General features: G+C 42.6%; 2 protein-coding genes, 1 long non-coding RNA gene and 1 pseudogene across 5 annotated transcripts; 2 read left to right on the top strand and 2 right to left on the bottom strand.

The window, feature by feature from the left end:
• Window positions 1-21371: 21371 nt before the first annotated feature.
• On the bottom strand, window positions 21372-26099 carry IGIP (IgA inducing protein). Its single transcript, XM_037015943.2, has one exon. It carries the CDS (start codon window positions 21705-21707, stop codon window positions 21546-21548), a length of 162 nt encoding a protein of 53 aa, XP_036871838.1. The 5' UTR covers window positions 21708-26099; the 3' UTR covers window positions 21372-21545.
• A 4593-nt stretch (window positions 26100-30692) lies between these two features.
• On the bottom strand, window positions 30693-42301 carry PURA (purine rich element binding protein A). Of its 3 annotated transcripts, none has more exons than XM_073221793.1 (2): window positions 41753-42301; window positions 30693-36082 (listed from the first exon to the last, which is right to left on the bottom strand). In XM_073221793.1, exon 2 carries the CDS (start codon window positions 35906-35908, stop codon window positions 34925-34927), a length of 984 nt encoding a protein of 327 aa, XP_073077894.1. In that variant the 5' UTR covers window positions 35909-36082; window positions 41753-42301; the 3' UTR covers window positions 30693-34924. The 3 variants fall into 3 exon arrangements, with proteins under 3 accessions (XP_073077894.1, XP_073077896.1, XP_073077895.1); XM_073221795.1 differs by having other exon boundaries at window positions 41889-42301; XM_073221794.1 differs by lacking the exon at window positions 41753-42301 and adding an exon at window positions 36612-36828.
• Window positions 40716-65884, top strand: LOC140846200 (uncharacterized). The gene is made up of 3 exons (XR_012125136.1): window positions 40716-41487; window positions 62711-62832; window positions 65767-65884. It is a non-coding gene; the product is annotated as an uncharacterized lncRNA (long non-coding RNA).
• LOC108394738 (small ribosomal subunit protein eS6-like) lies at window positions 51495-52229 on the top strand (annotated as a pseudogene).
• Window positions 65885-72089: the final 6205 nt, after the last annotated feature.

The raw sequence follows: 72089 nt of genomic DNA, 5'->3' as shown, positions 1-72089 counted from the left end.
AAGTTTCAGAGAGATAATTGGGAAAGGTGCTTGGCACAGAGCCTGAGACACAGTAAGCACTTGTTGAATATTAGCCAATACTATTATTGCTGCTGCTCTTCTTTTGGGGGAGGGAACTTTCAGAGAGGATGAAGCCCAAATGCTCAAGGCAGCAGGTAAGCTGCAGTGAGGGTCTGGGGCCGAGAGGCCAAGTCCTTTGGTACCTGCCCCTTGGCAGTTCTGGTTCTGTTTCTGCTATGAACTAGCCCAGGAAGTAGAGGCTAGTGGGGGTATGTCCTTATCTTCGGGTGGCAGGTCTTACTCTCTGATCAGGGTCAGATCTGCCTCTGCTCCAGTCACTGCTGGGGACAACCTCCTGCCGCCTCTCAGCCTCCCTGGGACTCTGTGCATCCAGGCAGGCCCTGGTTTAACATGCACAAGGCAGGTGGGTGCCAGGCCCTAGGAGCACCAAGCAAAATCACCTTGTCTCTGTCCTCAGAGACAGTTCTGGAGGGGAGGAGAGATGAGATGGGAATTGAAGCAACAAAGAAAGAAATGCAAATTTTTAATGCGATAAGGGAACAGGACAAGGGCCTGGCCTAAGCCATTCCCTCAGGAAGTGACTTGTGGGCATGGATGAGGAGCTATATCCAAGAAAATCCCTCCCTTTAAACTCCTGGAGAGGGCTCCAGTGGCCCAGTGGAAGCTCAGGCCCTTCCTGGGCCCGGCAAGTGGTTAGACAGGAGAAGGTTAAAAACAAACACGCCCCAAATACACAGGCTCCTCCTAAAATCTGCTGCCCTTGCTTGTGTCACCTGGGGATGTGCCCACACCATATCAGGTCCCTAGCACTGGCCCTGAGCAAGGAGAAAGAGCCTTTCAGTGAGGTGGCCAGGAGAAGCCTTCTACAGGTTCAGAAAGGCCTTGGGGAGAACCCTGGCCGGCATGCCAACAGTGCCTGAGGTCAGCATTCCTAGTTGCTACCAGGGAGCTTGCAGTCCCTCTGCAGAGCAGGCTTGGATGTGAGCCAGAGGTTCTGAGTGTCCATACATCCCAGCTGCTAGCACGTCAGAGTAGCTGAGAGCTACTCTGGAGCTGCGCTGTGGAGGCCTATCCCAGTTCTGTGGCTTGCCAGCTTTGGAAAATCACTTAACCTAAACCTCAGTCTCCTTGGCTATAAAATAGGGGCAATCATAAGAATGCCAAACTCACAGGGTGGTTTTGAGGATTTAGTGAGCTAATGCATGAAGCATCTGGCATGTTGTGTGCACTTAATCAACATGGGCACTGTTGTGATTCTTTGTCTCATAAGCTCCCTTATCACAAGGTTCTGCCAGTTCACAGTCAAGGAACCTATTAACCAGAGAGGTTAAGTAACTTGCTTAGGGCCTCAGGGTCCAAACCCCCCGCTCTTGAGGAGTGAGGGATGTGGTCCCAGGTGCCCCAATCATCCGTGCCCAGTGTGCCAAGGTGAGTTCAGCCTCCTTCCACGTCAGGGTACCTCCTCCCCATGAAAAACCCAAGCAGCTCTCATATTTGAGGCAATGAAAGTAAACAGCCATGGTGGGGGTGAGGGTAGAGGAGCAGGAGAATCTTCCTGAGCCCATCCTGCCCCCACCCCAGCTCCGGAAGGGTTGGCCAGGGCTGGGGCAGAACCGGGCTCAGGGAGGAAGAGGTGGGTGGGCTGCACAGTGTAGAGGACGCCGCCTTGCAAGGCCGTGGGTTTGGGGGTGAGTTGGCACGGGGTGGGAAGGGCAGTGTCAGTCCAGCTTCACCCACCCTCTGCAGGCTCTGGAGTCACTGAGTCTTGACACTGTCACTTACAAACTGTGTGACTTTGGGAAATCACTTACTTCTCTGAGCCTCTGTTGCCTCATCTGAAAAATGGGTTAAACTCTCATGAGGTTCATGGGGATTTAAAAAGATAATGAATGAAAAATGTGTGAGCACAGCGCAGACGGCAAGCAATCCTTCATGCACGGCTCCCTCTGCTGCTGCTGGAGCCGCTGGTGCTGCTGCTGCTGTGACAGTGACAAGGCCACGCAGAGTGGTGCAGCTCGGCCAGCCCCCACCGGCGGTCAGCCAGGTCAGCTGGGGTGGGTGTCCTCCCTGCCTGGTCACACAGGTAATGACAATAGGTCCTCGGGCCTGATGTAGGAGGCTCGGAGGCCCTGGAAGAGAGCCACCCTCTCCCACCTCACCCCCAGGATCCTGCCTCCATTTCCCAGAATGTGGGTGCCCTGGCCAGATGGAGGGACCCTTAGCCTGAGGCAGCCTGATTTCTCCTCCTTTCCTCTCACTTCTCCTGTCTGTAACTTTTACCAGAGACCTGCTTCCCCATGCCAGGGACAGAGAGGGAAACAAAGAGGTTGCTGGGGTGAGAGGAGGAGATGGAGGGGGTTCCCATGAACACGGAAAGGGGCTGTTTCTGTCTTTAAAAAAAAATCTCAGGTTGAAATCAGTGACATTAGGTAGTGTATTTAAGACATCTGTCCCAACACCACCTTAGGAACAGAGCTGCCCTCAAAAGCATGATGCCACTAGCATCATAGAAGTGGAGAAACTTTTAACAAAGAAAGAAAAATTATTAACTTAAAACAGAGTCTGCAGTCCAGTTGGCTTTCTGACACCCCATTTCCAGGGTCTGGGGGCTGTTCTCCTATGTCCTAGTCTGTGTCCTCCCTCCCACTGAGAGCAGGCTGGGCCGGGCCTGGTGCAGGCCAGCAGCGAGGGCAGGGGCTCTGGCTGGGGCTGAGATCCTGCCCTGCAGCCCTTCCCAGAAATCTCTGCTCCAGCTGGGGCACCCTGACAACGAGGATCACTCCAAAGTCCTGTTTCTTGGGCAGGATCTTTGGGCTCCTCCCACAGGTGGGGCCTCTGTCTTCATTTTCAGCCTCCTACCCTCCATCTCTACCCAGTTGCCCCAGAATCTGGAGAGGGAAACCTCTGGCACCCAGTCTTCTGAAGGTCTGGAGGAATCCTTGAGGATCCCACACTGCTCTTGGGCCTGGCCTGGCAGGAGAGAGCAGGCGAGCTACCTGGTGGAGATGGGCTCCATGTGCGGAGCCTCCGGAGCCGGAGCTGGAGCCAGAGCCGGCAGATCTGAGCTTCGATTAGGCTGGAATGTTCCCGGTCCGGTTCGTCCGCAGGGGGACTGTGGGAGGGTGTCTGGCTACCCCAGGTCAGGCTTGGAAACCCATGAGCCCTGCCTTTAGGGCCGGTGACTTCTGGCCTACCCCCCCACAGCCCAGTCCCCTTGCCTCTGCCCACCTCACCCCGACTCCTCAGCAGTGCTCACAGAGCCGCAGTTCACTGGGCCTTGCTCATATGGTCTGTGCTGCCCCGACCACCTGCCATCGCTTTTGTCTCAGTAAGTCACTAATTTACTTTCTTTAGGACTGCTCCCTGGCTCAGGCTGGGCTGGCTGCGACGTCGTCCATCACGCATGCTGTCTCCTGAGAATAGGGACGGCACCCTCGCTGGGCCCTGGTGCACAGCGAACCTGAGTGTGGAAGGTGCGCAACTGGATCCAACAGTGAGCAGCAGTCAACCTTCTGGCTTTAGGAATCCACAGTTCACTGTGGATGTGGGGATGGGAGCAGAGGTCCTCCTGTCCCCAGATGCTTCTCCCACACCTGAGGCTGCCTCTCCCCTCTCTAAGTCCTAGAGTTCAGGCCCCCTTTCTCTTCCACTCCACCCCCACCCCACAGTCACACCGGGGAAGGGCCCTGGTGGTGGGGCAACAGAGGAGGTAACCATGGGGCCACATGCCAGCTGCGGGGGCATGACCCAGGTTTCCTCTTCTATGAAATGGCTAATTCCTTTTTAGGGTGGCTGAAAGAACTGAATGTAATAATGACCGACCAGAGCCTCTTCCCTTCCCTGGCTACTCTGGACAGGGGGCAACTTTCTTTGCTGAAGGTCTGTGATCCCCTGGGGTGGGAGCAGCTCTGGGTTCTGCTTGGAACCCTACTTGCAGCAGTTCTGCTGTCCCTGCCCCCTCCCTAGAGCCACATCTTTCCACAGTGCAGAAGCCAGTGTAGCTCTGGGACACAGGGCATGGTGTCCAGAGGAAGCTTCTGGGTACATGGGACAATGAATGGCTTCAGTGGCAGGTTCTCTACCCACTAGTTTGTGTTCAGTTTGGGGCTCACAGGGCGCTGCTAGCTTTATGTGCATGTCTTCAATCTTGTGACTGACAGACTGCCGGGTGCTGGTGTCTGGGAAATCACTACCTGGGCCCAAGGTGGGGAGCAGAACCAGAGAGCCCAGACATCTGGGGAGCCAGCCATCAGAAACCTCCTCACCCTGACATCTAGAGGGTCTCTGCCCACCCTCAGGCCACTGTCCCCAAGGCCAGGAAGACAATCTGCGTGGAGGTGTGACAAACTCAGCCAAGGGCAGAGGCCAGCATGGTACCCAACCCTTCTCCCCAGTGCCCCCCCTCCCCCAGCTCAGGGCCCTGGGGGTTGATATGTAGGAGAGATGGAAGGTATGAACCTTGGGGACAGACAGGCCTCTGTTTGCATCCTAACTAGCTGTGTGTGACTTGAGCAAGTGACTTCATTTCTCGAAGCCTCTGTTTCCTAAACTGTAAAATGGGGATATCAACAGACATCTCTCTTAGAAAGTTGTAAGGATTAAATAATAAGATTCATGTAATGCATTGAGCTCAGAGTACACATATTAAGTGAACAATAAATGGTGGTATGACTATTATCATTATCTGCCCCTTGCTATGTTCCTAGCATCTACCAAGAATATTTTCATGCTGTTCAATCTAACAGTCAGAATGTGTTAAACATTTATAACATCTTAAAGAGAGGATCGATTAACTGGAGTGAGAGGAGAAAGGGGGCATCAGGCGTGGCTCAGGTGCTGCTAAGGCAGGTGCTGCTCTCCTTCCTGCCCCCATCCCTGGCCCGGATGGCCTGGAGCCCCAGGCTGTCTTGGTGCCCCTCTTACCTCTTCCACATTCAAAATCTCAGGGAGGTCTTGCTGCATCTTCCCCGTGTGGGAAACTCAGGCAGGTGGGCAGCCCTGCAGTGCAAAGGCCAAGTGCCCCAGCCTAGAGGCCACGGGCTCTCCAGCTGATCAAGAGTTGGGTGGGACGTGTGCCTGGCCAGAGAAGTGATAACAGGGATCACCCTCACTCAACGACCCGGTGCCAAGCTTCTGGCTTTCCAACAAGGATCCTCACACTTTCTCTCCTAGAGATGACTCACGGGCAATGACACCAGCAGTGGAAGTGGCCTCTGTCTGTGCTGGGGGGTCTCAGGAGCAACCAAACCCAGCTGCAAAGCTCTGTGGCCACCAGGAATGTGGAGCGGCTGGCAGAGGGGGAGAGGGAGAGGCTGCGAGACCCACGTCCCCAAAGGCCCGGGCCACAGAGGAAAGCAGGTGCATATACCACTCCCGTAGGTCCAGGCTCTGGCCCTACTATGTGGAGCAACACCAGGGGTAACACCCCGCACGTCCATCGCACATGTCTCATCCACATCTGTAAGGAAAAAAGGAAGCAAAGTGGCAGTGACATGTGTACCAGGTGTCAGTTGAGGGACCCTGGCATTCCCATGTAGGCACCTGGAATTCTCTCCTGTGGGACCAAGAGGCATGACGGAGAGGCTATGCCCAGGATGTAGGCCAGCTGGCCCATCCATTGCTCCTTGAGGCTGAGGCCTGAGCCAAGCTCCCACAGTGGACAGCACTCCCTCCCAGCCACCAGCCATGGTGGTGTCGGACCCTGCACCCCCATTCAGAGGGAGCAGAGGGATCCACAGCCTTCTCTGAGCCAGGGTGTGGGGTGGGTGACCATGAAGGTGCTGCCTCTTGCCTTGGTACTGGTGACCCCAGGGGAGGCCCCCTGGCTATCTGGGCAGAGCAGTTTTTACCTAGAAGCAGGGTATCCTGTCCCTTCCAGACACACGCCAGAATGTGGAGTGGAAGAAGGGCCAAAGTCAGGTGGATTCAGTCATCCTGGAATGGCTATTTTGTTGGATGAGTCCCGGGCCAGGGGCTTTGCTGCCCTGTCCTGAGGGATGCAGGGGCAGGGGCCTTATCCTGGCTCAGCCTTTATAACAAGAATGTCAGAGAACCAGTGGAGGTAGGGAAGGGAGTATGAATGTCATTGTGCCAAACCTCTTCGCTCCTCTCCTAGGGGTTCTTTTATTAAACACCCCAAGCCCAGCATCTCTGATGGGGCTCGAGAGGCTGGGACACAACAGCCCTGTGACTTGAAACCCCAACCTTCCACTGGCCTGGAAACTTCAGTCAGTGGCCATGCGGGGCACTGCAGCTTCCTGTCACCAATTAACAGGCACCAAGGAAAGGTGCTTGGCATCCTCAGAGAGAGGGCCCTGCAGAGGGGCTGGCAGATTTCCTGGGTGTGGGGGTGAGGGATAATGTATAAGGTGGGGCCTTCTTGAAGCTCTGAGGACATGTTTCAGTAGGAAGACAAGCACCATACCAGGTTCTTCCAGGTTTGTATCCCTGACCGTCCCCTCCTTCTGCCCCTGCCATTCAGGCTGGCTCCCCACTCTCCCCACTCAGCTGCACATGTGCCCAAAGGATCCTGTAATTTTCTTTACCATGGCTTACAATTCTCTATTTCCCAGATGGTTTGATTAGCGTCTGCTTCCCCTATGGACCGTGAGTCTATGGGGTGGCACTATGAGGATGGCTGGGGCTGTGCTTGTGTTCTTCACTGTCTCCCTAGCACTTGGCACAGGGCCTGCACATAGTAGGTGCATAATACACATTTAGTGACTGAATAAGCTGAAGAATACATTCTTCCATCAGACATCATGTACTCTCCCAGGGGAGGGACTGCTTCTGGCTTATTTTTGAATCCCCAACCCTGGCATGGTGCCTGTCATGAATAGGTATCCACTAAATTTGGGGGTATGGAAAACTCACTGGGAATAAAGGGAGGCCAAGAGGAGCCTCTGCAGATGTGTGAAGACTCATGTCTCTATCCCTTCTCACCCACAAGGCAGCAAGAACATGGCCTTCTCTAAGTAGCTCTCCTGGGAAGGAAGGGCTCCCCAGCAGGGCTGAGAAGAGGGAAGGGCACCAGGGTAGGCATCTGGGCCAGGCCCAGGGCTGGGGTCATGCAGGCTGTTCACCTGACCCCATCCCCAGAGCCTCCTGAGGTTGGGGACTGAGGCCAGGGCACTCACAAGGGCCACTCTTTAGACCTGAGGGTGGTCACATGAGGCTCTGGACTTTAGGCCACTCCTTGACTTCACAGTCCCAGGAAGTCTCAGACACATACAGGGCACTGAAGGAGAAAGAGCAAGGGTGGGATTTTGGGCTGGCCTTGGAGTAGACCCCTGGCATTGTCAGCAGCACACTGCACGGGGTCTTGGAAGATGAGGATCCCTCAAGGCTGTAGAAATGTCCAGGCACTCAGGCTGTGGGATTATTTGTGGGCCCACCTTTTCTGTCCAGAGGAACAGAGGTGAAGGCAGAGAGTGCCCTGGGACCCAGGTCCTGGATGCTAAGCAGATTTGAAATCTGGAGTTTGTAGCCCAGCCCCACAGCTCAGAGCTTCAGTGACTTCTTGGCCAACAAACCAGTCTGGTCTTGTCAACTCCTGGTGGGCAGAGGAGTGTCTCATTCCAAATCCTGTCCCCCAAGGGTTTGTCTGAGCATCTATCTGAGCAGCACGAATCAGAATAGACTAGCAGAAGATGCCAGCCCTGGCAGTCCTGTGCTTGTGTGCTGCTTGAGACATAATTTAATCTTTAACTCTTGCTTAAGGGTTGCAAAAAACCCCAAACCTAACCAAGCCAAAACAAAATGTGGGTGACTGATTAGCAGGAGAAAGGTACTTGTTTCAAAGACTCCCTTTGAAACAAAACATAAACTTGACTTACTTTTATTCAATGGTGCAAAATTTACCTAGAATAGATGCAGGCTGGTGTGCGGGCACAAAGAGGATTTAAACACACACACAGGTCTGACATGTTTTGAGAAAGGCTGACTTAGGTCCCAAAGAGGGAACAACACCTCATCAAGTCGAAAGATGCCCAGCAGTACTAAGGCCGTGTGTGTGTGTGTGTGTGTGTGTGTGTACCCGCGCGAGTGCATGTCTCTGTTCTGAGTCGTCGGGGGTCTCAGGCTGCAGCCCCAGACACTTAGAAAATTACAGTCCTCGCCACGAGCCGCACCGGAGACAAGCCGATGTATGCAATCGCAAAACCGCTTTTTTTCGTTTGTTTTCCTAAAGCCAAATGTGGCCGCTTCAGTAGTAGACCGCAGCGCGGGTGGTGTGCGGAGCAGGTAGAGGCCAGCTCCAACAGGTGCAGGCGCGGAGCGTGCGCACCCCGCCGGCCTCGCGCCCTTTCTCCCCCGGAGCGCGCCTGCACCGGCCGGCCCCGAGCCCCGGGGTGAAGAGACCAGCTGCGTGCGGCCCGCAGCGGCTTTGGAGGGATAGAAACACTGGAGCACCGCGCTGCATCCTCTCGTGCCCCCTCCTTAAATTCCAGCGACCTCCAGTTGCTGAGCCCGGGGTGCGGCCTACCAGTCACTGGCCCCGAAAGCTGGGCTGCCGCGAGAGCAGAGCCTGGGCTGCAAAAACGGCGGCGGAGGGGCGGGAAGGGAGCGCGGCGAGTCCGCCGGGCAGGGCCCCGTGCGCGCCGATCCGGGCGCGTGGTGGCGTCGCCCCTTATGCGGACGCACGGCAGCTGCGCCCCGGTCCAGGACTGGGACAGTCAGAGCGACCCAGCCGTCCGGCCCGGCTTCGGCGGCCGCGGGAGGCAAGGCTGATCTGGCGGGCGCGTCTTCCCCCCGCCAGGCCTCCCGGAGTGCAGCGCCCGAGCGCCCGGCGTCCCGAGGGCTGGCAGGCACCCCATTCGCCCCCTGGCGGCGCCGGGGACCAGCCGGCCGCCGCCGCTGCCGCGGAATGAGCTGTCCACAGCAGCACTGGGCGCCGCCCGAGGTCCCTCAAAAAATGTCCCGGGGCAGGGCGCCCTTGGGAGGAATGGAAGGACGATGGAATGAAGCACCTGTGTTTGGGGGTTTTCCCTGGATCCACACCCTCCACGTCACGTGCGAACTTCTCCACCAGCTTGGTGACTGACACCCAGGGACCTCAGCCCCACCCGGTCCTCCCTGAAAAATAAAAGCCTCTCTCATTCTCACCCACTTAGGGAGATGTCCCCGTCTCCTACCTCGTCTGCAGTGAGCTGACAGTGACAGCCTAGGCAGGCCCAGCCGCACTCTGACCTGACACCCCCCGACCTGTGGCGGAGAGCTCCGAAGCAGGGCTAGGAGGTTACTAGGAGAGGATAAGCATTCCGCACGGTCCGGGAGCCCACCGGCAGCACGTGTGGGAGGTAAATGTCCTCGCCCTCTGGGCGCTTCCGACCTCAGAAGACGAACACATTCACGGCTCTGCTGGTACAGCAAGTGACCAGGCGGCAGGAGCCTCGGGGAAGGGCATGGTGCCAAGGGCTGGGGTATGAGCGCCGGAGCCAAAAACCTTGCCAAACGGACAGGATTTGGAAGGGGAGGGGGGAAATGAAAAGAAAAGGACGGAAGAAAGAGAAAAAAGGGGATAAAGAAAGAAAGAAGATATTCCTGCTCCAATCTGCAGTGGAGTAAAGGGCTGGTGTGGGAGCGCTATGGGACAAACCCCAGAGCCCTGTAAGGTCATCAGCTTCTGCAGCGGGAAGGACAGAGGAAGCAGGAAAGGCTGGAGGCTGGAAGCTTCTCCGGGAAGTAGCAGCAGTGTTCTGAGGTGCTGGCCGAAGCGGGCTGCCGCACCTGCACAATTCTGAGGGGCGTGTGTGCAGGAAAGCAGGGACTCTGTGTTTCTTCAAGAGATTGGATCATATCCTCCAACCCCCACCCCCACGCAAAACAAAATAAAAGAAAGAAAGAAAGAAAAAGAAAACAAAGTTCAGGACAGACACAGGTTTTTCAGGAGGAAGGAAGCCCTGGTTGTGGGAGGAGAGCAGCTGCCCGCTGGGTCCGAAGGCGAAAAGGAGTTAGGCCAGTAGGGGGCGCAGGGCCTCAGGGCCTCACGCCCACCAGCGCTGGGTAGCTCACAATCTGGCTGTGTCAGCTTCTGCCCCCATTTTCTTTATAGAAATCATCTCAGATAACTGGGAAGGCCTTTTCCCACCCAGTCTCTGGCTTTGTACAGCAGATGTGGCAAACTTAGAGTGAAATTTCTAGGCCTCATTGTCTGTATCTGTCCAGGTCTTAGGGCTGCTGGTGTCTTGCCTCAGTAATTTGACTTAGGAAAGCCATCTTTCTGGCAGCTGGAGACAGACTGACCATCAGGGCCTGTCTTGGTAACATGTTTTCCTACTTGACCTTGGCGTCCAGAAAGGACTGTCCATTCCTCAGGCTGGGCAGCTTCAGGGTAACCTCCCAATCTGACTCTGGGGCAGGTTCTGATGGGCCATGTCAAGCCTGGCAGGCAGAGACTAAACAGCCCAGACATCTAGGTACTGGCTATGCTGGCATTTCCATGTGGAGGGCTGAGGGTGGCCAGGTGATGAGCTGGGAGAGTCAGGGGCCAGCTGTCCAGAGCCAGTAACCTAAGGAAGGCTTTAGGCCATGGGGCTCCCCTGCAGCCCAGAAATCAGGACAAGCTGTAAGACGCTCACCAGGCAGGACAGCCCCTGAGGAGCAGACAGAGAGGGCTGGCACTGTCACCAAATCCTGCCACAGTAAGGATCTGTCAGGGCGTTCCACAGGGCTCCTGAGGAAGCACCATTTGTTAGAAGGGCCAGGGTCAAAGTCTCCTGGGATAAGAGTGGGGCGGTGTTCCAGTGTGTGCAGGGACAAGGGTGAAGGAAGGAAGGAAAGGGTCCTGGCCAGGCAGGGACCACATGGCCAGCGCTCCTTTGCTCAGGTCAGATTTCCGTCCCTCTGCAATCAAATCACAGCTACGGAGAGCCTCCATTTACTCAGACTCTGAATTCCCCCAGGGCCAGCTCCTCCCACTTTCCCCCTCTTCTACAAGTTTGGAGAAAATAGGGAGAAACACGCTTCATTTCTTCGTGGATGAGGCTTATGTGAATGTGCCTCAGGGCTTCTGTCCCTGCAGCATCTGCTACCATTACCCTTTCCCTCCATTGGAACATGTCCCAGAGGGGAATATGGTCTCCCAGCTGCCTTTCCCAGCCACTCTTCTTTAAAATTTATAAAAGCTATCACTCTCTATGTCCCTACTATGTGCCAGGCACTGTGGTAAGCATGTTAGGTGTGTGACCTCATTCACTCCTCACAGTAACTCAGAGGCCATCATCTCAACTCTTTGACCGGTTCTGGTTCCCAATTCCAGCCAGGCACGAGGGATTGAAGTCTGTTCCCTAAGCTGAGAGAGGGGGGCACAGTCCAGTCCTGGTGGCACTCATTGTGTGGTGGCTCAGTAAATATTAATTAACTATGAGGAGAAGCTGCACTTTGACTCATCTCTGACTAATTAAATAAATCTGCCATGTGTATCAGCAGAGGGGACAGAGAGGCATTAGGCTGGCTGGGCTGAGGGACAGTAGGGCCACTGGCTTTCAAGCAGATATCTACCTGGGTCTGCTCTGGCTCTCTGCGTCTCTGAAGCTAGGGCAAGAGTGCCAGGGACAAGGAGCAATCCGCCTCTCAGAGAAGGCCTCACCCCCGAAGTCCAGGGAACTGGGAGCAGCGAGGCAGGTTCCCATACCCACTGGGTCCTGCAGGTCCACACAATATGAGGGTTCTCTAAGGAACCGAGAGAGAACTGCCCAGTCTTCCTCCCTTACCTCCAACTCCATCCCTGTCCCTGAGGCAACAGGTCCCAGTGGGAGACCTGTGGGCCCGAGAAAGGTCAGCTGTGGGAGACCTGGGGCCTGAGGAAGGTCAGCTGTGAAAGCCCCTTCCGAAAGCACCTGTAAGTGTCGGACTGGGGGTGCTGGCGGGCGCCACACTGGGCTCTCCTTCCTTCTGTTCCTTCTGCTCCTTGCTGAAGACAATAGACCATGGCAACACCCCAGACCCTGTGAAGGCCCGGCTCCCCTTCTGACCAATTGTGAGACCTGGGGCAGGCCACTTAACCTCACCAGGCCTGGCCCCTACACTGTCAAACAGGAAAATAACAACATCAACCTCACAGGGGGGTTGTGCACAAAATGAGGGCTCGGTAAGTGGTAGCTATTCTATGATGATATTGGTGATGTCTGTATCTGGTGGGTAACGACAAATTGTATCCCCGAGCAATGCTGGGCTGTCTTAAGACATAGTTGGAATAGCTATTGTGTTTGAGCCCTACGCTGCCACTCTGAAGATAGCTATTCTATATGGAATAAGAGCAAACATCATCTCAAAATAATTTCACAAAGTTAACATGGAAGACAATGCAAGGGTGAGGGCAGGGGCAGAATGAGTGTGTGAGTTTCTGAGAAAGGATGTAAGAGTGTAGCAGGATGCCTTCCCCTCCCATCCAAGTCCCTCCCTGCAGCCACCTGGGAGCCCTCACTCCTCAGAGTCCTCACCCCTCCTCCCCTGAGCTAGTATTTTCAATGTGGCTCAGAAGGTTAAAGCCAACTCTAGGGGCTGATGGCTTAGTTTCAGGCAGTCCCCCACTCTGTCAGACCTTAGAGGAAGCTGTACCTGTCAGCACAGTGGGCCGCAGGAGCCCGGCAGAGTCCCCTAGCGGTGCCAAGCAGGTACAAGACAAACAGGCACATTCAACACCCCGGAACAGACCAAATGTGGTTCTCAAAAAGCTCAGACTTGCAAGCTTTGGAGAAGGCCCAGGTTTGGCTCCTTTTAACTCCCAAATTCTTGTGGGATGTTGCAATTACTTGTGACAATCCCTCTCTCTGCCTGGGACTTTGATTTCGGATTTAGACATGTAAAACTGGGTGGCTGGCTGGGCCTTGAGCAACTTGGGGGGTGGGGTAGGGGATAGCTGGGGAAAATTCTTTACAGTGTATTGTGTTTGTAAGAGAACTCGAGGAATCAGATGCTGCAGCTCTGTTTGTGTTACCAGAAGTTTTCGGCCACTGTGGCAGATTTCCTGTTGCTGAAATTGGTTTGCTATGCTGGACTGCTTGCTTCATCTGTCCTTTGAAACACAAATGTCTAGGAATCATTTTCTGTAATAATCTTATGTTAGAGTAACTTTCCAATACCTGTAACAAATTCCACAGTCCTTACCCTGAAATCTTATTCCCCGGATAAGCAGTGAGTGAAGGTCTGTCAAGAATATAGAAACACTATAAAAAAATATGGGAGAACATGTTTATTATCTGGGCATAGGGAAACCTTCTTTAAATACCACAGAATTCAAAGCCATAAAGGAGAGGACCAATACTTTTGGTCAAAATAAAGAGCCTCTATATAACCCAAGGAACCATCATTAATAACGTTAAAAGCACCAGTTGGCTTAGACTGAAGGGTGGCTCTTTCTGCCCAGGGGTAGTCTGCGGGGCCAGATGGTCTTGGAGGCCTGTGTTTTCCCTCATAATTCCTTCTCAGAAGTCAGGGTTCAGGAGGAAGCAAATAAACAGCAGAGGGTGGCTACTTCCCACTGTTTATCATTCCAGAGCCCCCAAATTGAGAGCAAACTCAGGTCATAGCTACTAAGAGCCTGCTGGGAATGATGGGTTACATGCCAGGTGCAGGACGGGAGATGGTGAAGCAAGACGGAAGGGGAAGGAAGAAAGAGTTTTGCTGGCCCTGGGTGAGGACCAGTGTGAAGGGCTGCCAACCATCATGCTCTGCAGTCCTTAGGGCCATCTTTCAGAGTGGACAAGGCTCGGGCAGCTCCTCCCTAGACCTCTTTTTCCCTGCACACAGAGCCTTTTGGAAGAGCCTGCATAGAAAACGTCACTCTGTGTGGGCTTTCATCACCTCCATAAGGTCCTGTAGTCTCTGTGGGGATTGGGCCACTCCTGGGATACGGCCCCTGCCCACACTTCCAGTGGCAGGGACAACGGATGTGCCTATGTTCTTGGGTGGGCCAGGTGGCTGTAAATGGTCGGATGGCTCCAGGCCAGAGGCCTATGACCTGGGGAGTTGACTCTGTTTCATGTCTGGAGAACACTCCAACTCAAGGCCCCCCAAAACAAAGTGAAACTCTTGTCCCATGTAGCCTTTGTCAGCCAATTCACCCTAAATTTTTGTTCTTGGGGGAGCCCAGGGAACTACTGTGCTCAGCTACTTGCAGCCTTCCCACTTGTGAGCTGACTATGGGCTCAGAGCCAGTTTGCCTAATGCAGGTCGTAGGACAGCCAAGTCTTAGGAAACCTCTGTAGCTTTCTGATGCCAACCAGGAGGCTGCGCTCGGCACAAGGACCTGGGGTTTGGGAGGAGGGTGAAAATTCTCAGCAGGGAAGTAGATGCCATGAACAAGAAGCTGCAATAAGGAACATGGGTACTGAGAAAAGCAGGAGACAGAAAAGCAGGACTGACCAGAACTGGGATGGAGCTTCAGTGATGCAATTATATTCCAACAATCATCAAATAATCTCACAGGCCCCTAAACTGGCTTTCGGAGATATCTTTCAGGACATGTAGGATGCATGATAAGGAGTAAATAAGCAAAGCTGGGGGTAAGACCAAGGCACCTGCCCACCTCGTGAAAGGATGCTGCAAGGATAAGGAGAAGCCACTGGTCTCTGGGAAATTAAAAAACGGACTACGAAACTTAGATTTAATGTTTGCAAAAGGAAAGGAGATAACTCCACATCAATGCACAAACTGTGGCTGAGTACCAACTATGTACCAAGCATCCAAATGAAGGCCGTGTGAAGAGACTCCTGAACCCCCCACCATTATTACCACCAATACTCACCTAACAAACCAACCAACCCTGCCTCCTGCTTCTGACATGACACCAGACCAGTCCCCCAATCTGGCACAAAATATGGCAGAGTACCTCATAATACTGCAACCAAATTTCAGGGAAAATGGGGGTTATTTAGCTAGCTCAAAACCCCCACCTTCCAAAATGGGCATGGCAGGCCCCAACCAGACAACAGGCCAATAAGGAGAGTTCTCTCTCCTTGAAGACTGAGCAACTCTGCTTCCAGGCCCTTTTTCACTCACAGTCCTGGTTGGGAGGCCAGGCTGAAGGACGCAATCTCTAAGAGAAACCCATGGTGGAGGGTTCTGTTTCTACTCTCAGATGAAGACCAGTGATTCTGAACTTACTTGGGCTGTGACTCCCCTTGAGGGTTTTGCAGAAAACTGTGGGTCCTCATCTCAGAAAAATGTATGCTGTATATTCAGGTATTACCTTGTATAAAATTTCAGGAGCTTTACAAACCCTCAAAAGCCCCAGCTTAAGAATTTCTGCCAAAGGCAAAATCACTCCTTTTCTTCCACGAGAGCTGTTTCCTGGGGTTGAGTACCTGCTATCGCAGATGTCCAACAGGTGAATTAATACTCAGCATTGACCTCTAGTCATCCCACACCCTCGGCAGACTGCAGTCTCTGCTGTTGCCTGTAGCCAGAAGGAAGCAGAGCACCTAGACTTTCAAAGAAAACCCCTCCACCACCAGAAAACCCCAGACACCCCAGGTCTAGAACAGAGACACTGAGTGACGAACCAAAAATAAATCTGACCCAGGGTACAACTGGGCCTGAGGAGAGACAGCCACAGACTGGTCCTCTTTGGGCCAGCAGGAGAAAGGTCAAGAGGGCAGGCCCAGGGCTAAAAGGGGAAGGGACCAGATGGGCCCCCCCCTTCAACTAAAGGCCGACTAGCTGATCGTCTAGAGAGGTGTCTGCTCCCTCCCTGGTTCCTCTACCTGGGAGGCTGAGGCTGTTTGGGGCAGTGCTCCTACGGATACTCAGATTCCACATTCATTTCCCTTTTTTCCAGCAGCAACAAGGATAATGATGATGATGGCATTTATTAAACATTATGCTGTGCCAAGAATTGTGTTGTAAGCTCCTGGCATAAATTATTTCATTTAATCTTCCCCAAAATTAAATGAGGTAGGCACCTATGTCCCATTTACAGATGAGGAAACAGACTAGGAGAGATCAGGTAAAGTTGCTTAAGACCAGAGCTAGTGAGTGACACAGCCTGGATGTGTATCTAGGCCTGATTTCAGACCTACTTCTTTTAACCCCCACCTCCATGCTCCTTCTGCAAAACCAGGACTCAGACAAAGGCCTTGGAAATCCCCCAGAGTGGTGGTCTGGTCTCCAGGTCCTTGCCATCCCCTCCCCGGCCTCTGCCCACCACGCAGTAGCCTGCTTCTCACCAGGGACCCACTTACAGAGAGTTAGTTGGAAATCCTCACTCAACCTTCTATCTTTGTAGTGACTTTGCTATTTGAGTCCATTCTCCATAGCCTGGAGCCTAAATTTATTTTAAATTCAGCTGAGTTCAGGCATGTTATTTCCTCAGTTTTAGAATTAATGAGGAAGGCTCTTTTTCACTTTGTCCCTGGAAAATTGCTGGGGAGTAAGGGGTTTAGTTGTTACCACTCCCATTTTAAAGACTGGGAGGAAGGGCCAAGGAACAGAAATAAAAGACCCAGAGGCACAGCTGGCTCCCAGAAATGACCTGGACTCACTGGAGTCCAGTCATTTAGCTGCCAGATGTTTGTTGAGTGTCTTCTATGTGCCAGACTTGTCTGGGCCCCGGGGATGCCTTAGTGAGTCCTACACTCACAACATTAGCCCACTGGCAGTAAAAGACAGAAAAGGCAATTTTGGCCAGTGATAAGCACTAGAAGAAAACTGAAACAGCTGTGAGGTAGAGTGATGGGCAGGGTCACTTCACTTTGGGTTGTCAGAGGAGGCCTCCTAGAATGGAGGACAGGAAAGCTGAGGCCTGATGATGAAAGAAGGGCCAGCGGTGTGAGGCTCTGGAGGGAATTATGTTCCAGGCAGAGGGAAGAGTGAAGACAAAGACTCTTAGATACCGTTAAGCTCTGTGCGGTCAAGATACAGAAAGATGACCAGAATGGCTTTGGAGAAGTGAATAAGGAGGTGAAAGGAAGAGAAACCTGGCAAGTTAGGCAGGGACTGGATCATAAGGGCCTCGTGACCATAGTTATAAGCCAGCTGCTGTGTGGAGAATGGATTCCAGGGGCAAGAGTGGCAGTAAGAAAACAAATGTGGAGGCTGTTAGATGAGAAAATCGGTGCCAATAAAATTTCTGGTCTAAACCAGGATACTTGTGCAGGCAAATGGGGTGCTACAATCAGGGACAACCGGCATGACCAGGACTTGCCACTGACAAAGCTCTAGCTGCAGCCAACAAGCCCCAGCCAGGCCTGACACAGGAAGTCCCACATGTTTTATAGCAGCTGTGCCCTGACATAGAGCTCCCAGGTCTAGGAGAAGGAATCTCTTTTCTCTTTGGTCCCATGCTCCTGGAAAGGCGTCTCATTCTTGAGCACTGGTTTTTGGAAGAGGCCATGGGCTACAGGTACGACACATACAGGGAGCAGCAAGCCCTTTACCCTTCACTGTCTGGTGCACAGACATTGCACTCTCAGTGACAACAGACAATACAGGTGAAAGGACCAATAGGGAGTTTGGGGCCACTTCTTCTCAAGGTGGTGTTGAGACAGTGGAAGTTGAAGAGGGATGAATAAACTCTAAGTTCCGGAGCAGGGATTCTTAATTTGGAGCCCAGGGTGTCTGCAAAGCAGCTGAGAAGGCACCAACCTTTCATCAGATTCCCAAACCTAAGACTCCAAAAGACATAAAGAACCTCTACTTTAGTGGGCAGTGGTTCTCACACTTCAGTGTGCATTAGAATCATCGGGAGGGCTTTTTGCAGCAGGGATTGTTGGGTGCCAGCAGGTTCTGATTCAGTTCAGTCTAAAGTGAGACCCAAGAATTTGCACTTCTAACAATTTCCAAGGGGATATGCGAAAGCTCTTGGTCCAGAGGCTGCACTTTGAGAATCACTGCTTTAGAAGATACAAAAAAAGTGAGGGGTTACAGTTCAAATTACGATTTTCCCTTTTTAGACAAGAGTTCTAACAGATGCCACAGCCCTCTAAAACACCCCTTAGTCCCCAGGAATTTCATATTTTATTTTTGGAAGAAGTCCCAGGAGAGTGACAGACTCCGGACCTTCCCTTGGAGGTCAGGAAGCATCTGGAAAATAGCACTTGAGAGGACCCAGGGAAGTGCCTTCAGAAAGTAAAATCCCGAGCAGAACTCTGAGCCAGAAAATACAGGGCTGGCCCTGGCTGATCCAATTAATGGGTCAATTATTGGTAAATAGTGAGGTTTTGGGAATCTGGGCACACCCAGATCCTCTCCCAGACACTACCTCCAAATCCTTTTTGAGCCTATATCTGAAGCCAAATGGGCCCAGCTAGGTCTGCTATAAGGAGGCTAGGGGGGGTATAATCTGAAAAACAGAAAGAAATCAACAACTCCACTAGACATAACTTAAGAGCTTCAGTCACAGACTTCTTTGATAGGTCATTGTGGGGAAGGCAGGAAGAGGCAGGAACAGTACTCAGGGCTATGCTGACTTGAAGCAAGAGCAGTGGAGAGAGGCCTGGAAGGGCTATTTGCCAGCTTTCCTCAGACCTGCTCTGAGTAAGTCATTCCCCGATGAAAGGGGAGGGGGAAATGAAAATGTGGATTCATTCATGAGTCAACTTTCAGAACAGCAAGTGTGGCTTTTGTGCCATACAGAGAAATTCTTCTTTGCTTGGAACACGGGCTTTGCCATCCAGTTAAATACATCCCAATAACATCAAAGTCTGGAAGACCCTACAAATTAGGGCAGCAGGAGGCAGAACTTCATAGGGAAGGCAATGCACCGGAGTGATTGAGACCGATGTGCTTTGCATCAGCACACCAGGACTCGTGACTTGAATTCTAACGATGTGACCCTGGGCACATTACTTAATCTGTGTCTTAGTTTCTTCTTCTGTAAAATGGGAATAATAATAGTGCCTAACTCATGGTGGTAGTAAGATTAAGTGAAATAGTCTAGATAAACCACTTAGCTTGGTGACTTAGATGTTTTAAGCACTCAATGTTAGTTTAAAAAAAAAAGTGGTGGGCTTGGAAAAATTCAGGGTGGTAGCAGTATAGACCCTTCTTTAGTGTCACAGCCAGAGACAGAAAGAGAAAGCAGAGCTAGGTTGGAGCTGCCATCAATCTCCCCAGGAGGCTGACAGAGAAACTCCTGCACCCTGGGAAAGGTCTGAGGTGTGAGCTGAGTCTGCAGGGTGAGGCAGTATTCCAAGGATGGTAGGTTAACTGGACAACCCTGCTGGCTCTAAGGTGGGGATATCCTGCTCTTTTAAACACTGCAACACTCAGTGAGTTCTGTTACATTTTCTTGCTGCCAACCTAAGTGTCAAATGGCCTGATGTGAACAAATCAAAATGAATGAAAATCAGTGTCGGTAGGAAAGAATGACGATATTGGAAACACTCTGGAGATTTGAAATATTAAGGTCAACTCCCCATTTTCAGGAAAAAAAAAGTGGCTCTTCCTCAAGTTCCAAAAGTGTGGGAGATAATGTTTAAGTGAAAGCAGTGGTGATATGTACTGGGTCTGTGCCAGTCAAACACTGACAAAAGGATTTCTCTCCTCTGATCCTGAATGAGCAGAATGTCTTCTATAACCCAGTACCCAAAATCGAAAAGTCTCCTTGGAAGGAAACTGTTACCAGAACTAGGAACAAAGAGATTTCTAAAAACCATGCAAAATAGCCAAAGTACATGATATACTTCACGGTTAAACAAATGTTAGAGAAAATAAATTGGAGGTGGGGATGGAAGAGATTGCCAATTACATCACTTTAGAAAAGAAAGAACTAAAAAAAATGACAGATAGTTCTGTTGAATATGCTGGGCCCCTTTCTTCATAGGCTCTCTTGGCCCCAGTGAGGCTTGCTCCATAGTTGAAGACCTACCTCAAGTCTGGGATGTTCCCCCTGTAATGCTGCAGAAGAACTTTACTTCTTGCTCTCCAAAATGACCAGAGGGCATATTTATAATCATAGTCCCATTTAAAGTCTTTAAAAGATTAAGGACATAGGGTAGTGAGGAAGGGGCCTGGCTTCTAACTTTTCATTCCCTTATACTCACCACAAATCATGGCTAGGTTTCCACCACAAGTTCCTGTACAAGGGAGCCCTCGTCTTGGGCAAGGACCCAGGGGTTTGATCCCACCTTGAGGAGAGAGGGGAATCTAGTCTCCTCTTCAGAAAGTACCCACCTCTTCTCTGTGTGTCCCCCAACATCAGAGGCACTGCAGAACTTAGGGAAAACTAGAGCTTCTTAGCACCCCACTGACCTCCCCAAAACACTCGCAGTTTTAAATTTTCATAGAGCAACATTTCTACATTACTTTTATTGGATTTGGTGGTTGTCAGATGTGAAAGCTAACCCAACAGCTAGTTTGCTGTTCCTATGGAGGACCATTTTAGCAAAACACGAGAACCACCAAAACTTCCTTGGGATTCACCTATGGAAGCCTGCAACTGTGCTATTGTAAGCATGAGACGTTTCTGTGGCTATCTAACACTTACAAAATAACCACTGTCACACACATTGGAACAACATTACAATTTTCTCCACAGTGTGATTTTGCAGGAACCTTGTTTTTGCAACTACTTGCTCTAAGCCTTTTCATATCCAGCCTGAAGGCAAGAGACAGCATCAGAAAAGGTGAAATCAGGAGAAAGCCACAAATACAAATTCCAACCCTATTTCAAAGGTTGAGGAAAACATACCTGAGGCCTCTGCTGGTTTCAGACTTAGAGACCAAAACTGGGAAGGTTCTTTTTGGTCAGATCATCTGATCTTCTATGAGAAAGTCCCATTAAAACTCCCGTGAAGGGTCACTCCCGTACCACATTTTTATTGGTAACTTCACCCACTGTCTGCCACTCCACTCACTAGAAAAGCAGTTTTGGGAGGATCTTCTTTGCAAGCACAGCCTTATTTTCTGCAGAGGGGTCCCTTTATCTTTTGTCATGTACTCTTTTTAATTGCTGAATTTATTTTTATTTGCTACCAATAGTTTAATTGTAAGAAATACAAAAGGTATGTTATGTACTCTTTTTAACCCTTCCACTACCCCAGACCAACTGCAGCTTTAAAAAGACAGAAAACAAAAAACTGCATAGGAAAAGGACATTTCTATGGGAAAAGTTTTCCTTTCTTTTTGTTTGTGATAGTTAGGTTAACCATCCCACAATCAGAGAACTTTAAAAACTGACTCAAGAAGCAAGATAGGGAAGCCATTCATATAAAATATTTAAAAACAAATTTGTTTTAAAATAGAATAGAATTTTCTAGTGTGAGAGAGCACACAATGCTTGCAGTCAGTTAATGTTCAGGTAATTACACTTGCTACTGGGTACTAAAAATGATTTCCATCTACCAGAAAAAAAATTCAAGAGCAAAAAGGCCCCCCTTCCCGCAAAGGCACTGAAACAAGAGACTGATCTGTTTATATAGTCACATGAAAAATAAACATCTTTATTTTTTTGCCTACTTTATTTCATTTTTTCAAATAAAATTTAAATCTGTACAAAGTATACTGTTACAGTATATATTTTGTAAGAATCAATGCCTAAAAGAATCACAATACTTCAATAAGCAGTACAGCAGACCTCGCTAGTTTCAGCTTTGATATTGAACAAACTCAAGCCGGCTGATGCACAACACATTTGCTTGGTTTCCACATGGTGAGTTCCCAGCACTGAGATGGGAGAACATGACAGCAAGTATGGTTATATTACAGCCCGACACACTGCGCTTCTTCATGTGATAATAACTGCACATATTTAATACAGAATGCTCAAATTTACTGTTTAAATTGCATTTGCTTACTTCTTAGTTGGCAAAATTAGCATTCATTCTTAATGGGGTCCCCAAACAGTGCAAATTAATGATATTCTACTGTATAATTGGCACATCTCCAATAAGGATTAACTTGTAAACTCAAAGAATATCACAACTTTGTCCTAAATTTTAACTAATATACATCTGGTCCTTTTAACCAAAGTCATTTTGGAAAGATATTAAAGAACAATTCTATTTCTGAAAGGATATTGTTTTGACCATTCTTTAGAGAAGATAAATTTTTAAATTGTCATTAAAATGTTTTACTATAAAAATTTTACAAACTTGATTAGAAATTTCAAGATTATGATTTGCAGCAGACAAATACAAACTTTTTATATTCCAACAATACCTACTCATAGACTTTCAAACAAGCACAACCATGTCAGCTGTGTTAACTAAAATTCTGAACAGTGTACTAAATTTATGAGTGGTGCTGGGTCTAGCAAGTGTAAATACACAGTATATTTTAATGAAAAGAATTGTCTTCTTTATACTTTATTTGTTTTCCCATAAGGAAACATTAATGTTTACATTCTTTAATAAAGTTAATCTTACATCAGAATATAACTTAATACTGTCAGCAACAGGGACCACACACAGTAAATAAGAAGCACATTTAAAATAAGTCTGAATTCACATAGAGTAACATTTGTTGGTTAATAAAATATCGACAGTATTACAATCTTACAATATTTACAGTAAGAAAAATCTAGAGTAATATATACCTTTCACAGCAGGATTCCTTTTTTTTCTTCTTCCAGTTTGGGATTGTGTATACATGAAAAGCTCAAATAAAGCAACTCTGCAATATAATCTTAAAATAATGGCTACTGGGGGAAATTTTATCACAACCATTGAAAATAATGGTGACTTTTCACGGAGTCTGTGGCATCTGAGAACCTAGTTAATTAACCAAAGTCTTGCTCAAACCAGCCTCAGTTACCCAGATTAAAGCTGCAGAACTCCGGCCTTCCCTGACTGCTGAAAACCCAACAGATTTTCTCAACATGCTATAAGAAAAGAAGGAAAATAGATTTCAGTTCACACCGTGTGGCTGTAAGCCTCTGGCCAGTGCACACTCCCCAACTTATGCTAAATGAGGGCCAATTTCATCCCCAAACGATTGCAAGAGTTTACCCTCCAACTACAGGGCACTTTTGACACCAAGCTCACTCATTTCTTAACTCTTGTGCATTAGGATAAGACATGAACTTGGCCCATGTAATACACACCAGCATCTTAGAGACTTGGGACCAGGCAAAGAAACGGACTAGTGCAGTTTGCACTGAGATCAACAGGGAAAATGGAAGCGATGCACATTTCCAATTAGAATGGCAAGAAGAAGACCCACATCCCTAAACTGGAATTTGGCCAGGGCATCAGAGTTAGCACCCCCTCTCTGAGTACCACAGGTGCTTAGGATGTGTGCTCTGGGCCTCCTCCAAGAGAGAGCATTTACAGTAACACCATGTTGGACACTAGTTCAATGATGACTCCCCAAGAAAGCAGATACAATTCTCAAATCCAGGGCTGCCCACAGCACCTAAGCTCACTCATCTGAGCTGTGACCTGTCCCAACTCTGCTTACTTTAAGAGATCTGATGGGCACAGAGCACTCAGGGATATATGGCTGCTGCCTACTTTGGACTCTAGATCTCACAGGTAATCAACAGGTATCTGGGATTGAATTAGCAAACTGTACCATAGCTCCTTAAACAGACACTGTCAGGTTTGAAATCATGTCAAGCATGAATCTTCACTGTCAGGTCAGAAATCAAAGTGGGAGTCTTCCCACATCAGCCAAGGTTATTTTGTCAAAACCTTAGAGGAGTTGGACAGTTTTTCATGATGCAAGTGATTAGTTTACTTATTTCAGTCAAGCTGTATTGGTAAACCAGACTGATCTATTTAGTTAGCTTTTGTTTTTTTTTTATTCTTCTGTATGTGTTAACCCAAAGCTGTTGTATTTGGGCTAAATACACTGACAGAGAAAATTCAAACAACAAAAGTTTTCAGCAAACTTCTGTGGTATTTTCTTTTTGGAAGTCAATGCATGATCTAAAGGTATTCCTACCCAACAAAGTCTGTTTAAGTGTTATTTGATGTTATTTCCTTTTTGGTCCTATACAGAATGCTATGACTTCTATATAGGCCTGAATGCTGCTCCATGTAGATTCCTTCTGTATATCTAAAAATATATACTTTTCAGTAGTTCAATACATGGTTAATCTTCCCACAGAGGAAGATTTTTATAATCACATGTTGCAAAGTAGAAAAACATCTCCTTTCTAAGAAAGGAAATACACTTTCTTATTGTACACTTTTGAATAAGCCCAAAGGCATGCACCAAAAATCATTATTAAAACTAATACATGCACTAAAATGGTGTAGAATTAAAGTGCTGCTTCTCAATTTTTAAATTTGGAGAAGACATTTTGTCAGTTGTTGACTCAAAGATACCCCTCCACCCCCAACCCTGTGGCATCAGGAGAGGAAAATAAGGTATGCATAAATTTAAACTATTCTTACATGGGAAAAGGACAGATACATTGACTATCCTATTTATAAACTGGATTTCCAGTTTTAAATAAAACCAATATTTACTGGTAATAATTGTCAAAGCTAATACATCCAAACAAATGTTACTAGTAAATAATGTTCTACATAGAGAATAATTTACTTTGGTTTTATGCACCTTCTCAAAAATAATACTGGTGTCCCAAACATCACCAAACTGATGTGTTCCAGCAAAGTTGTAAGGCAAATCTTTTTTTCCCTAGTGACATCTTGTTTCCCAAAAGACAAAACTAAAATCTTTTGGTGAGGAAGGGGTCAAGATAATGGCTAACCCCTTGACATCCTGAGCATCATGGTTTATCAAACTCTACCCTGCTAGAGGCTGTCAGGGACCCTGATCCCTGCCTTGAACCAGGAATGGCTCCCATGTCTAGGGATGCCCTGAATCCTTATAAACAGCTCTCAGAGCTTTGCTTCTTTTTTCCTTCTGTCTGGATGTTATGTCTAACAAAGCTGGTTGTAATGTCACATTTTGCTACTGGGGCCACCATCTAACAATAATTCCAATCTGAAATGTTTTAAGTCAATATTCTGAATTTTACTAATTAGTGCACTAATATTTTCTCTATAGCATTTAGAGTAGATCCTTAACTTGGGCTTCTGAAGATACGTGATGCCCCTGAGGTTATATGCAAAATTATCTTTGTATGTGCAGTTTTTTTTCTTGGGAGAGGGCCCATCACTTTCATCAGATTATCCAAGGTATCTGTGACCCCAAAAAGGGGTTAAAGGGACTTAGAGGGATACCCGTAATTCATTTTATTCCAGGATTGGGAAATGGGGGCAGAAAACTAAAAATGGCCTCACAAAAAGGGCCAAACTGCTGGTCTTTTCCCCTTTATTCACATTTGGGAAGTAAGTGCTTTAAACTAGGAAAAACGATTAAGCTGATTAAACTCCAGTAAAAAATAATCAAAGCTACTTTCTAAAATATTTGCATTTTCCATATATGGTAAATTTAGTCTCCAAGAAAAGGTTTGGATACTGGATTTTTCTCTTTTCCCAAAGGAAATTCATAGACATAATACTGATCATCATCCACATTTAAAGATCTGACAATATAAAACTTAAAACAACTCTAATGATGTAATTTAGGCTTTAATTCACGATTTTGAGTAAAGGATTATCTAGAGTCAAATACACATTTGTCAACCTTCATTTCCCAAGATTGGTCCATATTTAGACAACTACCAGACACAATTCCACTAGATAAACCTAAAATCTGAACAATGGAAGTTTGACTTCCTACCCCGATTAAAAACAAAGCCACAAGGTTCCACAATAGAGTCCAGCCACAAACATTCACACCATGTTATAGTGGATTTTCTCCTTTTAAACATACTACTGAATTTTCAATAGAATTTGCAAACATAAGATGCAGAATGACTAGCAAAAACATGATGAGCAGAGCATGTCAAGAATTAAAACACCACCCCCTGCCTCCCCATCCAGAAACACACTCAGGCATTCCAAAAATAAACCAGATCTGAAGAGAGGCCTCTCACTTGTTCGTTTTAAATATGAAGCGCCTAAAAGGCTACGGGAAAGGTAATATAAAATGAAATAATAACTTAAAAAAGTTAATTTTAGCCAAAACACATTTCTTTTCTATTTACAAAACTATGAACTTTTTTTTTTTGCAATTCCTGAACTCCAACTGTGTTGCACAATCTCACTAAGACAAAAAAATATGTTCACAGGTATACTTTTCATTCTCCTATTCTTTCTAGAACACATCTTGAGATTATAAGAATGCCTCTAGTTAAAATAAAGTCTCTTATCCCTTGCTACCCTCCCCCCCTCAAAAACTGAGTCAACCTTGAATTCCAAAATGGAATATTCATTTAATATAATTATTTCAATACCGGTTATATCACATAAATCATGAGGAAACTCTATGAGCATTATGCAAAACTACATGAAAGAGGGAGCTGCCACTTGCCACCCACTTTACTTCCAGCTTTTTAAGCCAATACCCAGCCAGACTCAAATCTCATCGACTTTGGTGAAAATAAATCAACACTCTAAAACCAGGCCATCTCAGGCTGGAAGTTGCATCTCAAAGACACCATTTCATATGTATACATACATATATATTTTTTTCTATCCTAAGCTTTCACTTTGTCTATTCAAATAGTTTAATAAAGCTCACATTTACAAAGGATTATATTGGCAAATAAAGGCCCATATTAAAAATTTTATCAAAAAAACTTTTGTTCTACATAGCTAACACTAAGAAATACTTTCTTGGACTTATAAAGCATATTTAATTGCATATAAGTTTTGCTTTGGGTGGGATACTGAAAACATAATTCTGTAAGAAATTAGAAAAGACTAGAAACAAAAGTGAAAGTGACTAGTCTTAACTTTCAAAAAATCAAGTGCAAAGATAAATAGTGCAAATAATGAGAACTAGAAATTTTATAGGCAACTTCACATAATGTTTCCTGCTTTTGCACTTTTACATATTGACAACCTTATAAACCCTAACAACTGTATGCAGCATGGAAATGGGCTATCATTTATCTCCACTGACTAGACTTAAGGAAGTCTTTCAAAGACTTGTCTCACAATCATTTACATCACTGGTTCTTGACACAGGTTTGGGAATTCACTTCTTTTTAAGCAATTCCTAGGGGAGGGGCTATTTAAGAAAGCTCTGTACTGGCTTAAACAAGTTATAGTACATAACCGTATTATAATTTAAAATCTGACATGCAATAAAATGAGAAAATCATAGTGCTAACTCTACAAAACAAGTTATAATAAAAATAATTGTTACTGTTAATGAACTTGACATTTGTAAAAAAAGAATTACCTTTCAAATACAAAATCTGAACATCTTTTTAAGTTGTTTTAAAAGATATTTTATCATTAATGGATACAGATTTGGGTAAAGTAAAACTTTAATCTGTCAAAATCACTGAGAATAAGTCTATACTAAATTAGAAAGGAGTTAATCCAAATATACCTGGGTTATATAATTTTAACAACAAATATTACAGCAATTCTTTATCTTAAATAATTTAAAATGCTCCTGGGATATTATGAACAGAAATCTCAACACTATCAGTTCACCTTAAAAAGGACATTAAAAACTTCAAGATGTAGTAAATTATATTATTAATATCTGCCACCACAAACTCATGGGAATTCTACAATTTTAAAGTAACAGAAAAAGTAGGAAAACAAACAAACTTTAGTTTGGGAGGCTGTATTGTCTAATTTCAGAAATACAGTATTATTGAGGGTCTTGTAAGGTCCACAATGTTAAATGCTTGCTAGAACTACAAATGTAAAAGAAATAGAAAAGATATCTAAAATGGCTAGTTAGTATTTTTACCTGGTTTATTGTCCTCTTCTAAGAAATTTATGTGGACCAAAAGCTCAAGGTTCTGTAAAACAAGGCATAAAATGGATCTTTGTGGACTGCAAAACCAAACGATTTGACCTAAGGACCATATTGAAAAGTGAAAATAAACTACATTGTAACATGAGCCCCGGGGGAAGAGTCTGTATGATAAATATTTCTGATGGTTTAAAAATGATAATTAAAAATAACTGAAAATTTGAAATTTCCTTATTTTCTTCCCCTCAAAATAGTAAGTCTCCTGCACCAACTTGCCTTGACCAGAAAAGTTGCCATTCCACAATTGTGCTACTTAATTTGTCCAGAAAAGCAAACATCCTACACCTAGAAACAGGTATGTATAATGCATCATCATTGTAACATCTAGCTACAGAACAATAGTTTTCTCATAACCAACAAGGGACCAATTTTTCTGGCTTTACTGAAACTTAATGAAGATCAACTTCATTGTCCTTAGCAAACAATTCTCATTTAAGTCTCCACCTTGGCATCTTTTCCTACTTCCAACAAAAATTTCTCCCACTTACCTCCAAACCATTCCCTTATATACCTCTCACACTCCCATTCACAAGCACATTAAACAATTCTCAGCTTTCTGCTCTCAAATTTCTAAATCAGTAAGACTCAGTCCCCAGTAACTTACCCAAAATACACATACTTCTTACTCTCTTCAATTCACAAATTTCTCAACAATTTTGCCCTTCAAACTGCCAATGTAAGACTATGGGGAAAACAGAAGTCAGAAAAAACTACCCGGTTAGAAAACAGAAATCTTCCTGCGATCATTTAAGTAGTTCTAAGGCAGGACTCAGTTATTTCTTTACTTCCTTCTTTAAGGGGGTAAGTGTGAGTGCCAATGGCAGGTCAATGGCAAGGAGAGTGAAACAAAGAAAAAGGAGGATGGGAGAAAGAATATGCCAGATGTATATGGTAGGGAGGTCAAATGCCACCAACAACTACCTACACTGGATATTGCCAATCTACTCTACCTGAATAGGAGTTTGACTTGATCCCAACATGTGTCTAGTAATTCATTAGCTGATGGTCACTGTTTGGGCTAGTCAAGGTGAATGAATACATTAAGTCACCTGTCCTGTAAGTTTGCCACTTCACAATAAGGACATCTTTTCTTAAGTCCTCCTAGGATCCCTCTGTGATCCAGTTTAGGCCAAAACACATGCTAACAAGAGCATTTGCATTTTTCTCAGAATTCTAGAATATAAAGGTTTGGTCCTTGAACTTGGAGGCCTCTTGAATTATTAAAGTGCACACTAAATCAAGAAAATTAAATTCTTTAGCTTAAAATTTTCCCATGATATGCTACAAAATTCTAATTAATGAGCAACTAATAATTATCAAAAGCAAAGTATATATTCACAAAAACACAAAAGTCTTGCAATTCCAAAATGAGTGCAATATTTCTAGTCTGTAAGAAGTAACTATTTTACATAGAGGATCACCACCATGTTTCTACCTATCGAACAAGACAATTTTCCACAAAAGCAAAGCACATTAGGAAAAAAAATAAAAAAGAAAGAAAAGAAATACCAAACATAATATGGGGACAAAATAAAAATAAATGAGTAGCTATGAAATTCTTTTTAAGAAAAATGTTTCTAACAAGTGACCTTTGCCATATTCAACTCTCTTAAAGACACAAATTGTCCAGACCATTCAACATCAAAACTTGGTAGTCAGTTTAACAGCTGAAAGATAACAAACTGTTGGCTTCAAACCAATCATATCTTTCACTTTTTACCTGGTTGTTCTTGCATTATGAAATGCTATCTGACTCATGCTAATGCTGGTTTAAATAATCTTCACTTAGCCCATAATAATGAAATTTCTGTAGGAAAAGAGCCTGCCAAATGGCCTAGACTTTAAATTTAGGTTTTGTTCTAGGATCAAATAACTCAAATATCAAAATAAGCTTTTCTTAAAAAGTATATTGCCAATTCTCTACAGTAATTAATGCTGCTGGGTGAAAACAGTAATTTTAATAGCAGTGATCACTTTGGTTTTATAGTGTACTTCATTATGAATGGCCTAAATTCAGTTAAATTACAGTTTAAAAAACCAGAAATATAATGTATGATTTAAAAATGGATAAACTTTAACAACTTTCCACAAATAATTTCAGTGAATTTACTCACTGAACCAATTCCAATAAACTCTTTCCTATTCAACTCTCATGGAGAAGTATACTTATCTCCAAATAATTAAGAGAGTCAAATTGAGGGATAATCAATGATCAATGTTATACTCAGAGTTATCACCGACTGTTCCAAATCCAAGTTGCCAAAGATTTCCTTGTTTTAGCATCCTTTTTACATAGAAGGAAGGGGCTCATTCTGATATTGAAAAGATTCTGAAAAGGGGACAAAGTCATTAGATTTGGTATCTCACTTTTTATGGGGAAAAACTCTTAAAAGTATGTTTTCATGTAAAATAAAATGAATTGTGTAGCTATGAAAGCAACCACAGCAGTCATTTCAGAAATCCCCATTTTAAGTTATCTGGAAATGTGTGTGCATGTGTAAGTAATATGAAAAAATGAGTGGGAATACTGGAGAGGGTGAACCATGTATGGGAGATAAAAATAATGTGGCCACCATGCCTGGTAGATAAACCAAAATGTCATAAAAGTAAAATGTTAGTTTAGAAAGTTTCAACAGTGCTAAATGCAAAATGCTAAAGCACAGAAACAATGAATGAGATAACCCCCACAAACATCAAGTTTCACTGGAAAACAGGAAGAAAAAATTGACATATGCATCTTTTTTAATATACCAAATCTTAACTGACTTAAAGATTATGTAAAGTGCTTGGGCCATAGTACCCACCCAGATTCTCATTATCAATGGACTTATTTTTTCCCCTCCCTTCCACCCAAATTTAGTTCAGTTTTCCTGCAGAAAAAGTACAGCATTTCTATATTAACAAGAATAAGAAATGAAAACAGTGAGTACAACTGATATAGATCCATTGACTTTTATTACAAATGTACTTGATCACTTGGCTTCAAAAAGTTTAAAATCAATACCCTATTTTCTGTATGCCAGTACAAAGCAAACTGTTTTACAAATTAAATACCTAAAAATTTGACAAAAATATTAAAATTTGATGAAAAACAATTATAAAAATCCTTAATCTCTCTTCAAAAAAGGAGGCAGTCTTCCCACTCCTATTATACAATATTAATAATATTCACCATTTTTAGAATAGGTAGCTAAATTATATTTTTCTGTTAGCATACAAAACTTAGACTAATAGATTTTATTTGTATATGCTCCAGTTAAGTTTGTGAATGCCATCTGATTGCAATATAATCAACTATCTTAAATTGAGTCCTAATTTACACTTATTTAATAATTTGCATAGTTTAAAAAGGGGTAAAGGTTAATCTACAACTAATTATCATAGGCTATTACAGTGCTATTTTTCAAGGCAATAAGTATTTGCTCCCAAATGAAATTATTTGTTTTCTTTAGGCAGGGGTTAAAATACTAGCAGCTTTCTCCATTACCTGAAAAATCAAACTGAACTAGTTATCCATCTCTAGATGTGAAGACCTAGTAAACATTGATAGACTTTCCACTTTGAGTCAAATTTCAACCCCTGCATGGGACAACTAGAAAGTGAGACTTTCAAGGTTTTTATTTCCCCATTGGTTTTGGTTTCTACTCTCCATGGCTTTTGAGAAGCTGGGAAAGTTTGTCTTTCCTGACTCGCATTGTCTTTCTTTTCCATTTGGCAAATATTCATCTACCTCCAATCTGTATCTAGTAGAGGAAAAGCCAACATAGCTTTTCTTAACTTCCTTTGTTGTCAAAGGCATGTATGAGTTCTACAGTTCTGGTTAGTTAACTTTAGCTCCCTCTGTGGCTGGATGACTGCTGCTTCTAGCATCAGCATGATAAATAGGAGGCACAAATAAAAAGTAGCTTAAAAAAAGATTTCGTGATTTAAAAGAAAAAAAAAACGAACAACACCAAACATATACACATATATGGGCATTTCAAATCTGGTGGCTGATCTCTGGAAAAAATTACTTGACAGTGTCTCTCATTTTAAAGAATATCAATATTGCAATGCATTTCAAGTTTTCTTTTATACTTAGGCAAATATTACAGTTTAACCAAGTTCTTGGACCTTAATTATAAGACAAAGCAGATCATTAAAAATAAGGCATACTTGTCAGGAACTAAGTTTTGTTTGCTTGCTTTTGGCACATTTGATCATACTGTCTTCTATGAATAACACATATGGTCAAATATACCATTTCCTTTTCTGTTTCGGCACAAACTAGTAAAATAAAACAAGAAAAAACTCCAACATAAAACACTGAGATATAGAACCTTGGTAAAGTACCGAGCACCTGGGGGGGAAGGGTGGGGAAAGGCTGAAACAGTAGAGGGGAGAAGGAAGGTTCGGAGGGTGCTTGGGGAGGTAAATGAGATGCAAAAAAAGAGCATCTTTACAGTCACTTAGTCTTTTCTACAATAACCTTTTAAGTCTTAAGAGATTTGCATGTGGATTTCTTTTCAAACCCACTGACTGTTAAATCAGATACTGGTTTCAAAATCTTAGTAAGATTGTGAGTAACTGTTATAGTGTAAAGACAATTGCACAATACATGTGCTTCTTGATCCGGTAGGATTCCAAGCAGAATCTGAAGTCTATAGGTAAGAAAGGCTTCACTTTAGGTAACTCTGACCCTAAAGAAAACCTTATGAAAGAACTCGAATCTCAAAGAAAGGACACTTTGCCTAAGTTTGCTGTGTTTTTGTTGACTTGCACTACTTATTGCTGGCTACTATGAAACACTGATCTAGGAGTACTCCAACAACCTGTAGTACAAGGCTTAACTTTAAGAAGCTATAGTAAACAAGAGACAAAATCAAAGCAATTCTCTTTCCTAACTAGTAACAGCACAGAGAATGCAGTCTTTTCCATATCACAGTTAAAGTACAGTGAACAAAACAGCTCAACAAACCTTAAGACAAAAAAGTGCAGGTTATTAATGTTTACATGCAGTTGATAAGCATTCCAAATGTCACATTATGCACTGTAAAAGCTCAACTTTACTATATGGAAATAAGAAAAATGCACCTTGGGGGAAGGGGAAAAGCAATTTAATCATTTCCAGTGATTTTGTAGGTAAAGAAATTCCTAACTATTGTACGGTCACCTAATATTTAACATTGTATGAATATTAAAAGCAAACAATTTAATGGAAAAATGCACAGTACAATGGAAATAGCTTGTTATTCAACACATACAGTAGATCTCAAAAACAAAGACAACACACTCAACCAGGGAGCTTAAAAATATCAAATCAAAACCCAAAGAACCAGCAGAAAAAAAATCCTTCAAAAAGACAACTGTTTTCACCTTCCTAGGCCAATGCTTTACAATGTGAGAAGCACTGATACCTTCCAGCTCCTACAGGTGGTGTCTTCTACATACAGCAGTTAGATCTATATGGCTGGATTGCCAAGAAACAATTCCATCCCCAGAACTCTGTCAGACAAGATCCTTTTTTTTTTAACCAAAATACTTTCTACAGACTTCCAAACCAAAATTACTGTTTAAGGCATCTTTTTTTTATAACATTTTCTCTTCACTCAAAGATGATAGTCATGCAGCAATTTAATGATAAAAATATATTAATATTTTACTATACAGCAGCAAGAAGTTAGTCGTCAATTAAAAGCACACGAACATCTTTAAATGAAAACCTGTAAGACTATCGTTACAAACAATTTCAGTTTGGAGGACACAGCTTGGTAAAGTGCTCTCCTAAGCTTTGCATTTTCATACCCTACACCTTGAATATATGAGTTATAAAACATACTTTTGATAGAAGGCATGTACACTGGGGAACACAAATACATTTAGCATATAATGTAGCCAGTAATAACTAGCACCACAGCTACATGGAAATCCTTTACATACACCAACTTGTCTTTCACTTTTAAAATGAAACTCAGAATCCATGGCTCAGTAGGATAACTATAATTGTGTTGCTCTGCTTTTAACAGGTCTACATGTTAATAGCACTGGCAAAAATCAAAGGATAGCTCAGACCTCTTACAAATTTAGAAGACAGTGCTAGTGACCACAAATAGACTTGCTACCTGATGTCCAAGTACAAGTTCACTGGAAATTGCTGCACGTTAGTTTTTAAAATCTTTCTACACATAATAAAAAAAATATATTATGAACAATACATCTCATATACACAATAATGACAAAACGCCTACTCAGTCAAAGCAAACAGATGCAGAAAAATATTATGGGAGATTTCCTTTTTTCTTTCTCTTTTTCCTTTTACTATTTGAGTAACTTTGGTTCCAACCATAAAAATCACAACTTTGCAAATTTCATTTAAATGCCTTTTTTAATAATTTCTTCATGTTCACAGAAGTTTCACTGACCATTTTTATATGTTTAAGGTCCAGATGCAATGCATATTGTATAAAAGAGAGCACTTATTGTTTACCTTGCATGAATTAAACCTACGTACCTTTAACTCTACAAACTTCTGCATAACATTTAGACAAAGCTCAGACACACAGCATGCCTAGCCCTCATATATATACACATCTCTAATCACAGGTATATAGGGTGTCAAATATACTATAATAACCTCCATGTAAGGTTTGAAATTTGGTAACAAAATGAGAAAAACTAAAAATATTATTTTACGTGTTCTAAAATATCTCTTTTTTGTGCTAAAGTCAAATGTTAGCTCAACATGAAAAGGACTTTTATATAATTCAGCAATATTATAATCTTGACCATTTTGCAAACACTTTTAATAATAATAGCTTAAACGTGTACAAAAGTTCTTGGTTAATTAGGGAAATAAACACTCAGTTCTTTATATTTTTTAATCAAGTAGGAAACACAGTTCATATAATGTTATTACTTTTTGTATTTTTTTTGTTTTTTGTTTTTAGCAGCTGCTTACTGTTTTATATGGTGGATAAAGTGGACAACATCCAGCGATGGGTGGCAAGTCAAGAAGAGAAACTGTCAGTTGGTGGAGGTTCTGTGGGTGGTGCTCCCTTGGAGTTAAGTTATTTTTTTTAACTTTTTAACTTTTTATTTTCTTTCTTTACAGTATATTTTCTGTGTGTGTGTGGCTGTGTGTGTGTATGTGTGTATGCATGTGTGTGTCGGTTTTTTCCATTCAGTTTGATCAATCTTCTTCCCCTTCTTCCTCACCCTGCAGCAACAGGGTGGCAGCGGCGGTCTCCTCCTGCTGCTGCTGCTGCTGCTGGTGGAGCTGCTCACAGGCAGCTCGCTTCTCCCTCTGCTTCTCTTGAATCTTCTTCATCTCCTCCGAGTACTTGCAAAAGGTGTGTCCAAACTTGGCCCACACCTTGTAGGGCACGGTGATGGAGTTGCGGTAGGTGGGCTTCACCTCGCTCACTCGCATAAACACGCCGTACTTGTTGGAGCCCACATCGAAGAAGAAGCGCTTGTTGTCCACAGTCAAGGAGGTGCCCTCGGGCAGCTCGGCCGGCTCCTCCTCCACTCCGTAGTCATCGATGAGCTTGGCCAGAGCGTCGCGGAACTCGATGAGCCCCTGTGCGGGCAGCGCAATGGTCTGGCCCTGCGTGGAGCCCAGGCCGGGCCCCCGGTTGACCGTCTGGCGGATGCGCAGGAAGCGGCCGCGCTGGTTCTCCTTGAGATCCATGTAGTACTTGCGGTTCTCGCGCACCAGGAACTCACTCTTAAGCGCCCGGCGCGGCTCGTCCTGCGCCTGGGCCAGGTCGGGCGGCTGGCTGGGGCCCAGCTGCGCGTAGTGCTCGATGAAGTCGCCCAGGTAGTCGCGGAACTCCACGGCCACTGACATGGAGAGAGTGAGGCGGCTCTTGTTGCCGCCCGCGCCCACCTCGGCGATCTTCAGGAAGCGGCCCTTGGCGTTCTGCTTCACGTCCAGGTAGAAGCGCTTGTTCTGGATGTCCACCCGCTTGGAGGCCAGCTCCTGCGTCTCGTGCTGCAGCCCCCCCGGGGCCCCGCCGCCGCCGCCGCCGCCGCCGCCGCCGCCACTGCCTCCGCCGCCCCCGCCGCCACCACCGCCCCCGCCGGAGCCCGAGCCCGAGCCCGGGTGCCCCAGGGAGCCGCCCGAGCCCAGCGCCGCACCACCCTGCTCGCTGCCGCTGTCTCGGTCCGCCATGATGCTGCGCTCCGCCGCCGCGCCGCCGCCGCCGCCGCCGCCGCCGCCGCCGCCGCCGCCGCCGCCTGCCGCTCCGCCCGCCGCCTCAGTCGCCTCAGCCGCCGCTGCTTTCCCTCCCCGGCTCCGCCTGCTGCCGCCGCAACCCCCACAGCCAGTCAGCCACTCTCGCGAGATCTGCGGGAGAGACGAGACCCGGTAACAGGGCACTGACTCCCCAGTACAGTAGCAGGGCGCCCTACTGTACGAGCCCACCCGCCCGCCGGCACGTGACCCGCGCCCCCTCCTCTCTGCCAGCCCCCGTCCGCCCGCCCGCCAGGCGGCGCCCACCCGCCGGCCCTCACCCCACACCCCTGGCTGCGGGGTGGGGGTGTGGAGAGCGGGACGCTCCGCGTCGCAGCTGCTGCTGCCACCGCCACCACTGTGACTGTCGCTGTTGGCCAGACTCTGGGCAGCCTTGGCCTGGGGAGTTGGGGGACTAGGGGTAAGAAGGGAACTACCGTACCAAGCACAAGGGAAGGCCCTGGGCTCTGCTTTCCAGTGACCCCAGAGAGAGGATGTGGGGGGAGGGGCCTGCGGAGCTCAGCTGAGAGCTCTGCAGAGAGGGGACACCGAGTCACGGCCACCTCCTCCCCGGCGTGCCCCAGCCAGACTCAGACCCAAACCCAGACAGGCCCACCCGCCGCCTGGCTGGGCTGTCTCCTACCGCAGAGCCCTGGCCGCAGAGGCGGGCGAGGAAGAGAGGTGGTGCGGTTGTAACCCTTAGCTGCAGAAGGGGCTGCCCGGGATGAGGACGGGGCGCTGGCAGCAGCGGCGCGGAGCAGCAGACACCTAGCCCGTCCCTCCCCTCGCTCCCGCCGCTCCCCCTCCCCGCGCACGGCAGCGGCTCTGGCCTCAGATGATCCCGCTCCCCCCTCCCCCCAACCGCAGCCCCGCACAGTCGGGCGGGCGGGCGCACTCACCGGCGGGGGGGGAGCCGAGCAGAGGACGGCAGCCTCACCAGGGCCGGGGTGCCCGCAGTGCCTGTTCCCGTTGGCTCTGCCCTTCCCCCCAAGCGACAATCAAAAACAAACCCCACACTCACCCCCAAAACCTTCGCCCAGCCCTTTTTGGGACCACAACTGCCCGCATGCCTCCCCCTCCTCCTTCCGAGATTTGGGGAAGGGGGGCACCGTGCTCAGGGCTGAGCCCAGCCTGGGTTGCCGGCCAGCTCTGCGGATGAACCAGGCCCTGCCGAGCCTTCGGCCCCTAGCCCACTCTCTTCCCTCTCTGGAAGGTCCCAGAATGGAGGAGAAAACCAAGCAGGCTTTAGGAAATTCACGAGCTAAAAATGTCAGGAATTTCCTGGGAAACGCAGTTCCTTACGGGATTCATTAACGCAGGTTCGCTCCCTCTTTTACCACTCCTCCCCACAAACTCCTAAGTATCAAGAAGAGTCCCCACCTCTCAATAAGTAAAACATGAAATGATTTCTGGTTTTAGGGAGACAGGTAGGTTACGGACCATTAATTAATCAATGAGTCTTTGGATACTGACAGCTAAAAGGGGCCTCTCTGGTCTCAGAAATAATTGATTTTTCTCTTGCTGTATCTGAGGCATAATCTGGGGCCTATTTTCCTTCTCCCAGATAGACAGTGAATACTCAAACTCCCTCTATGTAGTGTTGCAATTCTAAAAGATGTGGGAAAACTAAGGCCTATCTCCAGGAGACCCCCTGCCAATACCCCATCACCTTCTTCAGGGGGCTCAGAGGATACAGACACCGGAGTCCTTCTCCTGGCCTTCTTGAGCATGGATTGCTGCCTCCATCCTGAGAAGAGTGTGCCTTTCCCATCTATGGGTTCCATTCCCATTGAACATCCCCCAAGCCCTGAAATAAGATGACTTGCCTCCCTCACTTTTAGCTCTAGAGACAGCTGAGTACATGGTTGCCCAAGCTTCCTGGAAAAGAGAAGGGTAAAGAGAGGACTAATGATCAAGAAGCCACACCAGTCCAAGGCATAAGCCTTATCAATGCCAAAGCCCTCAACCCCCCAAATATATCCCTTCACCTCCAGACCAAACCTGGCTGCTAAGCATTAGCAGCTTCCTTTTTCTCTTAGCAAGGGCCCCATTCTACCCAGTATTAGCTACTTTAGTTCCAGACTGACTTTTGCTACTTCCCGCTAAAAAGGAAGAAACAGGGCAAAGCATGCTGGATGCCAAAGAACAAACTGGGGTAGTCCTGTGAACCAGTCTCAGAACCACCTACCTGTCCAACAGTCCCTGAAATGGCTCCCTGAAGGTGAGGCCCACTCTGAGACAGAGAGAAATCCAGGCTTTGGGCCCTGTGAACTTCCCCTTAGTTTGGGGGCATCCTCCAATATCGCTTAGTACCCTTTCAGTGCTGATTTTTCTGTACTCCCTCCCGTTCCCAAGTATGTAGGGAAGGGGACATAGGAACCACTGGTGCACTCCCATGCACATAAATACGTGTGAAGAAGCAGCGGCTCCTCTGAGCTCTCACAGTAGCGATCAGGACCCTGGATAGACCCCGGCTCCAAACTGAGACACTAAGGCTGAGTGGAAGGGTCTTAGGCACTACGGGGCGAGGCACTACGCTCTCACCTGTACGCTAAGACTAAGATCTGGTTAAGTCCGATCTAGAAAAGCCACTGCTTTTTCTCAAGGCTTTACCTTGCGCAGAACCAAGCCCTTGTCACTTCAGGAGAGCTCAAAACAGCATCGAGGCCAGCGGGATTGTGATGAGGGGGCAAGTGCCTACCGGTCCCTGCATTCTTTCTAATGAGCGCTTCCCCCAGGACAGAAAACTAGGTCTCAAAACTGCCCGCCTTCTTGGAACAACTTTGGAGTCTAAATTTCTTGCCCTCTGTCCGAAACATTTAAGTCCAGGGGTTCTGAAGCAGTTTGAGTACGCCCTGATTCTCTGCAAAAGTGACTGTCGCCAGGAACCGAGTTCTTAATTTCCCAGTGCAGAGGCAACTGATCACGTTTCTGAACAAAACACAGGTTAAACATCATCTGCACGCTTAAACTGGGAATTTTAAGCTCAGATCAGCAAATGACAGAACTAAATCTCTTCACGTAAACATGTGCTTATTTTGTGCTTTTTAATGAGATTTAGGTATTATGTAAAAAATTTCTGCCATTATATACCAGTTTCTCACTTTATCAATGTATCTAAAAAGCAAACAAGGTTAATAATATTTTTTCCAAAATAACTCAATAATAAATTGGATATTTAGCACATTTTCACTACAGTGAAATTCAGGATAAGCCTGTAAGTGTGGGCTTTTTAGTCCGACTGGGCAGGCGGGTGGGTAGTAAAAGGCAGCTTTCCTTAGGCTATATGATACACTAGCCTTTAAAAGGCAGTGTAGGAAGAATGAATATTGACTCAGAAACTCTTAAGTTTAAAAAACAAAAAGTTTAGAACCTTAATTAGAATTTCAAAGTTAGATTTGCATCCTAACATTGAAAATCCATTAGAAATTTGGTGGATTTAAAAAGACTTCTAGCCAATTGTTAATTACTAAACAATATACTAACTTGGTAAATGAAAAGCCAGTTTTAGTGTCTAGGTCTTCAAATTTATTATTTTAAAACAAATAGTTGTAAAATTAAATCTCTAATTTCAACCCAATGTAGAAAAGACAAGGGGAAAACGAAATACATTAAATGCAGCAAAATATCCATGCTAGTGAAAAATTTTTCAAAAAAATTCCTTTCCTCTCAAAGTTTGCTTACTTTTTAAAATCTGTAAATGTTTCTAGATTTCTTGTACTCTATTATTAACACTACACGCACATTTTGAAGAGAATAGAAACTGCTTTATTTTTAATCCCACTATCTCTATGCCTTTAACAAATTCTTACCAACAACAACAAAAAAAACTGCCCGCAAGTGAAACAGACATTAGGCAGAACAAGAAGGAAAAATCCCTCAGTTTTCCTCAGCCTCAACTACTGATGATTCTGAAATAATCTAATTCAGCTTTGATTTTTAAAAGTAAAAATTAACACATACATCTATAAAATAACTTGGAGAGAAGTAATCTACTTCTGGGTAATATACTCTTTTGATTTTGGAGTTCCCAACAGAAATATACTGATTAATATTTCACAAATCACATATTTTCAAAACAAAAGAGAAACAAGAACACTGGAACTTGTGTTTTCAAGTGCTACTTAGACAAAATGCTTGTCTTAATCCAGACAATTACCTTCAATACCCAAATCATTAAAACTAACTAGAATGCTGTACTGCAAGTGTTCAAAGTGGAGGAATTACCTATTCCTTGTCATGACTACCAGGAAAATTAAGAGAAACTCTCAAGTAAATCTTAACATTTAACAACAATAAAGACTGACAGTAATTTCACATTTTAAAAGAGTGTGTCCCCTTTCTATCGCTCACCTAATCTTTAAAATTATGCCTCTCCAATGCTATTTCAATGTTTAGGAGTTAAATATATGAGTTAAACATTTAAAATTTGAAGAGAACAATCCATGATAGAAACCTGGCATTTCAAAAAATGTTTCATTTTTAAGCATTTGCATTAGAGTTAAATAAACGTAGCACACACTCTAAATTCGATAAAAGATTCAGAGAACCCGACATTTTATATACCCAAAAGGTCCAAACAGAACCAATGCAAACGTCATTAGCTCTCTTTCGGCTGACACTTAAATGGTTTTACTAGCACCCAAAGATGAAATAAGCAACTCTCTCCACACTCTAGTCAACACACCAATTTTCAAAGCCGCAATTCGCAAACGTCAGTTTGGGCGGGGAGGAGTGGGGGTCTTGAAGTAATAAAAAATACTCCTTTTCTCCTGACAGTCTACCAAAAGATGTCAAACCAAATTCAGCCTCCCTTCCAAGGACACGGGACACAAACACAGACACCGCTGCAAAAACCTGTCCAAAAGCGCCTGGCCCTACAGAAACGTGAGGGGCCCAGCTAAGAACAAATCAGAATCCTCCAGAGGGTCCCGCAGAGACAGCGGAAATGAAGGTGGCATTTATTCAGGGGTACACAGCAACGAACCAAAGAAAGTTGCCCCGACCGGACTCTTGGGCCTTTTTCTATCCAAGTTCAAACTCAAGGCAGATATATTTGTTGGGGTCCTTTCCCCAATGAGAGATCTCAGCCACTTCCCAGGCCCACTGTCGCTCAAAGGAAAGACCCTCTAGTTTCACATTCGTTCTTTTTGCCCCCGTCAAAAGGCTGTCGATCTGACCTAGCTCTGTGGGGCACAAAAATGCCTCGTTCGGGCCACCCATCTTTGGGCCTGGCTTCATCTGCGATGTCAGCACCAATGTGTTGTTTTTTATTATTACAACGCATCCTGGGCGGGTATATGCATTGCGGGGGGTGAGGGTTTAAACAGAGGCGAGAAGGGGTTGGTAGTGGAGCCCAGAACCCTCCTTCCTCTCCCCTCCTGCCAGGGTTGCTGTGCAGGGAGTGCCGGCCCCGTCTGGCGCACTGTCCCAGACCCCGAGCGAAGGTGGCCAGGGGAAACGGGGCTTAGGGATTGCCAAGCAAACGGCACCACTGGTGGGCTCCAGCGTCTGCGGAGGTAGGATTGTCTTTTTTTTTTTTTAAAGGGGCGTGCGATTTTGTTCTCTTTTGGATGTGGGAAGGAGTTCGTTCGATCGTCCGCTACGGGCGGGGAGGTGGGAGGGAGCGTTGCTGCACAGCCAGGGTCCCCGGAGGGAGGGTGCGGGGAGGTGTACAACAGTACAGTAATTATTCCTGGGGCTTAAGGGGGCAATTAGAGGGGACGGGGTGGGCGGCACCTCGAGCTGTGGCAGTGGCAGCGGGGAAGGTCGCGAGGGGCTTACCCGGGCGGGCGGGCGCTGTCCTGCCGCAGGTGAGGGGCGCGGGCTGGAGGGAGGGAGGGCGCGCGCGAGGCTGGCGCCAGGCAGGAGCGAGGAAAGGGGGAGGGGAGGAGGGAGAGGAGGGCGCGCGCGCGCACACCTGTCCTGGACAGCGGCGCTAGCCGAGCGGCGCCTCACTCGGGCTCTGCCGGCAGAGGAGGGAGGAGAGCGGGCTGGCAGGCGGGGGCGGGACGCCGAGGGGAGGAGGAGGAGGCGTCGCGGATGGCTGGCTCGGCTCTCGCTCGTTCTCCCTCCAGCGGGCAAGCCCGGCTCACACCCTGCTTCTCCGGCTCACTCACAGCCCCCTTGGCTCTCCCTCCTCCTCCTCCTACCCCTGCGGGATCAGCTCGCCGCCGCCGCCGCCGCCGCAGACGGCAAGTCGTGGCAGCCAGACGTCGGCGCGTAACCCGGCGCTCCGTGCGTGACTCTGGGCGACGTCAGCGCGCGCTCCGCGCTACCCACCATCTCCTCCAACCCTCCCCCCGTGGCTTGCGCCCTCCGCCCTCGCGTCCCTCCGTTTCTGTTGCCGCGGCGGCGGCCGCCGCGCGCGGTCCCTCCGCCCCCATCTCGCGCGTGCGCGCGCCCTCCCCGCCGTTGGCGCGTCAGCAGCCCGCGCGGCCCAGGCCTTGAGGCGCGTCTGAGGAGGGGGCTGCCTGCGGCCTCTCTGCGCGCACTTCCTCCACCTCCGGCCCGTGGCGCCCCCAGGAGAACTTATTCCTCGTTGGGCTTTGAAGGCCGAAGCCAGGCTCAGGCGGGGATGGAACCCTGTAAGGGCCTGCGTCAGCTCCTGCTTAGGGCCCTTAGCGTTGTTGTCGGTGCCGCTACCCCCGCGTTACCCCCCTTCCGCCCCCGCCCTCGTTCCGTCCGCATCTCTCCGGAGGCAGTGGGACTTCATCTCTCGGAGGGTCTCACCTAGGCCTTCAGACGCCGCGGAGCGGGGCTAGGTGGGCAGAATTAAGAAGAAAGAGGCTAGATCACGTTCAGGCTCTAGCCCCAGGAATCCTTGACAGGAAGCGTGGGGTTGCTGCCCAGCCTCCCACGCAGTGTAGGTGAAACTGGGCCCCTTTGAGGGATTGTGACTAAGGCCAAAACCCTGATAAATATTACTTATGCGTCCTTGGGCCGAGGGGGAAAGAGTAAAAAAGGACGAGTTAATTTCATAAATCGTTATGCAAGGGCGAAATGCAGGACTATAAAATGTCCTTTTAAGAGTTTTCTTAAAATCTTACCAAGTTTGACAAAATTTTGATGCACGGTAAGTTTTCCCTCGTTTTGTATGCCGTCATCTCCATCCTGCAACACATCTGTGCAATCTGTACATAAGATAAACTATTGACTGGTAAATAAATAGATATCTGCCTTCACCATCTTTATCATTTAAAATCTCAGAGAAGTCAGTCTGTGATTTAGAAAAACTTAGTCACTGTCCTAACTTATTTAACTGAATATATTTTGAAACTACTTTGCAACACACGGCAAGATACATTTTTTTTTTCTGGCAACAGTAGGTTTTTAAGCTCACTTATTATAGCACCTTTTCCAAGAAGCTTATCTAGTTAAGCCTTGGAGGCAAGTAGGAGCGAGGTGAAATTAACCCCATTTTTTAGATGAGAAAATTGAGTTATAAAAATGTAAGTCAGTTGTTCAGAGTTGCAAGCAATCTGTCACCCATAGAGGGAAACACTTTAGGTCTGCTATCACCGACTGTGTCCACTAAACCAGAAATCCCTCAGTTGTTTACTTCCAGGTATCTTTTGACTGCTCCCCCCATGCTCCCCCTTCCCTCCCCCTCACCTTATTAGGCACCCCTCTCACACTGTAGGCAGTACCTAATGTCAGAGAAACAAATTTGGGAGGCGCTCCTGGAGACACCAAATCACAGAGGTTTGAGTGTGAAATTTTTCTGCCATAGGAAATTAAAGCTCAACAGTTAGTTATTGTGAAACAATTCGACTTCCATACACCAACAACAAAATGTTTATTAATCCCTGATTAGAGTTGCAGAAATTTTTGAGACAGACTTAGGAATGATGGGTCATTTCCTTTGAATTGCTTCTTTTTTTCCTCATCTTTAGGTGGCAGCACTACTATATAAATCTCTTTAGAACTACAGTCTTCTGCAGCTTGATACCCTAAAGACTGTTTTGTCCTAAATGCTTCCAGCTATACTGTGGAGATTAGAAGCTGGTGAAAATATGAAACCATAGCTGAGAATTAGAACACTTAGGCAGTTCTAAAGGAGGAAAAGCAGACTTTTAGAAGTTAATAAACTACATAAATGCAATCTATTGAGGGCAAAGACCAGAAAGTTTCTTTTAAACTTTTTTAAAGTTGTATGAGGAGCAAGTAGCATCTTTACTCTAAACCTGATCTTTTATTGAAACGTAACACAAGATAACCTTCCAAAGTAAATACAGTTTCTCAATACTGCATATTGATTAAGCATTTACAAGTTTAAAGTTGCTAGTTGCATAATAGCCGGTATTCTAACTACAATTTTAAAATCCAAGTGCAGTTTTCCTCATTAAGCTGTATCAACCTTATGAACCTTATTGTTGACACTACGGAAGAGAACTCCTCTTGGCTTCCTACTTCTCTTCCTAAATTGTTCATATACAAAGTAAACCACCATCCCTCAAGCTCCGAGAAATGAGAAGACAAGAAAAACCAAATGTAAAATGATAGTAATTTTCAGATATTCTGTATCTTAATTTCTCCCACATATTTTGAGGGTAATCAACTGTAATATATGGGGGTTATTTGGATCAAGTGTTTCCCAAGTAGAACAACTCTGTCATGATTTTGTATATTTATGCTAGTTCTCCTTGCACCCCTTGATCTAAGCAACTAAACAAAATTGAGTTTACATGCATTTCAGAATAGACTGTATCAGATTTACAGCATAAACACAACCACCAAGGAATATAGAGTTATGACCATCAGGAGTGAGAAATCAAATTATTTTTGGGTAGAGGATGAAGTGTTAATAAAGTCTTTCTTGATGTCAGCTTCCATCTTTCTTAAGTCAAACTTGGAAAAGGAGTCTCAAGAAAATTGGTAGAACTCAAACTCAGCAGTATTATGTTAAGATTTTTAAGCTCTCTGGTGCCAGCAAATCATGCAGCCTGGAGGCCTTTGCTCCAAACTTCTGCCAACTCCATTTTGGCAGTAAAATGTTCTGTTGAACAAAGTTTGCACGTGTTTGGGGTGTGAAGTGGTTTCTCTGGCATTTATCTGGTTTTATTCCAGTTAAGGAACTTGAAGACAAGGGTCAGATGTGTGAGACTTGTATAGTTCATATGTGGCTGGAAACAGACTGCTAGTGATCTTGAAATTTCACTTAAGACAACTTTTTGTTGTTGGAATTATTGAAATGGACCCTTCAGTTTACTTCTTAAGTGCTGACATGACATTGAACCAGTTCCCAGAAGCAGGTAAGTGGGACCCTCTCCGTTAAAGGTATAGAGCTGTGGAAAATCACTCATCCTCCTACCCACAATACCAGCAACATGTTTATCCAGATGAAACTTAGTAAATAATAATATGTAACTTGTGGGCAAAGAGGCCAGTAATTATTTAAACTAGATCTCATTGTCAAATATAACTGAGCCTCTGATTTTTTTTTTTGGTATCATTAATCTACAATTACATGAGGAACATTATGGTTACTAGACTCCCCCCATTATCAAGTCTCCACCACATACCCCATTGCAGTCACTGTCCATCAACTTAGTAAGTTGCTATAGAGTCACTACTTGCTTTCTCTGTGTTTTACAGCCCTCCCCATGCCCCTCCCCTACATTATGCATGCTAATCATAATGCCCCTTTTCCCCCCTTATCTCTATCTTTCCACCCATCCTCCCCAGTCCCTTTCCCTTTGATAGCTGTTAGTCCACTCTTGGGTTCTATGAATCTGCTGCTGTTTTGTTCCTTCAATTTTTTTCTTTGTTCTTATACTCCACATATGAGTGAAATCATTTGATACTTGTCTTTCTCCACCTGGCTTATTTCACTGAGCATAATACCCTCTAGCTCCATCCATGTTGCTGCAAATGGTAGGATTTGTTTTCTTCTTATGACTGAATAATATTCCATTGTGTATATGTACCACATCTTCTTTATCCATTCATCTACTGATGGACACAGGTTGCTTCCATTTCTTGGCTATTGTAAATAGTGCTGCGATAAACATAGCGGTGCATATGTTTTCTCAAACTGGGCTCCTGCATCTCTGATCTTTTTTGATATCAGTTATCTGACTTCATCTTTTTTACCTATCTCCTCCCATCCTGGAGTCATTGGTTAACAATACCTGACCCCGATATGTGTGCTAATTTATCGTATTTCAGGATTCCCTCTTCATGTGGGAATGGGAAATATATACAAACAGTCTCACTTTCCATTTTTTCCCCAAGTAATTCTAATAGAAAATTCTTGCATAATCTGTAGTAGCACAGTTTAAAAGTCATTAAACTGCTGTTGGAGCATTCTTTCTGTTTTGTTTTTCTTCTGATTTAAGAGTATTGGAAAAAAGCACAAAAATAAAAGCTAACAGTTGTCGAAATGATACTATTATCTTACCTTTAGCCATGCACAATGGGGTATCAATTTGTAGGATACAAGTATGCTAATTTGAAAATGGAAGTTATTCTTTTTTTTAGTATCATTAATATACATTTACATGAGCAACATTGTGGTTACTAGATTCCCCCCATTATCAAGTCCCCACCACATACCCCATTATAGTCACTGTCCATCAATGTAGTAAGATGCTATAGAATCACTGCTTTTCTTCTGTGTGCTATACTGCCTTCCCTGTGCCCCCCCCCACATTATGTGTGCTAATTGTAATGCCCTTATTCCTCTTATCCCTCCCTTCCCACCCATCCTCCCCAGCCCCTTTCCCTTTAGTAACTGTTAGACCATTTAGAAGTTATTCTTGATACTTAGGCCAAAAGTGTGGCCTGAATTCTTTTTTGCACCTTTCCCTTTTCTTCTCTTTTAAAGTAATTCCTGAGTCAGAGCTAACATGAGTAAGGTTAGAAATGGAGAGGAAAGCTGGGACTTTCCAAAGAGTAGAACTATCTGGACTGGAAAGTACTATTGAACTTTGTTGTACATATTAGGGTGATGCCAAACTCTTTTGCTTGCCTGCCTTAGAATATCAGTGTGTTGTCATTTTACTACCTGGAGCAAGACCAAATACATAAGTAGGTATGTACATACAACCAGACACCATTGCTCTCTGAAGCCAATATATAGGCCATTTTTACAATAAATTCAGTAGCACTTTGCAATTAGATGACGATCAGATGGTTTTTTTTCTGTGGTGAGTAAAAGGTGTCAGAGGGAAAAATCAAGATGACACTCCATGGAAAAAAAACAGTGCTTTTTTTATTATTTTGTCCTGTAGTATTTTTATCTTTGAAGTATATATTTTCTTCTTGTCTACTTTAAATACTCAAAATTAATTATTAAATATAAATGTAATGTAAGTGTAATCATTAGTTTTTACTCCTTAGATAGTAAATCAATATTTACTTGATAAACATGTATATAAAGAAATATTTTTAATTACTATTTTGGAATCAATTCATTAATATATATATTACACAGACATATTACAGCTGATGTTTAGATGGCATTTCAATCTTTTTTTTATTTTGCTTTTAACTTCCTTTTGGAAAGTAAATATATCAGGACTAGTTCTTGGAACTCACCACTATTTATCAGTCAGTCTTGTTCTCTTGAGTCCTTTATTGAGCAATATCTTCAAATACCTATTTGTCAGACATTGCTCTGTGTGCTTGAATAAAAAGTCCCTGTTCTCATAGGGTTTCCAGTCTAGTAAGACAGATAATAAGCAAATATATAGTATAATGCTGGATAATGAGAAGTGCTAAATTAAAAAAAAATCATTGAAGGAGAGAGTTTTCTGTGTAATTGTGTGTGTATGTGTGTGTGTAGGTCTCCTACCTGATATTTTAAATAGTATGATCAAGGAAGTCTCTCTAAAGGGTTATATATGAGCAGAGAGAGACCTGATATAGGCATTTAAATACCTCGGGAGATGTTCCAGGTGTTGCAAACAATTAATGCCACATAGGGTCGCTCAAGTATAGTCCAGGTAACATCCTATGTGGTAACTATGTATACATCTTTTTTTTATCCTTCAGATAAAAAAGAAACTCATTAGGTTTTCTGAGTGCTTATTAGGTTTTCAGAAAAGTTTTTCATTCAATATCACCATTGCTCTATATTTCCCATGGTTATTAGTCCATCATTTAATATAACAAGATCTACGGTTCTATAAATGAAGCTTCACAATCCCTTATCTGCAATTTCAAAATCCATATTTTCCTTAATTTGGTGGCAAAAAACCACCTGAACTGACATGTCTCTATGTAAAGTCCTCATTTATTCCATTTGATGTGACAATTGATGCATTTCATTTTGGAAATACATATTCGATTAAGGGCTGCTGCCCAGGACAACACATGTTAAGTAAAATATAGATAGTATATTACATTCCTAAAATATGAAAAGAAAATTAAATTCAGAAACACATCTGGCTCCAAGGATTTTGGATAAAGGGTTGCAGACCTATATCAGATTTCTTATTGATTCTCTGGTTAAATATCATCTTATTTTATATAATATAATCTTTACATGTCTTTTATTCTACAGTATATTTATGTACCTGGCGCTATGTAAGCCCTCTTTATATATATATATATATATAAGCTCATAAAATCCTCACGACAACCTTATGAGTAAGTTCTATTAGCCTCATGTTTACAGATGAGAAAATTGGCACATAGAGATTAAGAAACCTGCCAAAATCACACAGCCACTAAATGGCAGAGCTAAGAATTGAACCTAGACAATTTTTCTTCATAGTTTGCATTCTTTGCCGTTAGGCTAGCCCTCCGTCTCCCCACTCCTTTCTCCCTTCCCTCTACTTTGGAGAAGTTTCGAATATTAGCCCTTTCCAAGAGCATGGTAGATTCCTTCTACTTTGAAATGTTAGACATTAAAACTTTACATTTTCTTTATAAACAAGTGTCTTTAAATATTTTTAAAATTTGCTCCATCTATAATTTTAGCTATTTCTATTCCAAAGTGAGATTGGAGATTTACTTACCTTCATTCATTCTGATAGGTTTTCATGTTTATCTTAACTTTCACTATCCTTTTCCTGTCCTCTGAATATCCTTGGATAATTGTGAGGCACCTCTCTTCTCATCATAGTCTTGTTAGAAGTCAGATCACATTAAAAATTTGTATCTAGTTTACTGAGCAGTAACATCTGCTAAATAAAGCTCTGTCGTGCTTATGGGTTTCTCTCAATGAATTGTATAAAATGCTTCAGATTACTTTATTCTACACATATTAAATTTGCATTGTTGAATTGAAATTGATTTTGTTTTCATTAGTTTGTCTTCACATAAGAGTCTTTCCATAAGCAGAAAGTTTCTGTTTTATTTACGTATTGATTGCTATCTAAAAGCAAGGTTGACTATAGCATGAGATTGGGTAAAGACTCTATAACTGTACAATATAGGTAGCATCAATTTGAGCAAGTGTATTATATTGAATTTTCTTTCAAAGTATCTATTCTTGATTGTACCAGAGATTCATTGTGAGGTATTGAGCAAATCATTTTAGTTGTTCTTGGTGGAAATTAACATGTTGTCCTTGAATACAAAGGTGGTTCTGACCCACACTCAGTAAAGCATCTTTTCTGTAATATTGATAGACTTGTTCTGAGCCAAATGCAATTTCTATGGAGTCACTCAACAGCTCCTGTTTGCTAAATTTAGAGGTGCAGTTCATGGCCACCAGAGCCAAAAAGGAATTAAACCTATCAGCTTTACCTCATTAACAATCTGCTGAACCAAATGAGCCAATAATTCAGCTATTAAATTGCTAAGCAAGAAAAAAGAGAGACTGAATAAATACATATATGCATTGAGATTGACTATAAAGTACTTCAGTTTATTATATGAGAAATTGAGGACTTTGCCAGGTTTATCTCGAGTAATTTCTACCTCTATCTCCTGAGGGATCAAAAAGATGACATTTTCTCCTAAGACCATGTGCCAGAGACACTCATTAGGTTTCAAGGTAGAAAAGTTTTTTATTCAGTGTCACCATTGCTCTGTAATTCCCATGATTATCGGTCCATCATTTAATACAAGATTTACATACAACCATACAAGAAAGATCTTGGGTCCTCTGCAATATACTACATTCATAATGTCCAATACAAAACTTTTGGGGCACATCATTAACATTTACCAAGGTATAACTATGTCTTGGGAGTAAGAATTTAATAGTTTACATCAACCATTTATAAACAAACTTGAACAAATCCGTGTGATGAACAGCTCTTTTTAGCGCATTTGCTTTTTCCTAACTCTTAGTTAGGAAATCCCTCTTCTATTCAGTGTGGCCATCAAGAATGTGAATTGGTTAATCCAATCTCCTAGGTTCAAAACTCTGCTTTGAAATTCCTAACTTTGTGACTCTGGCAAGTTACTTAATCTCTAGAGGCCCTAGTTTCTTCATTTACCAAATGATGATAATAATACCAACTGCCACATAGGTATATTAGGAAAATCAAATTAGTTAATTCATACAAAGCATTTGGAAGAGGATCTGGCACTTAGTAAGTTCTCCATAAATGTGAATCCCACCTACTGTGTCAGTAACTTTTTGATCTATTTTCTTAAAGCCCAAGCCAAGTTCTCTTTCTCTCTCTTTTTTGATTCACATTTCAGGATCACAGGCTTTGCCCTTAGATTAAAACTTTCTCACTGCCAGATGCATTGTTCTTGAAAACTTCCAACTATTCTTCTCTTTTCTCAGTTTTGAGCCATTTTACTCCTTTTTATGAGTTCTCTACATAGTATGTCTTCCATTTGCACATTGAGAAGTTTTTTCCTTGATTACTAGAATATGAGTTCCTTGAGAGTAGGGACTGTGTCTTTTTTTTTTAAGGTATGATTGATATACACTCTTATGAAGGATTCACATGAAAAAACAATGTGGTTACTACATTTACCCCTATTATCAAGTCCCCCCCATACCCCAATGCAGTCACTGTCCACTAGTGCAGCAAGTTGCCACAGGTCCACTGTGTCCCTTCTCTGTGATACACGTTCTCCCCGTGATCCCCCACAGCATGTGTACTAAACATAATACCCCTCAGTCCCCTTCTCCCTCCCTCCCCACCTGCCCTCCCACACCCCTACCCTTTGGTAACTACTAGTTCATTTTGGGGGAACTGTGTCTTAATCATCTCTATTAATCCCTGTCCCTTCCTCCTCACTGCTGCACAGTTTATGCTTAAGCAAGGTTGACTGAATAAATTAATCCATTTAAGCCTTCATATTTTTTGCTCATTTTATTCTGGGTATTCCATTCTGAGCCTCCAGTTTTCCTGAAAATTCTATTGCTCCATTTGTCTCTGAAAGTTTTAACTTTATGTGCTGATGATGAGATCCCACCCTGGATCATCACAATTTTCTGACTAAGGTAAGAGGTCCATTATTCAGATATTAGAGAAAGATTCCCATTTAATTCACCTGGATTTAATTTCATTTATATTCTCTTGGTTCCAGCTAGACTGATTATTCTCTTTAAAATCTGTAAGTAGCTCCTTGTTTTTGTGGTGACTAAGAGGTGGTTGGCTGCTTGAGGATGAAGCTGAACATCTCTTTCCCAGCCACTGGCTGCCAGAAACTCATTGAAGTGGACAATGAATGCAAACTTCATACCTTTTATGAGAAGCGTATTGCCACAGAAGTTGTTCTGATGCTCTGGGTAAAGAGTGGAAAAGAGTTATGTGGTCTGAGTCAGTGATTGGAATGACAACATTTCTCCATGAAGCAGGGTGTCTTAACCCATGGCTGTGTCTGCCTTCTACCGAGAAAGGGGCCTTCCTGATATAGAACAAGGAAGACTGGAGAAAGCAAGCACAAATCTGTTCAGGGTTGCGTTGTGGATGCCCATGTGAGTGTTCTCAACTTGGTCATTGTAAAAAAGAAGAGAAGGACATTCCTGGACTCATGCTACTGTGCATCACCACCTGGGACTCAAAAAAGCTAACAGAACCTGCCAACTTTTCAGTGTCCAAAGATGACATCCGCCAGTACATTGTGAGAAAGCCCCTAGATGAAGAAGGTAAGAAACCTAGGGCCAAAGCGCCTAAGATTCAGCATCTTGTTACTCCACCATTCTGCAACACAAACATTGGTGTATCCCTCTGAAGAAACAGTGTACTAGGAAATATAAGGAAGAGGCCGCAGAATATGCTAAACTTTGACCGAGAGAATGAAGGAGGCCAGAGAAACACTCCAGGAGCAGATTGCTAAGAGACAGAGGCTGTCCTCTCTGAGAGCTTCTACACCTAGGTCTGAATCCAGTCAAAAATGAGATTTTTGGAGTAACAAATAAGTAAGAGCAGACCTCAGGCAAAAAAATCTATAAGTAGCTTTGAGAGGGATTCTGTTTTGCAGAACCCTTATTCCTTATTTGAGGATAGAGCCATACCACCCTCCGTTTCTTTACATGCAAAGTAGGAATCACTTCTCTCTCTCTGTTACTTGGAGGAGGTGAGGATGAATTAAATCTCTTAAATTTTTTCTTTTTAGTATATACAATATATATATATATATATATATATATATATATATATATATATATAAACACATATTAGGTATAAAGCTTAATAATATAATGAACTACCCAACCCAACAACTAGAACATTTCCCACTAACTCACATCTACCTTTGTGTTTCTCCTCTTTCTTCCCCCTGCCCTCAAGGGGTAACCAATATCCTAATTCCTTTTGCTTATCCTTTCATTGCTTTTTTTTTAAATTTACTTTTAAAATGTACATGTGCTAAAACAATTATGTTGCTTAATTTGTGTTGTCAGCTATCATCAGATATATAATTTTCTGGGATTTGCCCTTTTAACTCAGCATTACGTTTCCAAGGTTCATTCATGTAGTTGTGATACAATGATTGTTGATTTTCAGTACCATGTAGCATTCTATTGTATGAATATATCACAATGTATTCCTCTGTTGATACGCAGTTGGGTTGTTTTTAGCCTTTTAAAAAATTATAAACATTGCTGCAAGAAAAATTCTTCTGCATGCCTCTTGGTCACACATGCAAGTGTTTCTCTTGGTTGTATACCTAGGAATAGGGTTGCTGGGTTGCACAGTATGCAAATATTCAACTTTGTGAGATAATTAATGCCAAATAATTTTCCATGTTCCCACAGTTTTTATGAATTCTCACTCTCAATATTTTGTATTATCACACTTAATTTTTGCCAGTCTAGTGGGGGTAATTGGTATGTATCTACATGTTATAGGTTAGAAAAAGGAGTTAACTTTACCTGAAACTTTTAAAACTTCCTCCTCCTTTCTTTATTAAGAGCCTGCATCTTCATTTGACTGGGAGTTCCTTTGAGAGAAAGCCATTTATTTGTGTGATAGTTTCTGCTACCCGTATAAAAACTGCAGTGGGGTGGAGGCTGCTAACTGGGTAGTTTGTTGCTTTTAAGTTGATCTTACATAATACCAAATTACACATAGATTAAAGTTTCTTGTTAATATGCTACAGAAACGGAAATTACATTCTTTATTATTGGCCCATCACAATTAATCTGCTTTTGAGTTTACCCCTATCTGCAAAACTATTTTAAGTAAAAGCCTCCTTCAACCTGTTGATCTGGAATATTTTCATGGAATCAAGTTTAGTAAAGATATCTTTGTGTATTTCCTTGTATTTTAATTGTACCAGAGATTTAACTTACCTTCTTTTGACATGGTTACATGATGCAATACAAATTAATGCCCCAAAGAAATTTCAAAACTCCAATTGTTTATCTTACTACTTTTACAAAGTGAATTGACCCATACACACTAACCAGGAAAATAAGCCCAAACAGATGGTGCTGCTACATAGTGCCCTCAAATGTGTGGGTTTCTTTTTTTAATTGTAAAAGCCATCTTGTATATAAACAGTTTTCATCAATAACTAAAAACACATGGAATTGGAGAAAGATATCTGAGACAAAGGGCAATATATATATATTTTTAAGAACTTTTATAGCTCCCTGTGTTTTTATCTTTAAAAACAAATGCCAGTTTGAACTGGTAATCAAAAAACTACCTAAGAACAAAAACCATGGACCAGATGGCTTCACCACTGAATTTTATCAAACATTTAGGGAAGACCTAATACCCATCCTCCTTAAAGTTTTCCAAAAAGTAGAAGAGGACAGAATACTTCCAACTCATTCTATGAAGCCAACATCACTCTAACACCCAAACCAGGCAAACACACCACACACACACACACACAAAATTACAGACCAATATCCCTGATGAACATAGTCTATTTTTTCTTGCTTTGAAAGATTTTTGAAGGAAGGGACTGTGTATTTGTTTTATGTGTCTTTATTATATTGTTAAATACAGTGTTACATCCCAAAGGGGAACTCGGGGAATATTAATTGAGGGCAGAAGTCCCCTCTATACAAGTACCATTAATAATTGTTGACTGACAAAATGACTGAGTGGATAGTCATGACCAAACTGTAAGAAAGCTGCAGTTACTTGTTCTCTATGGTACTGTATTATTCTTGGAAATAAGTGTTCATCAGGGTGAATACATTTATGCCAGGTGAGTGTTTTTCAACTTTATTTATATAGCTAACACTGTGTTTCATCAAGTTGCTGTCAGCCATTGGTTTCCTTCAATATCCCCTTTTAAAGTCAAGTGTTAAGCTCATTTTCTCATTGCCATAATTCCAGACCTTCAGTTCTCTACTGATCAAGGGACATCAGGTGCTGCTGTAGTAAGACTCACTCCTGCCAAAGCTCCCTCTAAATGGGGGCTTTTCCTTTATATCATGCAGTGGGAATGAGCTATTTGTTGTTTGTTTGCTCTTGTCATTTTGTAAGTGGTGATCTATAAGATGAGGCAAAGTTGGAGGTTAAGCCTTTACTTTTTTTATTTTAATTTTATTTTTTTTATTAAAGTATCATTAATATACAATCTTATGTTGGTTTCAAATGTACCTCACAGTGGTTCAGCAGTCCCCGTGATCAATTTATACTGTGATTGTGAATTATTGTACCCTTTTATCCCTGTCCCCTTCCCCCAATGCTCCCACCCCAAATTCTTCTCCTTGGTACCCACTAGTCACTTTGTGGGGTCTATGAGTCTACTGCTGTTTTGTTCCTTCTCTTTGGCTTTATATTTTTATCCCACAAATAAGTGAAATCATACGGTATTTGTCTTTCTCAACCTGGCTTTCTTTCACTGAGCATAATACCCTCTAGATCGATCCATGTTGTTGCAATTGGCACAATTTCTTTTCTTTTTATGGCTGAATAATATTACATTGTGTATATGAACCACACCTTCTTTATCCATTCATCTATTGATGGCCATTTAGGTTGATTCCGTATCTTGGCTATTATAAATAGTGCTGCAATAAAAATAGGGGTGCATGTATCTTTTCGAATCATGGATCTTCTTTTCTTCAGGTAAATTCCTAGGAGTAGAATTCCTGGGTCAAATGGTACTTCTATTTTTAGTTTTTTGAGGAACCTCCATATTACTTTCCACAGCGGTTGAACCAATTCACATTCAATTTCCCTGATGATTAGCGATGTGGAGCATCTTCCCATGTGCCTGTTCGCCATCCGTATTTCTTCTTTGGAGAAGTGTCTGTTAAGATCATTTGCCCATATTTTAATTGGATTATTTGTTTTTTGGCTGTTGAGGCATGTGAATTCTTTTTTTTTTTTTTTGCTTTGCTTTTGTGAATTCTTTATATTAATTTGGGTGTTAACTCCTTATCAGATAAATCATTTGTGAATATATTCTTTCATACTGTAGGATGCCTTTTTGCTCTGCTGATGGTGCCCTTTGCCGTACAGAGGCTTTTTAGTTTGATGTAATCCCACTTGTTCATTTTTTATTTTGTTTGCCTTGCCTGAGGAGATGTGTCTAGGGAAAAATTGCCCATGTTTATATTCAAGAGATTTTTGCCTATGCTTTCTTCTATGAGGTTTATGGTTTCCTGACTCACATTCAGGTCTTTGATCCATTTCAAGTTTACTTTTGTGTATGGAATTAGACAATAATCCAGTTTCATTCTCTTACATGAAGTTGTCCAGTTTTGCCAATACCAGTTGTTAAAGAGGCTGTCATTTCCCCATTGTATATTCATGGATCCTTTATCATATATTAATTGACATATATATGCATGGGCTCTCTATTCTGTTCCATTGATCTATGGGTCTCTTCTTGTGCCAGTACCATACTGTTTTGATTACTGTAGCTTTGTAGTAGAGTTTGAAGTCATGGAGCATAATCCCCCAGCTTTGTTCTTCTTTCTCAGGATCACTTTAGCTATCTGGGGGTTTTTGTGGTTCAATATGAATTGTAGAACTATTTTTTCTAGTTCATTGAAGAATACCATTGATATTTTGATAGGGATTGCATTGAATCTGTAAATTGCTTTGGGGAGGATGGCCATTTTAACAATATTAATTCTTCCTATCCATGAGCATAGGATAGATTTCAATTTATTGGTGTCTTCTTTAATTTCTTTCATGAGTGTCTTGTAGTTTTCAGAGCATTGGTTTTTCACTTCCTTGGTTAGGTTTATTCCTAGGTATTTTATTCTTTTTGTTGCAATTGTAAATGGAATTGTTTTCCTGATTTCTCTTTCTGCTAACTCATCATTAGTGTATAGGAATGCCACAGATTTCTGTGTATTAATTTTGTATCCTGCAACTTTACTGAATTATGTTATTAGTTCTAGTAGTTTTGGGGTGGATTCTTTAAGGATTTTTTATGTACAATATCATATAATCTGCAAATAGTGAGAGTTTACCTTCTTCCTTACCAATGTGGATGCATTTTATTTCTTTGTGTTCTCTGATGGCTGTGGCTAGGACCTCCAGAACTATGTTGAATAAAAGTGGGGAGAGTGGGCATCCTTATCTTGTTCCTGATCTTAAAGGAAAAGCTTTCAGCTTTTCACTATTAAGTATGATGTTGGCTATGGGTTTGTTGTATATGGCCTTTATTATGTTGAGGTATGTGCCCTCTATACCCATTTTGTTGAGAGATTTTATCATGAATGGATGTTGAATTTTGTCAAATGCTTTTTCAGCATCTATTGAGATGATCATGTGGTTTTGTCCTTCTTTTTGTTAATGTGGTGTATGATATTGATTGATTAATGAATACTATACCATCCTTGCATCCCTGGAATAAACCCCACTTTATCATGATGGATGATTTTGATGTATTTTTTAATTTGGTTTGCTAATATTTTGTTGAGTATTTTTGCATCTATGTTCATCAGGGATATTGGTCTGTAATTTTGTGTGTGTGTGTGTGGTGTGTTTGCCTGGTTTGGGTATTAGAGTGATGTTGGCTTCATAGAATGAGTTGGAAGTATTCTGTCCTCTTCTACTTTTTGGAAAACTTTAAGGAGGATGGGTATTAGGTCTTCCCTAAATGTTTGATAAAATTCAGTGGTGAAGCCATCTGGTCCATGGTTTTTGTTCTTAGGTAGTTTTTTGATTACCAGTTCAATTTCAGTGCTGGTAATTGGTCTGTTGGGATTTTCTGTTTCTTTCTGGGTCAGTCTTGGAAGGTTGTATTTTTCTAGGAAGTTGTTCATTTCTTCTAGGCTGTCCAATTAATTGGCATATAATTTTTCATAGTATTCTCTTATGATTCTTTGTATTTCTGTGATATCTGTTGTGATTATTCCTTCTTGGTTTCTGTTTCTGTTTATGTATATATATTCTCTTTCTTTCTTGATAAGTCTAGCTAGGGGTTTATGTGTTTTGCTAATTTTCTTGAAGAACCAGGTCCTGGTTTCATTGATTTTTTTCTATTGTTTTATTCTTCTCTATTTTATTTATTTCTGTTCTGATCTCTATTATGTCCCTCCTTCTACTGACTTTGGACGTCATTTGTTCTTCTTTTTCTAGTTTCTTTAATTGTGATTTTAGACTGTTTTTTGGGGATTGTTCTTGTTTCTCAGGTAAGCCTGTATCACTATGTACTTTCCCCTTAGAACTGCCTTTGCTTCATCCCACAGATTTTGGGATGTTCTGTTTTTGTTTTAATTTGTCTCCATGTATTGTTTGATTTCTGTTTTAAGTTTTTAATTGATCCATTGATTGTTTAGAAGTATGTTGTTTAGTCTCCATGTGTTTGTAGGTCTTTTTTTTTTTTGAGAGGGCATCTCTCATATTTATTGATCAAATGGTTGTTAACAACAATAAAATTCTGTATAGGGGAGTCAGTGCTCAATGCAAAATCATTAATCCATCTCAAGCCTAATTCTCGTCAGTCTCCAATCTTCTGAAGCATAACGAACAAGTTCTTACATGGTGAACGAATTCTTACATAGTGAATAAATTCTTACATGGTGAACAGTACAAGGGCAGTCATCACAGAAACTTTCGGTTTTGATCACGCATTATGAACTATAAACAATCAGGTCAAATATGAATATTCATTTGATTTTTATACTTCATTTATATGTGGATCCCACATTTCTCCCTTTATTATTATTATTATTATTATTTTATTATTTTATTATTTTTTTTTTTTGAGAGGGCATCTCTCATATTTATTGATCAAATGGTTGTTAACAACAATAAAATTCTGTATAGGGGACTCAATGCACAATCATTAATCAACCCCAAGCCTAGTTCTCAGCAGTCTCCAATCTTCGGAAGCATAACGAACAAGTTCTTACATGGTGAACAAATTCTTACATAGTGAATAAATTCTTACATGGTGAACAGTGCAAGGGCATTCATCACAGAAACTTTCAGTTTTGATCATGCATTATGAACTATAAACAATCGGGTCAAATTGTAGGTCTTTTTGTTTTCTTTGTGTAATTTATTTCTAGTTTCATACCATGATGGTCTGAGAAGCTGGTTGATACAATTTCAATCTTTTTTAATTTATTGAGGCTCTTCCTGTGGCTTAGTATGTGATCTATTCTGGAGGACATTCCATGTACACTTGAGAAAAATGTGTTTCCTGCTGCTTTTGGGTGGAGTGTTCTGTAGATATCTTTCAAGTCTGTTTGATCTAATGTATTGTTCAGTGCCTCTGTTTCCTAATTTATTTTCTGTCTGGTTGATCTGTCTATTGATGTGAGTGGTATGTTAAAGTCTCCTAAAATGAATGTGTTACAGTCTATTTCCCCTTTTAATTCTGTTATTATTTTTTACATATTTAGCTACTCTTATGTTGGGTGCATGTTGGACTGATCCCTTTATCATTATGTAATGTCTTTCTTTGTCTCTTATTACTTTCTTTGTTGTTAAATCAGTTTTGTCTGATATAAGTACTACTAATCCTGCTTTTTTTCTCCCTATTATTTGCATGGAATATCTTTTTCCATCCCTTTACTTTTAGCGTGTGTATGTCTTTGGGTCTGAAATGAGTCTCTTGTAGGCACCATATAGATTGGGTCTTGTTTCCTTATCCATTCTGCTACTCTATGTCTTTTGGTTGGTGCATTCAGTTCATTTACATTTAAGGTGATTATTGATAGATATGTACTTACTGCCATTTTATTAATTGTTTTCTGGCTATTTTTTATAGCTCCTCTCTGTTCCTTTCTTCCTCTCTTATACTCTTCTCTTATTATTGATGGTTTTTTTAGTGTTGTAATTGGATTTATTCTCTATTTTTAAAATATTTATTTATTTATTTTGTGTGTATTTATTGTAGGCTTTAGTTTTGTGGTTACCAACGGTTCAAGGATAGCTTCCTTACTATGTAATAGCCTATCTTAAATTGCTGTTTATTCTATTTCAAACCAATCTAAATGTGCTTTTTCCCCCTTCTTCTTCCTCCTGCACATTTTTCATACTAGATGTCATCCCTTTTTGTGTATCCCTTTAATGATTTTATGTATAGTTGATTTTGCTTCTTTTGTTTTGTTTTAATTTCATACTTGCTTGGTAATTAGTTGGTCTACTACCTTTACTGTGGGTTTATTTTTACTGGTGAAAACTTTTTAGCCTTAGGGACACATTTCCATCTATAGCAGTCCCTTTAACATATCCTGTAAGGCTGGTTTAGTGGTGGTAAATTTCTTCAACTTTTGTTTATCTGAAAATTGTTTAATACCTGCTTAAAATTTAAATGATTATCTTGCCTGGGTAGAGGATTCTTGGTTGGAGATACTTCTGTTTCAGTAAATTAAATGTATCATGCCATTCCCTTCTGGCCTGAAGAGTTTCAGTTGAGAAGATCACTGATAGCCTGATGGGGTTTCCTTTATAAGTGATCTTTTTTCTCTCTCTGGCTACTTTCAACACTCCTTATCCTGACTGGGGAAGTTTTAGGCAATTATTTCCTTGAAGAGACTTTCTATTCCTTTGTCTTTCTCTTCTCCTTCTGATACCCCTATTATGTAAGTATTGTTTCATTTGCATTGGTCACATAGCTCTCTTATTGTCATTCTTTTATTCCTAGAAATTCTTTTTCTCTTTGTTCCTCAGCTTCTTTGTTTTCCTGTTCTCTAATTTCATCTACATGTTTTAATCTGCTTTTAAATCCCTCCATTGTGTGTTTCATTTCAGATACTGTATTCTTCAGCTCTGAGTGGCTCTTTTTCAGGTCTTCTGTCTTTCTGTTCAAGTCTCCCCTGAGATTTTGAATACTTTTCTGTAAATCTGTGAGCATGTTCATGACTTTCATTTTGAAATCTTCATCAAGAAGATTGGTGATCTGTTTCATTTAGCAGTCTTTCTGCAGTTCTGCCTTATAGTTTTGTTCGCATCATTGTAGTTTTGTTTTTCTGTGTATAGTTGCTTTTGCTTCTTTTGTTTTAATTTTGTACTTGCATGGTAATTAGTTGGTCTACTACTTTTTGTCAGGGTTTCTATGTTTCTTCCTTTGTATTGGATGTCTCTGCTATGCTTTCTGACCTATAGAATAATAGCTTTATGAAGAAGGCATCTTATGGTGCCCAGAAGCTCAGGATTCTTTACTCTCTAGTGCCTGATTCCTGTGGGGGCCCCAGTATAGTGTGCCATGGGCTGGGCATCTGTCTGTCTGGCATCTGTAGTCATCTCAGTCTGGGCAGGCAGTGTGCCTCTGCTGCTGCCTCTGTGATCAGCTCAGGAATCTCTGCTGAGCTCACTGTGGGCAGGGCTGCACTCCACCTAGCCTTCAGAAATGATGGGGCTGCAGGGTTAATGGAGTGGGTGGGCCAATGTGTGGCTCTGCCCCGGCCAGACTCACAACACAGGGTTTGGACACCTACAGGGAGGAAGGAGGTCTGGTGCTGGCTTCTGCAGGCACCTGCCTGGTTGGGCTGAAATGGAGCCAAGGAAGGTGGTGGGAGAGCCTCCCTCTGCCTGTCGGGGAGCTAAGTCTGATGCTGCCACTGGGCCAGGTAGGTTGGCTCCCAGTAGTGCATGCAGGGAGGAGCTTCAGGGCTGCATTGCCAGCAAGGGGGGTGGAGCACCTGGGGATCCCGAGAATTCCTGATCTGTTGGGCTGAGGAAGAGCTGGGGAGGTATCCTCCACCTGCCTTTTCTCCTGAGGAGAGAGTTCTGTCCAACCCTCACCCCACTGGTACCCCTCCCATTGCTGACAAGTCTTTCAAACTGCCACCTCTGCTTTGGGTCTTAGGACCGGTGGGGCGTGCCTGCCCTCCACACTGGATGGAATCTCAGCCTCCCAGGGTGTTCCACCTGCCCCTGGTGTCCAGACCCACAAATCACCAGAACCCAATGTAATGTGGGCTCATGCCCCTGGACCAGATCTCTAGGGCTAGGAGTGCAGCACTCCTGGACTCCTACCCCCTCCCCACTCCATTCCTCTTTCTCCCACCTGTAGGCTGGGGTTCAGGAAAGGCTTGGGTCCCACTCCATCTTGGCTTTGCCACTTTACCCTTTTCTGCGTGGTCTTCTCTTCTTCCTCAGGTGTAGGGCGCCTGTTCTGCAGTCTTCAGGTCATTTTCAGGTTTAGTTATATTTGCTGTATTTTCTTCTTTTATATGTTTTTGGAAGGAGGTTTCTGCCTTGCCTTCCTTTCTCCCATTTTTAATCAGATTTCTTAAGTCTTTACTTATAACATGGACTGCAACAGGACAGCGTCGTCACTGGTAGGCAGCTTCCAAGATGGCCCTCAGTGATTCATGCCCTCTGGCATTCACTTCCTTGTGTGGTCCTTTTCCATACTATATGAAGACTGACCTGTATGAACAACAGAGGATGGCAAAGTAGTGATATGTCACTTGCAAGATTAGGTTATGAAATACTGCAAGATTAGGTTATGAAATGCTGCATGGATTGGACTATGGGCCAAATCAGAATGTCAGCTAGTTCTAAAGGGAACTGTTTCTGAGACTGAGGGTGGGAAATGCTCACCCAGATCCCAAACCAAGAAGATCCAGGGCTTTCTTGGACCAAGAAAAGTGAGAGAGAAAAAAACCTAATAAAAAGAAATGAAACACTGACACGTTACAACATTGTTGAATCTTCAAACCATGCTAAGTGAAAGAAGCCAGTCACAAAAGACCAGATATTGTATGATTCCCTTTATATGTAATGTCCAGAATAGGCAAATCTACAGAGACAGGAAGTAGGTTGATAGTTTCCTAGGGCTGGAGGGTTGGGGTAGGTGTTGTCTTAGTTCAGGGTTTCTTTTGGAAGTAATGAAAATTTACAATGTTCTAACATTGATTGTAGTGATGGCTGCAGAACTCTGTAAATACACCAGATAAATTGAACTGTATACTTTGAATGGGTGAATTGCATTGTATATGAATTATATCTCAATTAAGCAGTTTTAAGAAAGACTGGCTCTCTCTTCTTCCAGGTATTCTGGAGAAAGCAAACTGCCACGTCTCAAAGATACTCAAGCAACTGCCTATGGAAAGGCTTACGTGGCAAGGAGCTGAGGTTTCCAACCAACAGCCAGTGAGGAACTGAGGCCTGACAGTAAGCTTGTGAATGATCTTTGTTAATCCAATAGGTGGAAAATGGTATTTTATTGAAGTTTTAATTTACAGTTTCCTATCATGAGTGGTATTAGACATATTTAATATGTTTAAAGACATTTGTAGAATGAGAATGAGAAATAAAAACATGAAGTCCACATTCAGTGACATTAGGTGAAATCTTTAACCCCAAGGCACATCACATGAAGGCTACAAGTGGATGGAGAAAGGAAAAATGACTTAACAAGTCGGAAAGGTAAAACCTAGGTACTGTAGAGGAAGAGGACACCAGCAATATGCCCACAGATTTGTCCTATGGAACCTCAGAAAGCCACAGCAAGTGGAGGGGTGAAGAATGTGTGCAACAGAGAGAAGGGGATGAAAGGAGACAGATTATTTCACAGTCTGTATAAAAATCAGGTAGAAGCCAGATTTTTATCCCCCATTCCCACCTCAACTAGTCAGATGCTTTTCTCTCCTTCACCATGCCAGAGAAGGAAGATGTTTTCTCTGGAGAAACTGGATTAATTCACTCTAATTTAAAGAACCAAGATCATTTCAGCCCACTTTTTCTCCAGTGTCTGAGGCTGAAAGTCCTCTCAAACCATGTCCTATTTCCTGATCATGTCCATCAAAGACAGTGAAAAATTCTCTGAGACGATGTTTATTTCCCCCCAGGGGATTCCGACCTTTCCATTTGCTTAGTTACAAATAGTCCTTTCTAGGACCCTTAGGTTTCCCTTTATTATAGTCTTTCTCTGGAATGAAGTTTCTGGGAGAGGGGACTCTGGTCTGAAACTTGACCCCCTCTTAAACAGTAAGAGAGTAAAAAATCTCTTAAAGAGCATTGACTGTAATTTAACCTTCAGTTGATGGCTTAGGATAATTATTAGGAATACCAGTATGTGTGCCTTAACAGTGATATCCTCATTGGCTATTGCAGTAGATACGTGTGTCTGCAATTACCTTAGAGGGACCCAGACTTGTGCATTTTGTTATTTTTTCTGCATTTTCATTTTTGCTCTCCCTCCCTTCTCAACTTTTCTCTGAGAAATCAGCATTTTTATTAGTTCCTTATCACCTCCCATGGGTTTAAAAAATATCAACACACTTGTTAAAATTGTGCCTAAGATAAAAGTTAATAGGCCTTGAGCATGAGGCAAAATAAAAGACATTAAAAACCTTTGACATCTCTTTTCAGCTGTTCAGAGTATTTTCCTTCATGCTTACTATTCTATTCTAGATTGTCTATTGTCTACTATACTGTTAGATAAGTAGAAATGCAGTATACAGTAGTCTGGGTTCAATTCATGGCTAACTCAGGGCTTTGGGGCATGAAATATAACTTTTCTGAGCCTTAGCAGAATGGGGATAATAATTGTATTTACCTCATAGGGTTGTTGTAAGGCACAAGTGATTTAATACAGGTAAAACATTTATAATGGTTCCCAGAATATAGTAAGTACTCAATTTAACTTTTATTATTATTACTGTATTCCTAGAGTGGCTTTCCCTATTGTTCCACAGTGCCTAATGAACACAGATGAAAATTGTCAAGGCCATAGTTAAATCTTGTGCCTTAGGTTCAGTATTATCATTTTCCTATCTTTGAAGTAGAAAAATTGGGTCATAGAGAAAGAATGTGATTTGCTAAATCATACAAAACTGTTTAGGAACTATGAGTAAGGCCCAACTCTCTTAGTTTTCCCTTTTGGGCTTTTTCCACAAATCAGTTATTGATAGCATATGATTATTGATATATGCTGAAAATATGAATTTCATATTTAGTGGAGTGACCTTAGGTACCCATTTCAGTTAGCACTATATTTCATTGGCTGTTAAAGTGGACATTATCACTACCATATTCATTGAAAACCATATTATCTTGAACATATTATAAAAATGAAGAAATTCACTTGCTCAAAGCCTAATGATTTCTGAGTCAAACTTGGACTAAGTAAAAAATAGGGTTGCACATTTAAAAAGTATACTAAGTTCTAACTACAACAGAATAACATAAAAGGCAAGCAGCCCAGGTCCAGAGCCTAGGAAGTCTGAGATGTAATCTCATTTCTACTCCTGTATGCTATCCTGTTAAAACAAATTACTCTTGGTGGTAATTTTCTCACTTGACAATGAAAAAAATGATATTGGCCAAATAACTTTTATTACGTCTTATATCTCCTTTAAACACTTAATTTTTTTTAGTGGCTCTTCATAGGGTAAAGTCCTAATTTCTAACCTTTGTCACATAGGATCTTTAGTAACTGTCCCCAACAGACCCAAACCATTTAGTATACTCTTGTTGCACATAACAGAAACTAACTTAAAATGGCATAAGTAAATATGGAAACTTATTGGCTAAAATAACTGAAAAGTCTGGGGGTCCTTGGTTTCAGTCATGCATAGATCCAGGGGCTGGATATTTCACTGGGACTTATTCCCTCTCTTCATCTCTTAGTTCTGTCTTCTGCTATATCAGAATCATTTCCTGGTGCAAAGTGCCGACCTCTCAGTAGTTCCAAGCTTATAGCATCCTTATTATTAGCAATTTCAAAATAAAAGAGATCTGTCTTTCTTAGTAAAAGTTTCATTACCTCTTATTGCCCATTCTTGAACTTTCTCTGCAACCTGGGGACTCTGACACTGATTCACCAGGTCTGAGTTACCTACTAAATCCTGGACTGTAGTTAGAGTTAACTCTACCCAAAGTTCATGCAGTCAGGGAAGAGGGAGAGAGAGAGGTTTGCCCGAGCAAGTTAGGGTCTTATTACCAGAAGAAGGTTGAAAGGATGCAAAGCTGCAAAAACAATTGTCCACTATGAAACTTCCAACTCATTTGTTGCCATACTTCCCTCTATAAATCTTTGCTCTGCTGGGCCAGTCTATTTATTTCTACTAAGACTTCATCAACATTCTCATCCTTCCCACGCAGGAGGATGTATTCTCCCCAGTTTATCTTTAAATACTACCCATTCTGTGAATTCTTCATGGAGTCTCTCCTGGATACATTGATCTTTCCTTCTTGAAATTCATTACCTAAAACATTCAAGTAAGTATATCAGCATGCAAATAAATGAGAATGATGTTAGCATAAGAAGAATAATCTTCAATTCTGAGTGTGTGTGTGTGTGTGTGTGTGTGTGTGTGTGTAATTGCAAATTCTGATGCCTTAACTAATATGGATACACACTACTGTGACATGCTGCACAATTTATAGTGAGATACTGCTGTACTGAGGCACCATGATTAACAACCACCAATGTAGACTACTCACCTAGTTCTTGCTTTAGGTTAGAGTTCTTGTGCTATTGATGCATAATATTTTTTCCTAGCGCACTGCTTTCATATTATTTTTTAACATATCACAAAATTGGAAAACGTTACTGCAAACCTCACAGCTACATTATTTTTTAGGTTTCTGTATGTCATAACTGAGTCCCAACCAGATTAGAAATTTCTTTGTCCTTTTGTCTGCATTAAGTAGGCAATTAATACATATTTGTAAACGAATGAAAAGATAAACTGGTGATGGGGAAATACTATAAAAATAGTTCTAGGTAATTATACATGGCAATTTAGCAGACTATTAAGGCAGAAAGGAATCTTCCTATTATTCAACTTGTGGCACTTTTGGTATTCCCACAATATTTTATTCACATTTTCATTATTGCCTGTACAATGTTGAATTATAATTTATCTTTTTAAATAACTGTCCTCTTCTTAACTGTGAGCAATTAGAGCACAGTGTGTCTAAATTTTATTCATTTTTATAATCCTGGAACATGTACTAGGTGTCCAGTTAATGTTTGTAGAAAGAGTAAATGACAGTTGATTTTGAGATCAAAGTCAACTATTTTGACTCCTTGATAAAAAGGATATATCTCTTCACTCCTTTGAATTTAAATATATTTTAATTCAGTTTTCCTTTAAATCCATACATAGTAGAAGCCATGGGTAAGGCTAGCTGATTATTTTAAGCTAAGAGACGTAAATGATGTGGTTTGGTGGGATAACTATGCTCTGTGATGTGGCACCAATTAAATCTTTGGAGAGTAGCAACCTGACCCACTCCTGAGCAAAGAAAGAACATGGCGTTATTAACGAGATGTTACTCTACCACTGGTAAGCAAGATAGTTAGAAGGGTATAAGGGCATAAAAACCTGAGGAAAAGTAACAGAAAAAATAGAAATAGAGAAGAAAAAAGGAAACATACTATATATACATTTTTATTATTTTGATTTTGTTTTCTGATTTAAAGGTAAATACTTTGATTTTCAACAAGGGTTCCAAGACCATTCAATGGGGTAAAGAACAGTCTTTTCAAAAAACACTGTGCTGTAACAACTGTATATCCATACAGAAGAATGAAGTTGGTCCCTTACCTCACACCATATACAAAAATTAATTCAAAATGGATGAAATATGTGGATCATTTTATTTAATATGAGCTAAAACCATAAAACTCTTAGAAGAAAGCTTAGTGTCCCATCTTCATGACCTTAGATCTGGTAATGGTTTCTTAAATGTGACACCAACAGCACAAGCAATAAAAGAAAAAAGTAAATAATTGGACCTCATGAAAATTAAAGGCTTTTTTGCATTAAAAAACATTGTTAAAGAGTGAAAAGACAACCCACAAAATGGGACAAAATGTATGTAAATCATATATCTTATAAGGGTCTAGTATCCAGAATATGTAAAGAACACTTACAACTCAACAATGAAAAAAACCTCAACTTAAAAATGGACAAAATCTTGAATAGACATTTTACCAAATATATATAAATGGCCATAAGAACATGACAAAATTTTCAACATCATCACGCAGTAGGGAAATGTAAGTCAAAACCAAAATGAGACACTACTTCACACCCATTAGGGTGATCATTAAAACAACAACAATGGAAAATAACAAGTGCTTACAAGAAAGTGGAAAAATTGAAACTCTCATATATTGCTGATGGGAATGTGAGTGCAGCCCACTGTACAAAACAGTTTGGCAAATCCTCAAGAAGTAAAATATAGAATTACCTATGATCTGTAAATTCCACTCCTGGATATATATCCAAAAGAATTAAAAACTGATGTTGAAACAAAAAGTTGTATACATATGTCAGAGTAGCCAAAAGGTAGAAACAAACCAAATGTCCACCAACAAAAGAATGGATAAACAAAATGTGATATATTCATACAATGGAATATTGTTTAGTCATAAAAAGGAATGAAGTACCACAGAGGCCTGAAGATGGTGGTGTGAGACTTGAGAGAGAAACCTCCTCCCAAAGCCACATATAATATGAAAATACATCAAATACAACTAATTCTGAAAGAGTGACTGGAAAAAAGACTGTGACAGACTGCTTACATCTGGGGAAAAGAGAAGACCTCATGGAAAGGGTAAAGTAACAAAGCCACGATCTGGTGGGACCAAGCCCTTCCCCCCACCAAAGCTCACTGGTGGGAGGAGGAGAAATGGAGCAGAGAGGGAGTAGAAGCCCAGGACTGCTGAACACCTGCCCCTGGACATCTGCTCTGGGAGCATGAACCCACATTACATGATGCTCTGGAGATTAGTGGGATTGGAAAGCAAAGACAGGTGGAATACTTGGAGAGAATGAGATTCCAGCCACTTGTGGAGAACAGGTACAAACAACCAGCCACTCTGGGACAAAAGAAAGGTGGACACTTAGAAAAACTTTCCAGTAGTCAGAGGGGTGCTAAAGGGGCAAGGATTACACAGAGCTTGCTGCTCAGGAGAAAGGACAGGTGGACAAAGTCATCCCAGCACACTCAGCCCAGCTAGTTGGGAACTTTCAAGAGCTTCAGGCACTCCATAACCCCGGCTGGCAATGCAGCACTGAGGCCACCCGCTGTGATACACCACCTGCTGCTCCTTCCTCCCAGCCAGCACTGGTTTGCAAATCTGAAACCCCTGCCATTGCACCAGGCCTGATGTGGGGGCAGCCCCACATACAACAGCTACAGGAGCATAACACAGAGGCTCCTCCTTGTACACCCAGCCCACTGGCCCTGGCAGTGGAGACAGGCACTGTAGCCAGGAAGCAGGAAAGAGCTCTTTCCTCCTGGCAGGCACTGGTGCCCCCGCCATCACTATAGGTGCTGGGAAGCTCCAGAGAGTAGAGTTTCTGGGCACTAGAGGGTACCACCTACACAAAGTTATTATTCCATAGCAATCACTAGAAATATGAAATGGCAAAAGAATCCTATACAAACCAAAATCCCTCAAACACCAGAGAGATAGCTAAGTAAAACTGAAATCACCAATTTTCTTGATGAAGATTTCAAAATAAAAATCATAAACATGCTCATGGAGCTATAGAAAAATATTCAAGATCTCAGGGAGGACTTCAAGAAAGAGATGGGAATTTTGAAAAATTCAGTATCCAAAATGAAACATACAATGGAGGGATTTAAAAGCAGATTAGATGAGGTAGAGGAGGGGGTAAATTAAATAGAAATAGAGAACAGGAATACAAAGAAGCTGAGGCACAGAGAGAAAAAAGGATCTCTAGGAAAGAAAGAATATTGAGAGAACTGTGTGACCAATCCAAACAGAACAATATTCACATTATAGGGGTACCAGAAGAAGAGGAAGAGAGAAAAAGGGATAGAAAGTGTGTTTGAGGAAATAAGTGCTGAAAAAGTCCCCAATCTGGGGAAAGAAATAGTCTTTCAGGCCATGGAGGTGCACAGATCTCCCAACACAAGGGACCCAAGGAAGACAACACCAAGACACATAATAATTAAAACGGCAAAGATCAAGGACAAGGACAGAGTTCTAAAAGCAGCCAGTGAGAGAAAAATGACCACATACAAAGGAAAACCCATCAGGCTATCAGCAGATTTCTCAGTAGAAAACTTACAGGCCAGAAGGGAGTGGCATGATGTATTTAATGCAATGAAACAGAAGGGCCTTGAACTGAGAATACTCTATCTGGCAAGATTATCATTTTAATTTGAAGCAGGGATTAAATAATTTCCAGATATTGAAAAGTTGAGAGAATTTACCTCCCACAAACTGTCTCTATGGTGTATTTTTGAGGGACTGCTATAGATGGAAGTGCTCCTAAGGTTAAATAGCTGTCACCAGAGAAAATAAAACCACAGTAAGGGAAGTATACCAATTAATTTCTAAGCAAATACAAAATTAAATCAACTACCCACAGAGTCAGTCAAGGGATATGCAAAGAGTACAGAATATGAAACCTAATATATAGAGTGGAGGAGGAAGAAAACAAAGGGAAGGGAAAAAAAGAACCTTTAGATTGTGTTTGAAATAGCACACTAAGTAAGTTAAGTTAGACCACTAGATAGTAAAGAAGCTGCCCTTGAACTTTTGGTAACCATGAATCTAAAGCCTGCATTGGCAATAAGTACATATCTATCAATAATCACCCTAAATGTAAATAGTCTTAATACACCAATAAAACGACATAGAGTGACTGAATGGATAAAAAAACAAGACCTGTCTATATGCTGCCTACAAGAGACTCACTTCAAACCCAAGGACATACACAGACTAAAAGTGAAGGGATGGAAAAAGATATTTCATGCAAATAATAGGGAGAAAAAAGCAGGAGTTAGCAGCACTTGTATCAAAGTAGACTTCAAAACAAAGAAAGTGATAAGAGACAAAGATGGACATTACGTAATGATAAAGGGGTCACTCCAACAAGAGTACATAGAGTATATTTTCTTTTATCAAGAAAAAAAGAGAGCCTATACACATAAGGAGAACCAGAAATGAGAAAGGCAAAATCACTATGGACACCACAGAAATACAAAGAATTATTAAAGAATACTGTGAAAAATTATATTCTAACAAACTGGATAACCTAGAAGAAATGGACTTCCTAGAAAAATACAACCTTCCAAGACTGATTGAGAAGAAACAGAAAATCAGAACAGATTGATTACCAGCAATGAAACTGAGTTGGTAATCGAAAAACTACCTAAGAACAAAAACCATGGACCAGATGGCTTCACTGCTGAATTTTATCAAACATTTAGTGAAGACATAATATCCATCCTCCTTAAAGTTTTCCAAAAAGTAGAAGAGGAGGGAATGTTTCCGAACTCATTCTATGAGGCCAACATCATTCTTATGCCAAAACCAGGCAAACACATCATGAAAAAAGAAAATTACACACCAATATCCCTGATGAATATAGATGCAAAAAATACTCAACAAAATATTAGCAAACCATATTCAAAAATACTTCAAAAAGATCTTCCATCATGATAAAGTAGGATTTATTCCAGGGATGCAAGGATGGTACAGTATTCAAAAATCCATCAACATCATACACCATATCAACAAAAAGAAGGAGAAAAATCACATGATCATCTCAATAGATGCTGAAAAGGCATTTGACAAAATTCAACATCCATTCATGATAAAAACTCAACAAAATGGGTATAGAGGGCATATACCTCTACATAATAAAGGCCTATATGACATACCCATAGCCAACATCATACTTAATAGTGAAAAGCTGAAAGCTTTTCCTTTAAGATCGGGAACAAGACAGGGATGCCCACTCTCCCCACTTTTATTCAACATAGTTCTGGAGGTCCTAGCCACAGCCATCAGAGAACACAAAGAAATAAAATGCATCCACATTGATAAGGAAGAAGGTAAACTCTCACTATTTGCAGATTATATGATATTGTATATAAAAATCCTTAAAGAATCCACTCCAAAACTACTAGAACTAATAACATAATTCAGTAAAGTTGAAGGATACAAAATTAATACACAGAAATCTGTGGCATTCCTATACACTAATGATGAGTTAGCAGAAAGAGAAATCAGGAAAACAATTCCATTTACAATTGCAACAAAAAGAATGAAATACCTAGGAATAAACCTAACCAAGGAAGTGAAAAACCTATACTCTGAAAACTACAAGACACTCATAAAAGAAATTAAAGAAGATATCAATAAATGGAAATATATCCTGTGCTCATGGATAGGAAAAACTAACATTGTCAAAATGGCTGTCCTGCCTAAAGGAATCTATAGATTCAATGCAATCCCTATCTTAATACTAACAACAGTGTTCAATGAGCTAGAACAAATAGTTCTAAAATTCATATGAAACCACAGAAGACCCCAAATAGCCAAAGCAATCCTGAGAAGAAAGGATAAAGCTGGGGGTATTACACTCCCCAACTTCAAGCTCTACTACAAAGCCACTGTAGTCAAAACAGTATGGCACTGGCACAAGAAC

The sequence above is a fragment of the Manis javanica genome, chromosome 14, assembly GCF_040802235.1.
Source record: "Manis javanica isolate MJ-LG chromosome 14, MJ_LKY, whole genome shotgun sequence".
NCBI classification, from domain to species: domain Eukaryota; kingdom Metazoa; phylum Chordata; class Mammalia; order Pholidota; family Manidae; genus Manis; species Manis javanica.
The sequence above is the reverse complement of the archived record's forward strand: the minus strand, read 5'-3'. Positions and strand labels throughout refer to the sequence as shown.

Bases quoted from the DNA above. Each gene is read 5' to 3' on its own strand.
- IGIP (XM_037015943.2), bottom strand. From the start codon at position 21,707: ATGTGCAGTTATTATCACATGAAGAAGCGCAGTGTGTCGGGCTGTAAT.
- PURA (XM_073221793.1), bottom strand. From the start codon at position 35,908: ATGGCGGACCGAGACAGCGGCAGCGAGCAGGGTGGTGCGGCGCTGGGC.